The sequence below is a fragment of the Juglans regia genome, chromosome 7 (assembly GCF_001411555.2).
Source record: "Juglans regia cultivar Chandler chromosome 7, Walnut 2.0, whole genome shotgun sequence".
NCBI lineage: Eukaryota > Viridiplantae > Streptophyta > Magnoliopsida > Fagales > Juglandaceae > Juglans > Juglans regia.
The window spans coordinates 50,414,658-50,483,840 of NC_049907.1; the positions used below are offsets into that span (position 1 = coordinate 50,414,658).

General features: G+C 36.5%; 8 protein-coding genes and 1 non-coding gene across 15 annotated transcripts; 7 read left to right on the plus strand and 2 right to left on the minus strand.

Moving 5' to 3' along the window:
* Positions 1-2,915: 2,915 nt before the first annotated feature.
* Positions 2,916-7,776, plus strand: LOC108986375 (triosephosphate isomerase, cytosolic). The gene is made up of 9 exons (XM_018958992.2): positions 2,916-3,164; positions 3,488-3,563; positions 4,117-4,240; positions 5,162-5,246; positions 5,397-5,529; positions 5,986-6,080; positions 6,430-6,508; positions 7,336-7,418; positions 7,510-7,776. Exons 1-9 carry the CDS (start codon positions 3,126-3,128, stop codon positions 7,558-7,560), a joined length of 765 nt encoding a protein of 254 aa, XP_018814537.1. The 5' UTR covers positions 2,916-3,125; the 3' UTR covers positions 7,561-7,776.
* Positions 7,777-10,764: 2,988 nt separating this feature from the next.
* LOC108986372 (receptor-like cytoplasmic kinase 176) lies at positions 10,765-14,128 on the plus strand. Its single transcript, XM_035692272.1, has 6 exons — positions 10,765-11,096; positions 11,668-11,993; positions 12,271-12,406; positions 12,530-12,672; positions 12,766-12,889; positions 13,457-14,128. The coding sequence occupies exons 1-6, from the start codon at positions 11,045-11,047 to the stop codon at positions 13,921-13,923; spliced, it is 1,248 nt and encodes a 415-aa protein (XP_035548165.1). The 5' UTR covers positions 10,765-11,044; the 3' UTR covers positions 13,924-14,128.
* A 508-nt stretch (positions 14,129-14,636) lies between these two features.
* LOC108986373 (probable dual-specificity RNA methyltransferase RlmN) lies at positions 14,637-18,624 on the plus strand. 2 transcript variants are annotated; one of them, XM_018958990.2, is made up of 10 exons: positions 14,637-14,945; positions 15,183-15,258; positions 15,388-15,476; positions 15,787-15,888; positions 15,995-16,081; positions 16,347-16,463; positions 16,675-16,778; positions 17,587-17,726; positions 17,837-17,973; positions 18,099-18,624. In XM_018958990.2, the coding sequence occupies exons 1-10, from the start codon at positions 14,742-14,744 to the stop codon at positions 18,273-18,275; spliced, it is 1,233 nt and encodes a 410-aa protein (XP_018814535.1). In that variant the 5' UTR covers positions 14,637-14,741; the 3' UTR covers positions 18,276-18,624. The 2 variants fall into 2 exon arrangements, with proteins under 2 accessions (XP_018814535.1, XP_018814534.1); XM_018958989.2 differs by having other exon boundaries at positions 14,638-14,945; positions 15,379-15,476.
* Positions 18,625-19,523: 899 nt separating this feature from the next.
* Positions 19,524-24,649, plus strand: LOC108986346 (serine/arginine-rich SC35-like splicing factor SCL30). 2 transcript variants are annotated; one of them, XR_001995355.2, is made up of 9 exons: positions 19,553-19,683; positions 20,219-20,384; positions 20,553-20,630; positions 21,921-22,085; positions 22,191-22,231; positions 23,431-23,509; positions 23,602-23,784; positions 24,256-24,448; positions 24,480-24,649. XR_001995355.2 is itself a non-coding variant. In XM_018958924.2 (8 exons), exons 2-8 carry the CDS (start codon positions 20,227-20,229, stop codon positions 24,377-24,379), a joined length of 828 nt encoding a protein of 275 aa, XP_018814469.1. In that variant the 5' UTR covers positions 19,524-19,683; positions 20,219-20,226; the 3' UTR covers positions 24,380-24,649. The 2 variants fall into 2 exon arrangements, 1 of the variants encoding a protein (XP_018814469.1); XM_018958924.2 differs by having other exon boundaries at positions 19,524-19,683; positions 24,256-24,649.
* Positions 24,650-25,398: 749 nt separating this feature from the next.
* On the plus strand, positions 25,399-27,751 carry LOC108986347 (16 kDa phloem protein 1-like). Its single transcript, XM_018958926.2, has 5 exons — positions 25,399-25,689; positions 26,045-26,110; positions 26,688-26,826; positions 27,066-27,201; positions 27,507-27,751. The coding sequence occupies exons 1-5, from the start codon at positions 25,623-25,625 to the stop codon at positions 27,564-27,566; spliced, it is 468 nt and encodes a 155-aa protein (XP_018814471.1). The 5' UTR covers positions 25,399-25,622; the 3' UTR covers positions 27,567-27,751.
* A 551-nt stretch (positions 27,752-28,302) lies between these two features.
* On the plus strand, positions 28,303-28,375 carry TRNAK-UUU. Its single transcript has one exon. It is a non-coding gene; the product is annotated as a tRNA-Lys (tRNA).
* A 363-nt stretch (positions 28,376-28,738) lies between these two features.
* On the plus strand, positions 28,739-31,507 carry LOC108986345. Of its 4 annotated transcripts, none has more exons than XM_018958922.2 (9): positions 28,739-28,832; positions 28,917-29,033; positions 29,170-29,482; positions 29,790-30,210; positions 30,300-30,399; positions 30,499-30,558; positions 30,647-30,730; positions 30,950-31,057; positions 31,163-31,507. In XM_018958922.2, the coding sequence occupies exons 1-9, from the start codon at positions 28,764-28,766 to the stop codon at positions 31,484-31,486; spliced, it is 1,596 nt and encodes a 531-aa protein (XP_018814467.1). In that variant the 5' UTR covers positions 28,739-28,763; the 3' UTR covers positions 31,487-31,507. The 4 variants fall into 4 exon arrangements, with proteins under 4 accessions (XP_018814467.1, XP_018814468.1, XP_035548003.1 ...); XM_018958923.2 differs by having other exon boundaries at positions 31,178-31,507; XM_035692110.1 differs by having other exon boundaries at positions 29,793-30,210.
* LOC108986342 (AP3-complex subunit beta-A) lies at positions 31,462-47,161 on the minus strand. 2 transcript variants are annotated; one of them, XM_018958920.2, is made up of 12 exons: positions 46,822-47,161; positions 46,538-46,614; positions 45,858-46,107; positions 45,073-45,729; positions 44,720-44,893; positions 43,990-44,116; positions 43,795-43,904; positions 39,952-40,152; positions 33,819-34,828; positions 33,001-33,270; positions 31,952-32,367; positions 31,462-31,566 (listed from the first exon to the last, which is right to left on the minus strand). In XM_018958920.2, the coding sequence occupies exons 1-11, from the start codon at positions 47,035-47,037 to the stop codon at positions 31,998-32,000; spliced, it is 3,462 nt and encodes a 1,153-aa protein (XP_018814465.1). In that variant the 5' UTR covers positions 47,038-47,161; the 3' UTR covers positions 31,462-31,566; positions 31,952-31,997. The 2 variants fall into 2 exon arrangements, with proteins under 2 accessions (XP_018814465.1, XP_035548002.1); XM_035692109.1 differs by lacking the exon at positions 31,462-31,566 and having other exon boundaries at positions 31,895-32,367.
* Positions 47,162-58,770: 11,609 nt separating this feature from the next.
* On the minus strand, positions 58,771-60,006 carry LOC108986340. The gene is made up of 2 exons (XM_018958918.2): positions 59,926-60,006; positions 58,771-59,804 (listed from the first exon to the last, which is right to left on the minus strand). Exon 2 carries the CDS (start codon positions 59,688-59,690, stop codon positions 58,932-58,934), a length of 759 nt encoding a protein of 252 aa, XP_018814463.1. The 5' UTR covers positions 59,691-59,804; positions 59,926-60,006; the 3' UTR covers positions 58,771-58,931.
* Between the last annotated feature and the right edge of the window lie 9,177 nt (positions 60,007-69,183).

Genomic DNA, 69,183 nt, shown 5'->3' on the forward strand with positions numbered 1-69,183 from the left:
TACATTAGTATATAATGTATATTAATTATAATTTACATTTTATGGCCTAATACTAATAGTCTAATAATATATTATAATTAGTAATATACTTTGTCTATATATAAATTAGTATATATACTTTAAAACTGAAAAATTTGATCGAATTGGACCGGAACCAGTAAAACTGGATGTACCGGTTTAGGGGGTAACCTGTGCGTAATCGGTTTTTAAAAATGTAAAATCGGTATATACCAGTTCGATCCTAAATTTTGCCAAAAATTGTATCGGACCGGATCGGTTACACCCCTAATTGTGGGTTTGGGTTCAGATCCAGAGCTTATATGTAGATTTGGACTCTGTCCTCTCATTCTTTGACTTTAAAATTACTAAGATTTTTCTCTTCAGATCTTTTTTTGTTGAATGTACCAATTCATGATTATTGATTAATAATAAATAGGATGATAAAGTCATGAATCTTACTTATTGTAAATGCATCCTCTTTTTTAATAGGAATGGTGAGAGAAATAACATATATTAGTTATAGGAAAATGATGTGCGATTGAGAGTGATGATCAATAATGGTGTACAACTGACATGACCGCTATTTTTTATATTAAAAAAATGAGGATTTTTATAGATAAGCTATCGTTCACGGTTGGTTTGTAGCACACCTTACGTGTCAATTTTTTTTTTAATTTCCTTTTTTCTCTTCGCCCTAACCTTCCTCCCTAACCTTCCTTTCCCACTCGTTAAGGTACCACCTCTTCAACTTCAAGCTGCCATATGCAATTTGTGTGTGTGTGTGTTAGCATTAAAAGCAAAAGAAGCCATACCAGATATCAAATTTAAGAAAATATAATCGTCATCCTTTTCCTTGTGAACGAGAGTCTCACTAATGAGTTTCCACATTTGTCATTGAAACATGGTTCCTTCCAATTTGTTTAGTTTGTTAAACATGTCCGCCAAATGGCGTGCTCTTCAGCACTGCCATCGCTATACTTACAACGCCATCGTTTTCCCCACTTCATACACCGACTCCTTAACCCTCATACATACCACCTCTTCCAATTTCTTCGACCAATTGAAACAACTGGTTTCCCTCAATTCCATTTACGCCCAAGTTGACCATGCCAAGAAAGTCGCATCCTCTTTCATCGACTTTTTATCCACCACCGATGATGATGCTTTGGTCTTTGTTGCCTCCTGCTTTTACTTGGAGGTTCTGTTCTTCGAGAACTCTCTGCAACTGCACCGAACCTTAGTGTCTTCCTTGGCCAAGACTCCCACCACCAGGCTCTTATCGGCATGCACTCTATGAGAAGCATGGCGGTTGTAAAGGCAAGCACCGACACGTAAGTTGTGGTCCAGCTAGGCGATGCGAGGGTTGGGGGGGAAGGAACTAAAAAGAATTTGAAGTGGGTTGTGTCCAGAACTGAGAGAGGAGGGAAAACAATTTTCCTGTTGACACGTAAGGTGTACTCCGGCTGCTGCTAAATAGTTGCTGATGCTAAAAAATTTTCTAAAAAATTAAGGAAAAAAAAATAAGAAAAAGAAAAATGGTAGAAAACGAAATAGATGTACGAAAACCTGAGACCCCAACTCAACTTAACCGTAAACCCTCTCCCCCATCCCTCCCTCTCTTTCTCCCTCCCTTCATCACTCACAGAATCAATGTTAGCAAAATAAATCATTGAAGAAAATGATGCTGCATCATCAATCAAGCCGCAGCCCCGTGTGGGCTAATCCCATGCCCAGATCTTCCAAAGCATGCAACAGTTAGCTAGGGTCAATGCAAACTCATTACGACTATGGAGATTAATTTGTAGGTTTGGTGTTCTTTTTTTTCCCCCTTATGTGAGAATCTGGGTTGGCCACATTGAGATTTTAATGAAAAAAAGAGTGTGGCATCTCCATTTACAACATATGGAGGGAAGCAGGCGTGAGGGCTAATCTCTTTGTTTAGGGTTACGGGTTCTCAGACTATTTAATTTTTTTAATATAACAAATAGCGCCACGTCAGTTAGGCATCACTATCGATTCATTTTTTCAGTCTCAATAGTAGCTTTCTTAGTCATAAGGAGTGGTATGTATATATTGACCCAAGGGTAACACCACTTAGGCAATTACCCAAAGAGTGGTGCTACTCCCACCGCTGGGAGCTCCCGCTGGGGCTCCCGCTAGAGCTTTTGGAATGTGTTTTTTTTAATATTTTTTTATATATATATTTTAACATATTTAAATATATTTAAAAAAATAAAAATAAGAATATTATTAAAAAATATTTACTTAATCATTAAGTAAAAAATAATAATAAAAAAAAAATTAAAAACTTACAACGGTAAAAATTAGCGATAGAAACTAACAGTAAGAGTAGTATTTTCCTTACCCAAAACTCCAACCTGCAGCTACAAAAAATAAAAGGAAGAGGCTTTTATCTTAATTAAAAAAAAGAGAATACAACAATCATTTCATAAAACAAAAATTAATTAGTTTTTTATATTTCAAGAACTTATATAAGTAACGATCACATAAAAACTTGTGAATAATATTAACAATGGTGGCATCTTCCCATTAGTTAGTATGATATAGTGCTTAATATTTCGGTTTATCTTGCCAAGTTCCAAATTAACCGAAGCATGCTTAATTGAATGAGTACGTGTCTATATTATGCCAAATAATATTTCCATATTAACATTTTATTTAAATATTTCTTTATTGAAAAAGGGTGTTTTGTTGCAAATAATGTCTCAAGAGATAGGCACAAGTGGCCCATAAAGGAGGTAAGATTTACGTGGGTTCAGCGGCCCTTCATCCAATCCGATTATCACCACCCACTTTTTTGTGACCCAAAAACCTGTGGCTAGAGCCACATGGACCGTGAGGCGTGAGCAGATTGCAATATTGCATGCGCTCATCTCGACCACCACGTCATTTTACTTCTATTGACGATACTACCCATCCCATCCGCTGTCACCGACTCACTTTTCCCCGTTAACACCAATAGATGCCTGATGCTTACAGCATATTCCACACTCGAGGCTTTAATTGTAATTTCACTTCAACCCCGACCCAGATATCATCGCCCAGCAAACTATCCAGATATCATCGCCAGCACACACTCTGCGAATTCCGATCATTTGTGAAAGATGGCCAGGAAGTTCTTTATCGGCGGAAACTGGAAATGCGTGAGTCTTCTTTATTTGTTTGGTTGCCGATAGAAAAATGAGTATGATAGAAAAAGAATATGGAGAAAGTGAAATTGAGTGCTGTAAAGTTGCAACTATCTAAATAGTTGATATTTTTGATCGGCTGGTTCGATCTTACTTTTTTCTCCGCCATTAGCGAATAATTTATTTGTTCAATAACTTTTTTTAGTTGTTTTTATCGGTCGAGCAGATTTTGGTAATGTTTTGCTTGCTCATCTATTTATTTTGGTAAAAACAATGCACACATATACAGAGATAGTTTTGTGTTTCCTGTCTTGAATTGAACGTGATTGTGGATGCAGAACGGAACCACTGAGGAGGTGAAGAAGATAGTGGCCACACTAAATGAAGCCCAAGTGCCTCCACACGATGTCGTGGGTAGGCGAATGATTGGATTCTATTTGTTGTATCAGTATTGCTGTTTGGTGCTCATTTCTGCAGTATTACGGTTACTACGAGCGTCTGCATGATACATAATTTGCTATTATGGTTTTAGATTTTGCAGCATGAGGGAGAACATTATTTGAAATGAAACTTGAATATTGGAAGTAATAAAAGTTTCAGTATTGGCCGTAATTTTTTTTTTTTGTAATATATACTCTTTTTCACTACGGCTTGTTAATATTTTATTTATCATCGGGTGAAACTTTTTCGTGTTCCACGGAACAGCTAATCTTTTAAGATTTCAGAAGTTCTCACTTCCATATTATTTTAATCCAAATTTAGTGGCACGGTTAGATAATATAATCCGGCTGCTGTAATTATAATTTTCAAATATTTATTTTGACGAATAATGTTATTGTTGTTCTTATTTCTTATTGTCATTTGCATGTGACAAAATTTTCCACACTTATCCTCACTTTATTGGTAAAGTAACTACATTTATTTTGCTTCGTTGCTTTTTTAATGCATTGAAAACACGTTCTTGCAGAGGTTGTGGTAAGCCCTCCATTTGTTTTTCTTCCATTGGTAAAAAGTTTGTTGAGGCCTGATTTCCATGTTGCGGCACAAAATTGTTGGGTCAAAAAAGGAGGTGCTTATACAGGGGAGGTCAGGTATGCTATGATCCTGTAGTTCTTTTCATCTTCTCGTGGTCTATGGGTTGTATTGTGAAATGTCTGGACTTTGTGATGCATTTTCGAGGTTTTTTTAGTTAAACATATAAGTTTTCTTTTTTTGAGATAATTATTTAATGAAGAATGTTTCTTAAAGGAATCTTGACTTTTTTTATTAAGTTTGTTAATGCCTAAATTCGCATAACAGGACGGAAGGGAGGAATGAATTATTCCCGGGTTATGATGGTGATTCAGGCTTCGATACGGTGTTCTTCACGTTCATCTATAAAATAAATAGTAAATAAGTAAATAAAAACAGATAAAGAGAGACACATAGATTTACGTAGTTCGGCATAAAAGCCTTCGTCCATAGGTTTTTTGTTGGACAAAATCCACTATGATAGATGATTTTACAATCTCTTATGGCCTTACATATCGCTCAATACAATAGAAAAATCTAGGGTTTCAGGAGGTTGAAGACGAGGCCTCCTTTGAGAGAGATCTAGTGGAGGCACTATGTGTAGTGGAAGAAAAACCAGTGGAAGTAGGCTTTTATGCCGAACCACGTAAATCTCTGTGTCTCTCTTTATCTATTTTTATTTACTATTTATTTTATGGATGAACGTGAAGAGCACCATATCGAAATCCGAATCACCATTGTGGGCCGGAAATAATTCCTTCCGACCTGTTATGCGAATTTAGGCATTAACAAAGTGGTTACTTAAAATGATGTAAATAATGTTGCGTAGGTTTAGTAATGTAATGGTTGTTCTCTGAATTCTCCATTTTAGCCTTGTGGCTCATGTGTTGGCAAAATTTCTATCATGGTCCATCTTTCATTCTGATTTTTCATTACTCAGACAATGTGTGTGCATTTATTTATTCAAAAACATGCAAAGTTGATTTAGTATCCACGTGCAGTGCAGAGATGCTCGTCAATTTGGGCATTCCTTGGGTTATTCTTGGTCATTCTGAGAGACGTCTTATATTAAACGAGTCAAATGAGGTAAGTTGGTTTCTAAAAACACTTAACTTCTCAAGTTTTGGTCATGACATTTGATTTTATCATGGCTACAACTTTATAAGTGCTCATTATTTTTACATTCATTAAGGTACCTTTAAAGTAATAATTACTATTCTCAATGGTTTATTTCAGTTTGTTGGAGATAAGGTCGCATATGCACTTGCACAAGGTTTGAAGGTGATTGCCTGTGTTGGAGAGACTCTTGAGCAGCGAGAATCTGGATCTACTGTGAATGTTGTTGCTGCACAAACTAAAGCAATTGCTGGTAAATAGGTCGATCTAAAGTAATTGCACAAACTAGAATGTGGCCTTAATGAGGCACTGCTTATTCTGTTCAGTTCAAAGTTTTCTTTGTTTACCCTGTCCTACAGGAATTTATTTCTCCATAAAGCAAGTTGTCTCACAAGTACTTATGTTTAGTAATCGTGCTTTTATAATTTTTTTTTCTTTTTGTCTTTTTACTATAGTGCCTTAGTTTCTTTCTAAAGGTTCTTTGCCGTCGAAATAATATAGATAAAATAATGAGTGCAATACTATTTCGTGAGGGAGTTCCAAATCTATTAACAAATGATTTTTCCTTTGCCTGGCTCCATGTTTCGTGTATTCATTGAAAGCTATGTTGTATTAAAATTTATGTGCATTGTGCTCACCATGTTAATCATGCTCTGAGGATTACATTGATTCTTTGTCATCGTCATGTCTGGTGTTATTTGTCTTGCAGAACGAGTTTCAAACTGGGCCAATGTTGTTTTGGCTTATGAGCCTGTGTGGGCTATTGGTACTGGGAAGGTTGCAACTCCAGCCCAGGCTCAGGAAGTAAGGCTTTCATCTTATGAATTCATTAGTTTCATTTTTTTGTCAGTCTCACATTTAATTAAGAGGGGTTTCTATAATATACTGAAAGTAAATATGATGCTTTTGATAGGAGAAATATGTTAGAAAAAGGTGCTCCTTGGTTTCTAAATTTGGCTCTCTGTACATACTAAATGTAAAGGATAAACATTGAGGGCATTGTGCTACCATAGTTGACTAACAATCGTGAGATTCTTGGTCATATCTGTATGCAAATTTTTATTTCTTCTGTTTGGTGGGTCTTGTTGCTTCAAGTTGCCTTCTTTTCTTAACCATTCAGTTTTTTGAAACAAGGTTTTTAACTATATGACAGGTACATTCTGAATTGAGGAAATGGCTTCACGCAAATACCAGTTCTGAAGTGGCGGCAACAACCCGCATTATTTATGGAGGTCTCTTCCTTATCCTATCCCTCATTGCACTTGATTTTGTCCTTTGTGCGGTTGTCATTTTCTCAATTAGAAGACAAGTCAAATGCATTGACTTATGAATTATGTGGCTGACTTTAGCTTTTGCCCATTTAGGACATACCCAGCTTGTTCAAATTTGGGATATGTTATATGACTGGAATGCGTTTGCCTACCTATCAACTTGATTAACACCTGATTGAGCAACCTCCATATCTTTTTTCTTTCCCCCTGATAGAGCGAAAAATATATATTTTCGGTGGACATCTAGCTTCCTTAAAAACTTGACTCCATTTGTCTTGTGGGCGGACATTTTGGTTTTCTCTAGACATCATAAATCAGAGAACAGAAATTATGTATTTTGTTATCAAATTTTCATGGAAGCCATAGATGTCCTCTATTCTCTTCTCTCTCTATAGAATGATTGCAAACGATTTAGGTATAACAGTATTTTTGGGCAAGGTCTGTGATTGTTGGATAACGAAGGGCAATGAGTAGACACGGTTGCTTCCTAGCCTGTTGAAAAAGTCATTTGGGCGCCACTAAATTTGGTTGACACTGAGATCCAGAAGTAAAGGGCAGTGTGAATCTGTGCCTCTGCCAACACTGCAGTCTGCCATAAAGTTTTGGATTTTTTATTTTCTCATTCCTGGTCTTGTCAATGTTCTGCTTATTGTAGGCCAGATCATGCTGTGTGTTTTCATTTTGTTTCATCAATGGGTGGGGATTGCACACTCTTTTAAAGAAGTTCAGCATTTGTTCTTCCCATTTTGCTTTGTTGTTTCATTAATATAATTGCATACCTGTTGCAGGTTCCGTGAATGGGGCAAACTGCAAGGAATTGGCTGTTCAGCCCGATGTTGATGGCTTTTTGGTTGGGGGAGCTTCTCTTAAGGTAATAGTGTTGTTGCTTAGGTGTTTATTCTTTTACAACTCTTCTTTTTTCACACCCTTATTTATGTTTTCCATCTCTGCCTTCTCTACAGCCGGAGTTCATTGACATTATCAAGTCTGCCCAGGTTAAGAAAAGTGCCTAAGCTTTGTACTGGGTTTGAGTAGGTGAGACCCTCTAGCTTTCGAATGGGGAGACATAAATCCATGTGATGAAATTTTAAAATTACTTTTTTTGAGAAAGTTCTGTTTGTATCCAAATCAGCATCACCGGCTGGATAATATTTACGAATAAAAATGACTAATGCTGCGTATGACATCCAGAAACTTTGTTCTGTACATGCTTTTGCGTGTTTTGGCTACATGCTTGCGATTGTGTCCTGGAGGAAGCGATTGATTTGGTACAATGGTATCTAGACTACCATTTTATTTTCCCGTCCCTGAAGCTATGACAAAAGAACCGACTTTCATTAGAAACGTCATAATATATTTGTTTGTGTGTGTAACTGTGTATGCTTTTAAGGTGAAGGTGGCCAACTAGAAATGGCCCCACATACTACGAACGACTTAAGAACCGATTGCCTGTCAATTTCTAGTCCGTCTTTTCCCTAGCTTGTAATTAGTTGTTCTCTCTATGTGTATTTAGGCTATACCTTCTCGCTTTATTTTAAGAAATTTCTTTTGACCTGTCATAAAAAGAGAAAAAAGAAAAAAGAAAATTTCTAATCGGTCTTTACTTTGTACCCATGGGCCATGGTCCTTGCAAGTTTGCAACCAGTGTATGGTTGTTAAAATTGCATGGTTGGAACCTGCGTGAGAGTGAACTTCCTAAATATCGCATCCCACCCAAATATATGATGTCTTTGGTCTTGGTTTGAGATGTGTTGTAGATATCACCTGAACCGGTGGAGCATAACACGATCTCTGGTGGGCGTGACTTCGCTTTTGCAATTAGTTTTGAAGGAAAGCTTCCTTTTGGAGTCGGACCTGGTTTGGTTATCTGTTTGTGGGTCGTTATTGAGATTACTTTATGTCAATTGCACCGGGAAAGCATTTCCTCTGCCAGGTTGGACTTGCTTTTAAGCAGTTCAGTGACATATGATATAGCTTTAGGATTGGCTTGCGTAATGCCTTGCGCAATGACTTTTTTTTTTGTTATTAATCCAATGCTCCTTCTCTCGCAGGACAACTTGCCGCGAAAGCTGGCTGTCTATGTTTGATATTTTTTTTTTATTTCTTAAAAAACGGCTGTAGTTTGAAAGAAAAAATCTATTCAAACCTCTTACTATTTATACAACTTTACAAATTATATATTTTTTTAATTTTATTATTTTTTCCTTTTATAAAAAATTTAATATATGAATATTAAATAGAAGAATTGAATTAATTAAAAAAAATAAACTCAAAAAAAATATTAAAAATTTTAAAAAATATGATGTGTGGAGAATGTGAGGTTACATAGTATTGCTCACAAAACTCGAGAATTATCATCTTGGGAGCTTCTGCAAATAGTTTTGTTACATAATCTCCATCACATTTTATATTTTTTTAAATTTTTTAAATTTTTAATATTTTTTTAAATTTTTTTTGAGTTTATTTTTTTTAATTTTTTTAATTATTTATTTATTATTCATATAATAAATATTTGATAAAAGAAAAAAAATTAAAAAAAATATGGAATGTGAAATATAAAAAGAGAAATGCTTGGGAGCAGTCGGAAGCCGCAGCATATTGTAAAGAATTTTTTTTTTTTTCTTTTTCACCCCAGCACGTTGAGTGTGCTAGGGACTCTACAAACAGTAGAGTGTGATTTAGATTTTCTCATATAAAAAAGTTGTGAAAATTTATTCTTCTGCGAAAGTATGTTTGTCTACACGTTCAAGGTGAATGATTGATCAACATGTGGCGGTTCTTTCTATTTAATTTATAGGGGGATGCTGTCGTTCTAGATTCATCCCTATACTATATGTTGTAGGTGCACGAGAGTCAGGGAATACGTACCAAACAAAATACACGTACTCGTGAATGAATCTTCTATTCACAAGTACAGAAAAATATTTTCTTTCTTTCTATTTATTGGTCAACTCGTAGTTTGGTGAGGGAAAATGGCATTTGCGTTGATTTCTTATATGGTTTCCATTTTCCACAAATACATTTGACTATTCACATCTACGATGACATTGACTGTTTAAAGAATGTCATTGATTCAAACAGCGCCCATTTCTTTACTATCTTGCCCAGAAAAAAAAAAAAAAAAACAATGGGTGCCAATAAAATTTTCTTGGTACACTGTATAAGGCCGCAATATAATATTGGTGGCAGAAAAAAAAAAGGCTTTACGCAAAATACTTAAAAAATACTAATAGCCTTTACGCCTCTGAATGGACATTTAAGCTGTATTTTTTGCAGAATGTGACTTATCATCGGGTTGCCTGTACTTACAGACATCAAACAAAAAATAATCAGATTACCCAAATTGGCTTAATTTAAGAGAGTTTTTATGGTGATTAATCCAACGTGGCTGAGAATCCTTGCATTCATGCATTGTAGTCGTCTTTTGCATAAAAAAAAGGATCGTGCTACAGCCCCCGCTGGGGGCTCCCGCTGGGGCTGTAGTGTATTTTTGTATGTGTTTTTTTTTAAGTTGTTTTTTATATAATTTTTTTTAATATTTTTTAAAAAATAAAATAAATTTAGAACATTATTAAAAACACTTTCTTAATCAAGAAGTAAAAAAAAATTATTAAAAAATACTTCCTTAATCAAGAAGTAAAATAAAAAATCATATAAAAATATTTTATATTTTACTTCGTGATTAAGCAAGTCTTATTTAATAATATTATAAATTTTTTTATTTTTTAAAAATATTTAAAATCATTAAAAACATCTACATAAAAAAAAGAATTAAAAAATACACATAAAAAAAACACTAGAGCTCCAGCGGGAGCTCTAGCATTTTCCTAAAAAAAACAGCGAGCTAACAAGAAAATGGATAGAGCTCCAACAATCAATGCCAATTTCTCAACCCCCCTACACCACTTGCAGATAAGTCAACCATTTCACGCTTGTCCTTCTCGGTGGTCTGACAAAAAGAACTTTCCAATAAAATGAACACGCACGTAAGTCCAGGATCTTCACAACTTTTCTCAGTACATTGCTTTACCTCGGTTCTTCTTTTTATTTCTATTTGTTTATTTTTTTTCTTCAGTTGGCAGGTCATATATACAAGTGACAGCTAAATCTTACACAAAAGCATTTGCTTTCACACTCGAATACCTGTTTTGCTTTACGGGTTTGGTTGCTTTGACTTTTCCTGCTACATATTTACACTCGATTTCTTTTCTTTTCGTTTTTCTTTTAATTATTATGAAGCAGTTGCATGCAATATGTCTCGTGGAGAGGGAGGTGACTCAGGTGAGAGAGGATTGAAGCATTTTAACTGGCGATTCTCTATGCAAGTGATAGTAAAGCTTTTGCTCTCACACTTGAATACTCGCCTTCACTTCAGGGGTTTGGTCGGTTTGACTTTCCCTGCTTCAAGTTGTTCATATTTGGCTTGCTATCCAACGCTGAAGAAGTTGCAGAGAGTCTAGAGTAGAGAAGAGAGAGAGGAGTGAAGCTTTCGAATCTATGGGCTCGTGTTTTAGCGTTAGGATCAAAGCTGAGAGCCCTCTTCACAATGGTATCGTTGCAGTTTCAATATTTCGCTTGTCTAATTCTTTCACCCTTTCTAAAATTATGGCTTTTCTTTGAGTTTTTCATGATATACTCTTAACTTTTATTTATTGGTGAACCATGCAATTCAGCACCTCTACCTGCTCTCTTTCTGTTCTATTGGATGGAATCTTGACTTGTTTTACTCTTGCTGTGGCTGAACATTGATGCTATTTTGGGTTTTAAATCTGGGTCTATATAAACAATGACATACTGCTGAGCAATGAAAGGAATGCAAGAAAATAAATTCTGAATCTTAATTCAAAATCTCTATGTAATTCGTTTGCTGTCCAACTATATATCTGGGCTTGATTCAGGTCAGATTAGGATTTCTCGAAAACCAGCCGATGAATAGATCTAGCGATATGAACTTTCTGTGATCTTTTCCATGGTTCTATGAGCAACCAACAGAGTCTAAGCTTTGTATTGTGTCAATTTGAAGATTTTTTATTTTTTTTTTGGTTTGAAGTTTATGAGGAGTTCTCGTTTATATGTTAGAATTGCTATATTTACTCGTTTCATGGCATTGACCCGTGTAGATGTGAACTCCACATATGGAAACAAAGAAGGGAACGATTTGAGTAGTACAAGCAGCAAGGCTTCACCTGTCTCAGTGCCTACAACTCCTCGGACAGAGGGTGAGATCTTGCAGTCTTCCAATTTGAGAAGCTTCTCCTTTAATGAACTCAAAACAGCCACCAGGAACTTTCGTCCCGATAGTGTATTGGGTGAGGGCGGTTTTGGTTGTGTTTTTAAAGGATGGATCGATGAGCGTTTATTTACAGCTGCCAAGCCTGGGACTGGTATGGTTATTGCCGTGAAGAGGCTTAACCAAGAAGGTTTCCAGGGTCACCAGGAATGGTTGGTGAGTTTAATTTCTACCCTTTTTTGGCTTCTGAGCATTTCTTGATACCTCTTTGAGCTTGAAGCCTAGTGTCTCAGAAACTAATGTGCATTGGCTTGTAATGGTTTAAAATTTAAATACTTTTCAAGGGTTTGATTGAACTTGTAAAAAATTCTACTAAATTCATCAGAAAATCCTCAACCATTCTTGCTCTAGGTAGTTTTTGCAAACAGATGGTATTGCACACTTATCTTCAGGATCCACGTTGATTAATTTCGTGGAGGTTCTTTAAATATAGGCAGAAATAAATTACCTGGGGCAGCTGCATCATCCAAATCTAGTGAAATTGGTTGGTTACTGCTTGGAAGATGACCACCGGCTTCTGGTATATGAATTTATGGCCCGTGGTAGCTTGGAGAATCATCTTTTTAGGAGTGAGTAATTTATATATCCTTCTGCATTATTTACTTCTTGGATTTTAAATGTACTTACATTGTTTAGGATCTTAAACATACCTGTTAACATCATAATCAAGAATCTTAAGCATCTTGTAATAGGGTCTTCTTATGTTCAACCACTTTCTTGGAGCCACCGCATGAAGATCGCACTAGGTGCTGCTAAGGGCATAGCGTTTCTTCACAGTGACAAAGTGCAAGTGATCTATCGAGATGTCAAATCTTCTAACATCCTGCTAGACAGTGTACGTTAAACCTGTTCAAATTGTTAAACTTCTATGGCTTCTGGAGGATTTTAGTTGAACATGCTCTCACCATTTATTCATTATAAATGACAGAACTATAATGTGAAACTGTCCGATTTTGGGTTGGCCAAGGATGGTCCAACAGGCGACAAAAGCCATGTCTCTACAAGGGTTATGGGGACCTATGGGTATGCAGCGCCCGAGTATATGGCTACAGGTACCTTAAAATTTACAGCATATATCAGGTTCACCTATAGTTTAAAAGCCTGAACTATTGCCATAAGGTTTACCTGTTGTCCTCCAATATCATTGCCAGAAACAATGACTTCATCACTTGTTTCTTTTTTACTGGTCGTAAATACCATCTGCAAAAATTTGGTAACCCACCATTGAACCTGCAACTGTATTTGTTTATTTCTATACATGCTTCTAATGCCAAATCTTGAAACCAGAAAGTAAAAGAACTTTACATTTTCATCCAAACTTGTCTTTTCAAGGAACTTGCCCATTTTAATTGGTTAGAACCCGTCGCATTTTAAGAACCGGCAAGTATTCTCACTCTTACTCTGTTTATAGCCTTGTAAAGTCAAGTCCTCCATCAATCCAACTCCACAAACCTCTCTTTCTCGCTCTGCACCACATGTTTGTAATGTTTGGGTTTCCAAACATAGCCTTTAATATGGTACCTGCTGAATGGATTATAGATCCCTTGATGAATGCCGCATTTTACCAAACACTTTTCTGTATTGGGATCTGATACTATGTTCATCCTCTTCTTATGAAGGTCATTTAACTAGCAAAAGTGACGTATACAGTTTTGGGGTTGTTCTCCTAGAAATATTATCTGGCAAACGAGCAATGGACAAGAACAGGCCAGGTAGAGAACACAATCTAGTTAATTGGGCCAAGCCTTACCTTACCAGCAAACGAAAAGTTTTCGAAGTGTTTGATGCTCGTATCCAAGGCCAGTATTCATTCTCTGCAGCACTGAAAGCAGCCAACCTTGCAAATCAATGCTTATCAGTAGAACCCAAGTTCAGGCCAAACATGGTTGAGGTGGTCAGAATATTGGAGCAACTTCATGATTCGAATGACGTCGGATGCTCTCAAAATGAACACCACCGAATTTCTACTCGAAAATCAACTGGCAGCGGTCCCAATTCCAAACATCGCAGGATGAGTGCCGATGAAGCTTGCAATGAGAAAGCTACTTCTTATCCCAGACCATCTACTTCTCGCCTTCATATATGAAACAAGAAAAAAGCATTCGGCACATGCTTTTTTATTATATTTATTCACTCCCAAAGAGGAAAAAAAAAAAAAGAAGCAGCAAGAATAAACGGATGGTTGATTGGATGAACATCATATCTTGTGCTCGGCGTATGTATTACCGCTATTGACTTCTGTACAGTTCTTGTTTTGTTAATGATTTAAAAAAATCGTGTTAACTTTCATACTTCATAGCTCCACTGCCTTTTTCCTCCTCTTTTTTTCTTTTTGCTCCAGCAAATGATATGACCAAATTGGAGAATGAATAAATGCTTCGTACTGACAAAGGAAAAAAAATAATATGATTTTTATTTTTAATTATTCTGTTGAAAGAACATACTTAGAATGGTGATTTGGCCTTTGATTTGTTCACAGTAATTAATCATCCTTTCAAAGGAACATATTGGCATTTTCTTCTGCAATCGAGAACCTTTCCCAGGATATTCAGAAAGAGAGAGAGAGAGAGAGAGAGAGAGAGAACCTTTCCCAGATCTCGAACCCCAAATAACTCTGACTGAGGCCCAAATCATACTAACAGAAGGCCTCGGCCCAATACCCATCCAACCGTCACCAGTGCGCTTGGGAAGCGGTCCTGCTCCAAACTTCCAAGAGGCCATATGGCCCATATCATGGTAGTCGTCCTAAAGACCCAAACTAAACAAGACAACAAATAATATAGAGGCTGTTATCGACTTCAACCTGAAAAATTGTTGAGGTTTAAGTAGAAAAATCCCACTCTCGTAATATTGTCTGTACTCCTCCAGTCCTCCGCCTTCATTCCCCAAACGGAGCACAGAGAAATGATTGCCACTTCAATGGCTGTTATCCAGCACGTTTGTTCCGCTCCCCTCGCACGTGTCATGCTCCCTCGCTCCCTTGTCTTTTCACGCTCCCGCGGCCTCTCTATTCTCTCCGCTACACGGGCTTCCCATGCCGTCTCGCAGCAGGTGCTCCTCGGCATGTCTGAACATGAGCTCCAACAGCTCGCCCTCGAATTCGGTCAGGTAAATAAACGAAACAAAAAAAAAAAAGCCTTTCTCTCTGTTTGTTTGCCTAGAAACTGGAGGAAATTGAGTAACATGTGATGTCGTGAATTCGGTCAGGTAAAGAAAAAGAAAAAACCTGAGCTTTAAAAAGTTATTGATAATAACTTTTTAAAGTTCAGATTTTCCAAAATATATTTCGGAATTGCGGGTGTACTTTGTATTCGTAGTTTTTTATTTGGGAATGATATTTTGTAGCAAAGCTATAGAGGAAAGCAACTGCATCATCTTATTTACAAGAGAAAGGTCAAAGAAATTGAAGATTTCAGTCATTGTGAGACATACTGTCCTTCCCTTTCTTGCCACACTTTTTTTACTGTTACAATCTCCCACTAAATAATTGGGCGACTTATATATGATGTATTTTCTCTACAATTATTATAATATATTGTAGTACCTCAAGCATTCAGGAATGATCTTCAAGAAGCTGGATGGAAGGTTGGGCGGTCGCCCATTTATCACACCGTCACTGCAGCTGATGGGACTGTTAAGGTGAAAGGCGATAAATTGAAATCTTTTCTTATTCCAACTGTGTTATGATAATTCATTTTTTGGAGGGGATTATGTAAGTGTGGGGTTTCTGTTGGAATGAATTATTGGTTGGCGATTCCAATGATGCTAGAGTTCTATTGTTCATATTATTTTTAGAGGAGGTTTGTATGCTTCGATGGGATGCCACCGTTTCAATTATTATCATGAAATTTGGATAGGCAAGTGCATCTATGGATATGATAAGTGGAAATATTTATTCACATTTTGATTTAAAAACATTCCGTTATAGAGTTTTCTATGGACTGTGCAGCTATTGATTAAGTTGGAGGACAACAGACTGATTGAAACCGTTGGCATACCTGTTGAGGATGATAAAGGTTCAATGCGTCTTACAGCATGCGTATCATCACAGGTGATTTTCTGATCTGTGAATCTGCTTGTGCCAAAATTTCCCTCACCTTTTTAATGAGATTCTTATTCTAGCTTCGTTTTTTAGACCTTCTTGTTTGGATATTCAGGTAGGCTGCCCACTGCGCTGCTCTTTTTGTGCCACTGGGAAAGGGGGGTTTTCAAGGAACCTTAAGAGGCATGAAATCATCGAGCAGGTTTGTCTTGATGTCCTTTCCATGTTCACTGTGTGGCAAGCATCTTTAATATTTTATGATACGCACAATTCTGGAATCAAAGTTTCTAAGGTGGGATTTAGATACATCAATTGTTTTTCTTCGGTAGGATTAGGTACATCAATAACTTTGAAAACATAAAAAAAAACTGTAATTGTTATAATATGCTTAAAATGTAAATGTATTCAAGCGGGCTCTAGTTTCTATGGCATGGCCAAATGGGTTGTATATACGTTTGTGTGCATAGGTATTAGCTATTGAGGAGCTCTTCAAGAATAGGGTGACAAATGTGGTGTTCATGGGAATGGGCGAGCCAATGTTGAATCTGAACTCAGTACTTGAAGCACACCGGTGCTTAAATAAGGTATGTTTGCAACTGTTTCACATACCTTATTTTCAACTGTTTCCTTCAATACAATACTCACGTGTGACAACATTTTGGAAGTTTAACTTTTTTTTCTTTTAATTTAACTTTGGTTAGAGTTGACTCCTAGAAATTCCCATTTACATGAGATAAACTCTTTGCAATTTATTAGAACTCCATTTTGTTTTGGTGGGTCTTTCCTGTTTTGAAGGATGTGCAAATTGGGCAAAGAATGATCACAATATCCACTGTGGGGGTTCCAAACACAATTAGAAAGCTGGCTTCTCACAAACTTCAGTCAACATTGGCTGTCAGGTATGCCGTTTGTAATAAGAAATTTTTAGTGGATAGTTCTGCTTACCATTTGATGATGTTGTTTGCTTGTGAGTAATCGTCTGTTTTTGTTGAAGCACACATTGTTTATTGATAAATTGACTAAAGATTAGTATCTTACACCTGCTGTATGCCATAGTTGTTCACCCTTATTTACTATTTGAGAGTACATGTGTTCCACTCTCCACTTTACATATTTGGTTCAAGGCCTTGAGGGGCTTTATCTGAGTAGTCATTCTAATTGTGTGTGTGAGAGAGAGAGAGAGAGAGAGTGAGTGAGTGAAATAGAGAGAGACCCTTTATGGATAGGCCGATAGCAAATCTGTCTGAAATTTTACTAAGATCAGGAATTTGAGTGGCATTGGGTTTGGCTTGGGTCCAGTAACAGGAACTGGACCTGTTGGATGTGAGACAGGTATCCCATAATAGGACATGAGGGACATGTGTCCCTAATACAATGGGTCCCCTAAGCAACCCTGAATTTCAGCCGTTGAATAAATTTTACCCCAGCAGATGCTGATGCAAAATAGTGAATTTTGCCTACCAATTAAGCCCTAGAGTATTTGACGCTATAAATCAAAGTCTAGAGTATTGATTTCAAATCGGCTGGTGTAGTATTGTCCCTCCTCATTTTGCCCATTTCTGCAAAAATCTATGGGGTCTACTTTAGGCCTGTTCTATAACTTATATGAGCTTATGAAGAAGCCCATTGTTTGTGAATACTTTTATAATGTCAATATCTTTTCTGATTATATAATTGTTACTTCATTTTCGCGTTTTCTTGCCTCAGTTTACATGCCCCTAACCAGAAACTTAGGGAAGCAATTGTGCCAAGTGCGAAATCCTACCCTCTGGATGCAATCATGAAAGATTGCAGGGACTACTTCCTTGATACCAGTCGACGGGTTTCCTTTGAGTATGCACTCTTAGGTACTGATGTTTTCTTTAACTTTGGTTGTCCAGTCCCTCCCTGTTCATACTTGTAAAAATGTATATCAAGTCAATGACAGTGTTCTAAATATTATTATTACTAATGGCAGCTGGAGTCAATGATACAACAGAGCACGCAGTAGAACTTGCACAACTTCTTCATGAGTGGGGACGTGGTAATCATGTAAACCTGATACCTTTCAATCCAATAGAAGGCTCTGAGTATCAGCGGCCACACAGGAAAGCTGTATGTTGAACATATCATGCTATTATTATGCACACTTTTTCGGCATGCATATGCCTCGATACCTCATCGTTTGAATGATTTTGCACCATTATATATAGATACATGGTTCTTATTTCATTTGGCAGGTGGCGGCATTTGCAGCTGCTTTGGAATCACGTAAAATAACTGTCAGCGTAAGGCAAACAAGGGGCCTAGATGCTAGTGCTGCTTGTGGTCAGCTGAGAAACAAATTCCAGAAGAATCCTCTGCTCGCTGAATCTGAAAACTTGCAATCTCAAGCAGATGTTGCAGTTGCATGTTGATGTGGATATATGCTTCCATGTTCTCTTTCCTTGATCAGTTTGAAGCGCGACTAAAATAGGTGCATTGTGCTTGACAACAAGGCAGCTGGGATTATTCCCTTTTTTAAGTATGATCATTCCCTCTCCTAGTTGCGGGAGAAATAGAAATTTTGTTTTGAATCAAGTGCAGAAATGCTTTTTATACACATTGTACATTGATGAGATGTTAGAAAAGAAGTGTATATGAACGGTGTACTATATATGCTGAACTGCTGGATTGTGGATGGCCTGCAAAGTCACAAGCGAGTTGACTCCTTTCTTCGTACAATCTATATCCTGTATTTGATTATTATGCTAGCTAGTTCCTCTAGATGTAAATTGCATCCATAGAGACCGCAATGATGCTCCACTTCTTTCTGGACTGCCGACGGCCATTTCACATCTCAAGAACAACTGTTACCTGACTCTATGCAAATTGCCATTTGTTTTCTTTAAATTTCATGACATAGGTTCTGGCTTCTTTTCTATAATGCAGCCATTTTCTTGGTTGAATGAAAGTTTTCTTGTGAAAGATCTTTGTACCACCTGGGTATTTGAGAGAGCATTGGCGTGAGACGTCGAGTATATTGGTTGAAACTCGTAACACTAGGAGAGAGTTAGAAGGGCGTCCGGGAAGGTGGGCGTTTTACACGTAACGTATTTTCTTGCCCAATGAGTCCAAATAGAACTTATAATCCTATAGGGAAAAACAAAAAGTTCAAAACAAGAAGATATTTAAGTACAACAAAGAGATAAAAAGTTGTAAAGATTGGAGAGTAGCATCCGACTGCACTGAACTGAATGGTGAAGATCTAACTCATTTTAGAGGCTCAGATTTCGCCATATTTGATGATCTAATATTACTTTTTTTTTTTTTTAAATAATACCACTATTTATTTGAAATTTTGTTATTTTCGATCATATTGATATATTTTAAGTGAACTTTGCGTAACGTTTTTTTTTTCCTAATATGTTGGCTTGGTTTTTTGATGGTGAACTTATGGCAATATTTTTGTACGGCATATTTGTTACAATACTGGATCTATCCCTTGATTATGTCCCTTCCGTCTTTTATCTCGATGAAAATTTAAGCAAGCCGAAAAATAGAAAAGAGAAAAGAAAAGCCCAACTCGTCTGGGCCTTATTTTATTTTACCCAAACAGGGTCCGTCAACCCGTCCAACCGACATTTTTTTTGTTAAGACTCGAACCGAATCGACCCGCCCAATTTGTTCTACGTATACCTAGGGTTAAAAACATGACGATCTTGGAAAATTCCTATGCCAGGCTTTTATAAAAGCACAATAGGCGACACAGTTCGACACACTTACTTCGGATCTAAGTCAAAGATTTTGGTTTTTCTTTGCTCTTCGAGTCTCTTGTTCTTCGAGGTATATCTATTTATCTTTTCCGTTTTTCTGCGTCTTTTTCTCGTCCCGCGATTTTCTTCAAAGTCAAACGAATTGCCTTCCGCTGTTTAAATTCTTGGGAAAGGAAACGAAAGTTTCGATCTTTCGTTCTGTTTTTAGGCTTGATTTTTGATCTATGAAAAAAATCCGATTCGAGACGACAAGGTCCAAGTCGAGTTGGTAAAATAGTTTTGTTATGCTTGGCTGAGTTAAAGGTTTTGCTTTCTATGTCCACAAAAAATTGAAAATTCAACGCGTCAAATTCTTTCTTGGCAACCAGGTAGGGAATCTAGGGTTTCTTTTGCCTTGGCATGTGATCTGGAATCAGGTTCTGCGGCTTCAAAATTTCACATTGCCTATTATTGCCCTATAACATAAATGCTACCATATAATTAAATATCATGCCGTTTTTATTTGAAGTTATCTTACTCGTTATGGGATTGGAGATTTCTTGTAGCAAGTAAAATTTGGGAACTAGTATATATTAGGCTCACATGGGCCATGCTTGTGATGTTAGGAACCATCATGAGGAGGTACAGTCCGCCATACTATAGTCCTCCTAGGAGGGGATATGGCGGTCGAGGGAGAAGCCCTCCTAGAAGGGGATACGGTGGTGGGTACGGTAGGCACAAGGAACAGAATCATGGAAGCCTTTTAGTCCGCAACATTCCACTGGATTGCAGGTAATTTTTTCTGTTGCTTTTGGGTTTGTGTTCTAATAAACGGTGAACCTGGGTGTGTTTTTGTTTATAACTTTATAGTTGATTTGGTGGCAGAAGATCTCTCATTTGGTGTTGTTGATTTGTCAAGGATCAAGACAAGTCGGTTATGTACTTTATTCCTGTTTGCAGGCCAGAAGAACTTCGAGTTCCATTTGAGAGATTTGGACTTGTTAGGGATGTCTATATTCCAAAGGACTATTATTCGGGGTAATTTTTTAATAGCAGAGCATTGTAGAAGTTTTCTTTTGTAACATTTTTGTCAATTCATTCAATTTTCAGTTATTCTGTATGACAATGTAGTGGTGGAAATTCCTGAGCAAAGTTTTGGGTGTTGAGCTCGGTTTGCTTGGACTTGGAAGTTGGAACAAGCTTGAGCTTACCAAGTCTCCTTGCTTTATCTAGCTAGTTGATTTCGAAAGAGTTTGATGTTATATTCTGCATGACAATTCGACACCCTCTACATTACAATGCTGGTCATTTATAGTTTTAACATGCTGATGAAGCTTTTCTTTGCTTCATTGTCCTATGCTAAATGAGTGATTTGGTAGTTGAATTTTTTAAGTTCTTAATGGGTTATCTAAACTGTCAAACAGCTACATTATCTGTTTATTTACCTGTTGAAAGAAATCATTGATTTGATAAAAACGACTTGTGATGTGGATGGGAATTAGCTGTTTATGTTTCATGTTGATATTCTTTGCGATCATATTCATAAGATTGGTGAGGATGGATTTATATTGCTAGTTGTTTGAGACTCTCCTCTTTACTTGTTTTCCTTGTTAGGCATCTCTAGTTAAGGTTCGTTCACGAGTTATTTTTTCATAAGTGGTTCACAAGTTGCGGATGCAAAAAGTTGTCTAGTGAGTTACATTGTAAACTATTTATGAAGGTTTATTTTTCATCTCCATAGTGAATTAAAATTTGAACTGGTTTGTCAGGGGGTATGTTTTGAAGTTAAAACAAGCCCAAGCCCCACTTTTGATGAAGACCTACTGTTTATCATTGCCTAACTTGTTGGTCCCCCCGAGAATGTTAAGAGTAATCTTCAAATGAAGAATGTTCCTTTATGAAGAGAAATTATATAATTACACACCCAATAGAAGTTTGATGGGGAGGAAGATTTATTCTTGACCAATTGAAGAGTACCTGAAGGGATTTTTGTTTGTGGGAACGTTGATTTCAAGTGCATCCTATAATTACAAGAATGTGGAGAATTTTCAAGTCACTTGCCACTTTTGAAGTTGACTTTCATACTTGTGTATAAAGAAAAGGGAAGCCACTAAGCTTGGATTTTAGCTGCTTATAGTAAGTTCAGCATGCACTTATCTGGAAGTGCTTCGGAGCTGGTATTTAGATGTATAAAGAAAGGTATACCAGATAAGACATTGTGGCGGTATCTTACTATGCTACTTGTGACAAGTCAGTGCCCTCATACAAATCAATGTTTGCGCAGATTTAACGTTACATCAATGAAGCTTTTCTGTGTCTTCTTTCTAGGGAACCTCGAGGGTTTGCATTTGTGCAGTTTGTGGATTCTTATGAAGCCTCAGAGGCTCAATATCATATGAATGGGCAAATTTTTGCTGGGAGAGAGATATCTGTGGTTCTTGCTGCTGAAACAAGGAAGAGGCCAGAGGAGATGCGTCGAAGGACTAGGGTTAGGTAGGTTCTACCGCTTTCTATCTCTATCTCTGCCTACAGGTGTTAGTTTTCACACTATATATATTAATTTAGTGATTCCTCTCATTTATGTTGTCCTCTATGCAGAGGACCTTCGGGCCATGGAGGACGGCGATCATCTTATTATGGTACTCTGTTTATTACAATTGACGTTCTTACTTTACAGTACTTCTATAATCTGTATTAACTTGTACTGCTATATGACAAATTTCTCAAATATCAATTAAAGTACTGCCATGTTATATTTGTGCACCTTCTACAGTTGAGATTTCTCTACTGTTCTAATTTTTTGTTGGATTCATTTTTAAGATTCCCGTTTGTTGGGATAGTTGCATTTAATGCATGTAATCTGTTAACTTTTCTAAGAAAATTGGGGTAGTTTAGATTGCAAGTTAAGATGATTGGCCCCAAATAATCAATTTCATCTTACTTTAAAAAATAGTGTTTCCTTCTCTCTTTTTCATGGTGAGTACCTGCTGTAAACTAGGAACTTTTGTGTTCAGGCGCTTTTTGAACTGTGTAATTGCATTTTAGCACGGTATGTGTGTTTGAGTAGGTCCATTTGTAACCAGTCCTGAACTTCAGGGAGATCGACAGATTTAGGTATCCCCCTCTGAAGCTCAAGTTCATGTTTGGAAGTACGAGGCTTTTAAAACCCATGCCTGAAAAATTCCTGGAAAAGACTTGATGTCTAGGGTTTCAACTAAGCACCTCTTTCCATACTAAGTTACTGTTTTGAAGTTTTAATGGATCAGTAATGAATTGCATCCAATTGGCATGGCCTCTCTTTAAAATCTTGTTCTCATTGAAGGCCAATAAAGCTGAATACTTCATTTGTTTTCAACTTTGAAACTAGTTTGTAGCAATTAAAATGTTTTAAAACTTTTTTATTAATCGAAACCTTTGAAGATGATAGCTGTTTTCTTGTCAATAGCTATGCTCTTATTGATAAGATTAATTTCCTTTCTAGAGATTTGGATGTTATTTATTCAAAGATGCCTGCTAGCTCAGCTGCTATTGTTTGCTGAGAGTAGCATTTTCATGGACCCACAGTTAGGCACCTGGCTTGCAATCCGCTTGTATCTAACTCAGTTGTTACCTATAAATATGGTTGCCAAATGAATTGTTTGGTGAGATTCTAATGATTAGAGGTTGAAGTTACGAAGCTGAAAGTTTTATGATTTTTGTCGATTTATTGTCATATTTTGGTCTGCAGAAAGCTTTGTATTTTTTTTCATTTTCGTATTATGCAACTCCGATTATACTTGTAAAAACAATTATGCAACTCCTATTTAAAATATTCTTCTTTGAACCTGATATCTCTCAGGGCGTGCTCAGTCTCGTTCACTATCCCGTTCACGCTCCCCTCGCCAGCCTTCCGGTTCTAGAAATCGATACCGCTCAAGGTACGCTTGCAAGTTCCCAAACTACCATAATCTTTATACCTGTGGTCAGTTGGGCAGGTTAGCATGTTTGTAAATGATTGTTGAATTAACAGGTCCTACTCACCTGCACCAAGACGAAGGGGTGACTACTCGGCTTCCCCAAGTAGAAGGCAAGCAGACCACCCACGGTCACCAAGAGGTCCTCGAAGAGAGCGAGATGTTGATCAAGGCAGGTCTTATTCTCCAGGTTACGGTAATGCTGTTGATCAAAATGAAAATGGCAATGGGCATCGCGAGTAAGTTTCAGAATCTGTCTAAACTGTTTGAATTATTTACCTGTACCTTGCTCAATGCATAGGTGTACTGTTACCTGTGTTGCTTCATGGTGATGAAGTGATTGCAAACGGACACCATAGCTATCATAATTTCCAAACTGGATTCTAAGTGCCTTTCACTTGTTATGTTGTGGAACTTATATTGCAAAAGAGGAAAAAATGACTTGCGCTATTGAGTGTTTTAAATAGTTATTATATGGATACAGACAGAAATTGTTTCTGGTCACTTGCAAGTCATTTTAGTTGACCTCTCATAGAATGTTGCCTGTGTGGGGGTTGGTTAAATGGGTTTGATGGCTAGCCCATGTTTGTGTGGCTTTTACTGCATCCCTGGCAGTATTTATGTAAAATTTCTGGTAACTAGCACTCGTCAAATAATTGTGTATTTTTTTTTTCCCTGTGTATATGCTTATGTCAAATATGTTGTTATAGGAAATCAGCATATGCGGCCGAGGAATCACGTGGTCACTGGAGGTCCTCGCCTGGTAGAGCCTCAAGATCACCCTCTGGATCCAGGTCTAGGTCTGCGGACTTGTCACCCAGGCGCAGCAGATAAGGGAAAGGGAAAGGCGAGATGAATTTTCATACTGTAACATTGGTTCCAATGGTATGCATATTGGGAACGGTCGTGGATTTAGGTCTGTGTGGAACTGTAGGTCGTGGATTTAGGTCTGTGTGGAACTGTAGGAAGTAAGCAAAAGAATCTGTGTTGCATGTCTCGGACACGACCCATAGAGGTTTGATGGTTTGATTTCATCTATATTGTGCTTCAACTTTGGTAATTCAGTGTTGAGAGATTATATAATTTCCGGTCGTTTGTTTGGCATGCGTGGCTTACAGTTTAATGCAACCCCCCGCCCAACCAAAACACACCAAATTAAAAAATAAAAATAAAAAATGATCTGAATTACTTGTATGTTGAGCACGCACATATATTTCACAAGTGCTTAAACCTGTTTTGGTGACTGCTGTATTGAAGACCGGAGTTGAGATTTTGTTGTGAAATTATCACGTCTGTTGAAGTCGATGAATTTAATCAACTACCATTTTGTAATTACATTGGAATTTGCATAACAAAATTGTGAAGTAATATATTAGGAAAAAATTTACACAACCTCTTACTATTTATACAACTTTCAAACACCACACTTTTTTTAATTTTTATTATTTTTTTCTTTTATCAAAAATTTAATATATGAATAATGAAAATATTAAAAAATTAAAAAATTAAAAAATTTTAAAAAATGTGGTGTGATCCTTCAATGCACGCGTGTAGGTGAATGAAAGATCAATGTGAAATTGTGAACCCAACTTTGGCCTGGTCATTGGCTTTTTAATGCGACAGTTTCACTTGGCACCGTTTTATATTATATTTAACTGAATTTTATAAATCATTTTTTTAAAAAAATTTTAATCCGTAGCTTTTTAGTAGTTGGGTCAAATGTATTCGTTATTAAATGGAGTGCTTCCAAGAAGATCCTTTTTAAAATGACTCTTCATTCCTTGGTTGCCCCCATTTTATTCCATTCGTTTTTCTCTATTTATTTTTCCAAGTCAAACGTGCCGGGCAGTTGATATTTCATAGCATTGATCAATAGGAGGAAAATTCCATAAGTTGGCCAATCTTGCCTTTGTTCATTCTTAAATCCTGACCTCCCCGTTGGTCAGTTTTTCAACTACTCATTGCAAGTCTTCGATAGTATATGTAAGCCATGCAAGAGTCATGCTGAGAGACGCTTCTTGGAATTTTGATGAAATTGAACTTCATCGAGAGAGAATAGAAGAGAAGAGAGACAGAGATGGCAATTGGGACAATGGAGGTGCTGCTGGTGAATGCAAAAGGCTTTGGAGACTCTGATCTCTTCGGTATAATTTTACATATAAACAAGTGCATCTTTTTCCCCTTTTTCTTTTCTCCTTTGCTGCGCCTTGCGGTTTGTCCTCCATATTTATGGTGTTCAAAAGCTTCATATTAAATACCATACTGATTCCCGTTTTAACCAATATAAAGTATCATTCAATTCCATGTGAATCATCATCACGAACATCTACGAAATTTATCGAAGTTTACACTAGTTTGTACGTATTAATCTTAATGAAAGTCTTGGGTAAAATTGAAGGATTGATTCCAATGGATCCTCACTGATCTTGATATGACCTCCGACCCACTATAGTCACGTCAAATCCTGGCAAATTTATCATTGTATGAGATGTATTGCAGGTCGTATGGATCCTTATGTTCTGATTCAATACAAAAGTCAAGAACGCAAGAGCAGCGTGGCCCGAGGTTAGTTCTGTCTCGATTCCAACTTCACACTTATTTCTCGGAAGCACCACACAGTGTGCATTGCTAACGTAATTGATATTGAGCTAATCTTATTCATTATGACTGATCAAGGGAATGCTCAGGTATGTCATTACGGAAATTCTGCACTAACCAATGTTAATAAGCTAATATTGTTTCTTAAACCTTAAATATAGGATATAGTGGAGACAACTCCCTCTGATAAAAAGAAGGCCAATTCAACATTTTAGCTAACAGAACATGAAGATTGGAGGCGCTAAATTTCTTGTTTTTAAGGTTAATTGTTTGGGTCGCAAAATTGATTGCTACTGTCCACTGACATTTTTTTTTTCTATTCCAAGCTTTGACATGCTCCTTTAGATTTGCACAGTATTTTAAGTTAAAAGTTCGAAACTTCAAACTGTTTGATGAATTCACCAAAGGGAAATACCAATATAAATAATACTCGTACAAACCAAGAATCCCCAAGAACCAAGGCAAATGCTTATATGCATAGCAGTATATGTATGCTTCTTCTACAGTTTCAGCCAATTCTAAGAAAAATATACCGGCGGTGCAGGTCAAGGTGCGTCTCCAGTGTGGAATGAGAAATTGACATTCAGGGTAGAGTATCCAGGGGTAGGGGACCAGTACAAACTCATTCTCAAAATCATGGATAATGACACATTCTCTACTGACGACTTCATTGGGCAAGCCACGTAAGATATTATTACAGCATATGTTTATTGTTTACAGTAGTTTAGATTTTCAAGACTTACAGAAATATTTCTTAATTTCTTCAAAAAAATTTAGTTAATTTGTTGTGCTGATTATGTAGTAATAGGTCAAACTGATATGCTAATCTCATCATACACAACCAAAACAACATTTGATGGGCACATACATCTTTGTTCTTTAAGTCTCCTCTCTCATGCTTGATCAATTTTTTCAAGTGCAGCATCTACGTGGAGGATTTATTAGCAGTAGGAGTGGAGAATGGGACTGCTGAATTACATCCTCGCAAGTATAGCGTGGTTCGAGTCGACCAAACTTATTGTGGAGAGATTGAAGTTGGCGTCACTTTCACCAAAAAGGTATCTGTAAATCTCATGGACTCTGAAAGCTGGTTGTAAAGCTTTCAAAATTATATTGAAAAGGAAGGAAATTGATGCTACAGTACTTGACATCTCCAAGTATGGGATTGACAATGTGATGGTGGATTTAGGATGTATTGGGTTTTTGTAAATACTACTAAATAACACTGATGTTAAATGTTTTCCGCGAGCAGGAGGAAACGATTGGCAGAGTGATACATGATCTAACGAAAATGTGACATCTTTAACAGTGCTAGCGTCTTGTTTGATTGACGTGGGTTTCATTTATTTGTTCGATTTTGAAGGTAGAAGAGAAATATAATGAAGAGGAGTTTGGGGGATGGAAGCAGAGCAACCACTACTAGTTCCCTTGCTGCCTTGGTCCACATGGAATTTTCAAGATATCATACAACTGAAGTAGCAATGAAAGTCTTTCTGATCTATTAATATGTATTAACTTCATGCCCCATTCGATCAGTGAGTGGATTTTTTTTGTAAAAAAATAAAATAAAAATGAGGGCTACACCTTCATCTCGTTGTATTGACAAGGTATTACCATTACCAATCAATCATTGAATTTCTTCATTTTAAATAATAAAAACTAATCTAAGCTTGATGGATAAGGTTCTTTCAGCATAACAAGACGAGGATATAGCATATAGTATAATTCGAGAAAAGGTTATCGTCGTTGTTTTTATTTTTTAACAGTTGTTTCTCCACAAAGTTCAAATAAATCAAAAGCGTCCACTACGACCATTCTCACTGCCTCCCACACCTCAGACTAATGGTGACATCTTTTTAGTCCTGTAATTTGAAGAGCTTCTCCTTTATTGTAACAAAAACAGCCACGTACAAGTCAATGTTAATCTGTGATTGTACATCTTGTTTTCAATCTTAAACAACATCAACATGGCTTTGTAGCTTAAATTGCATTTGCAATGGTGGTGTGTTGATATAACATTTATAGATAACATCGATATTAGAATGTTGGCGGTTTAACTACGGTCCTGACTGCACCCTCAGATAGTCAAATTCACGAAAATCACCAAATTTCATCGTTCAAAACATCAAGATAAATTTAAAACGATAAATATCGTCAAAGCCGTCTTAGCTCAGTCGGTAGAGCGCGTGGCTTTTAACCACGTGGTCGTGGGTTCGAATCCCACAGACGGCGGTTTTTGGCATAATTGATTTTTCATTTTTCTACGTTTTTCCAGAGTGTTTTAACTGTTCTAGTTCATGGGCTTCACGTCTCCCAACCCACCGTTGACATAAATGAAAATATACTTTATTTATGACTTAAGAGGGTATTCATGGGATGGCCATGCACTACACAAATATACCGCAAAATACCAACTGTCTAATCACAGCAGCCAAATGGATCCTTCCACCGCACACCCTCATGCTTTTCTCCTTCTCTTTCTTCTTGGGGTGTACCCTTTTCAGCCCTACATATATACTTTAGTGGCACTCACGAACCCACCATACTAATCCCCTACCATTTCATTTATTTGGTCTCAGACTGTTATATTATAAGAGTTCCTTCCTCTTTTGAGTGTGCAATGAAATTTGAAGACCTACTAATGCAACGAGGAGAGGAGCAGCAGAAACGACTCGACCTCGAGGAAGAGGTGACAACTTGTGCTCTTTTCCTTCCTTTCTTCGTATTAGAATCCAAAGAAAATATAACTTTCTCAAAGCATATTTATGTGCAGGTCATGAAACTACAAGGAGAGCTAAATGGGGAACAGGCACTTAACAGGGTTTTGCGCTTTGCACTTGAGGGGCCAGTTTCCTCCCACCCAAGTCTTTTCTCATTGCTTCCACCTCAGGTATGAGCAAAATAGGATAACAATCATAGCTCAGTAACTTTAGGCCCTACCTGGGCTCAGGGAGTAAAATAAATGTACAATGCAGGTAAGTTAGGCCCTGCATGTGCTTAGAGAGTAATGTTAATGTACAATGCAGGTTCAGGTGCTTCTGGAAGAACTAGTAGTGGTTCAGGAAGAGATAATATGGTTGGAGAGAAAAATTGAGGAACTAAAACTACGGTTGTACCAGGAGAGGGAACAGAACAGAGGAACAGAAATCGAGCATTTAAGAGATCTACCAAAAGACAGTCACTTACTATGTGGACCAGAGAACCGGGCTGTGCTTAATGATCAGCGATCCAGATCACAAAACTATGATGAATTCAGGAAAGAAAGAATCACAAAGGAAAGAAGACCATCATTGGGTTCTGTATCAGAAATCCTAAGCATGTCTTCTACAAGATCCCAAGGTAAGCTAAAGATTTTTTCCTAGAAGACTGTTCATAAACCTCGCTCTTACACTAGGGGTTGAAATTAACATCAGCAAGATCCTCCTTTGAGATTACATTTGACCTCCGAAAATAGTGGGCCCATAGATTGGATGGTCCTGTTACATGCCAACAACATGCTGAAACATCTTTATGTAAACCCTCCCAAAAAAATAATGTTTATGTAAAGTAACACGTTATTATTTATGTAAAAATGCATATTTATATTCTTCATCTTCTTTCCTTTCACTATTTGTTTTCCTCTATTGGTTTTGGGCGTGATGAACAGAAGAATATCATATGTCAAGGAGGCATACCAGGAGATTGAGCCGAAACCAATGCCATATCAATAAAGAAACTGGTTTGGAGAAACCAAATGAACTGTCAGAGAAACTGATAAAATGCCTAATCAGCATATTTCTCGAGCTCAACCATACATCCGTGGACAGAGAAGGATCCGTTATAGCTCCAAAGCTCTCTCTAGCCTGCATGAAATCAAAAGGCTTCGTGGCAAAGACCACTTTCAATTGCAGAACACCCACACTCCTATTTGCCGGCAATGCCTCAAATCTTGATCCTTACAGCGTATTGTCAGATTTCGATGGCACTGTCAGGGATGTTGGGCAATACAAGAACCTCATCCAAATCACAAGAAGCTCGTTAGACATCAGCCGATTATCAGAGTGCTTACCAGCAATGAGGAGACTCAGGTTGGTTCTGGATAATTAAACACATTGATAATTACTTATAAAGCAAAAGCCAACCAATTAATCTCATGCTTTCTTCACTCTTTTGGCAGGGTTTTGATGCACAAGCTATCTTATGTAGACTTGACTTTTTTGACCTACAAACAGAAGTTAGCATTTTGGATAAATGTCTACAATGCCTGCATAATGCATGTACCTTAAGAAAATCCTAAGCCTACAACGAGATCACATTGGGCAGATAAGTTAGATGTGGCACTATTAGTTCACTTATGATTTCTCATCAATTTGCAGGCATTTCTAGATCATGGGCTACCTTCGACACAGGCTAAATTGCTGGCGATTATGAATAAGGTATGTCACTCTCTGGGTATCCTAATCTTGGGCAAACTCAGAATTCCAAATCATTGTGCTGATATAAGATGGTTTCATTTTCACACAGGCCGTTGTGAATGTGGGTGGAATAGTACTGAATGTTTTGGCTATCGAGCATTTTATTCTCCGACATCCATGGGAACCAAAGCAAGTATGCCAGATTAACATCTGCTGGCTGAATGTTATCTCATCAGTACACGTTATATTTCTACAAACGTTTTAAAGATAAAAAATACTTGTTGGGATTTAAAATACAAATGTTTTTTTTATACTTCATAACCTCACACCAAAGTCAAATTTGTGTTAGTTGCCCAAATTCCTTCGGTATTTTCTATATTTGCCTAACGAACTCAACTGATCTACTTGCAAGGGCCATCCGGACGAGAAAGAAACACTACTACGCCATGCGTATGGTCTGGGCTATCCAGAACCCAATGTGACATTTGCTCTATGCCGAGGCAGTTGGTCCTCACCAGCAGTGAGTTTTAACTCACTCTCAATTCATTTAACTGAAACAAAATTTCCCATTAATTTGTTTTTGGAGTAACATGTAGAAACTCAGTAAGGTCGATGAAAAGAAAAGTTCCCCAATGTGCAGATAAGAGTATACACCCCAAATGAAGTGGTGAATGAACTGGGGAGGGCAAAAGTAGAGTATTTGGAAGCTTCAGTGGGAGTGACGAGCAAGAGAAAGATTGTAGTGCCCAAGCTTTTGCAATGGCATATGAGAGATTTCGCAGATGACATGGAATCACTACTAGAATGGATTTACAGCCAATTGCCTCGTTCTGGGTCCTTGAAGAGATTGATGATGGAGTGCCTAAATGGGGAAACAAGATCTCCTATTTCCAGAATGGTTGAAATCCAACCTTATGAATCTGAGTTCCGCTACCTATTCCCTTCGTGAGTGGAAAAGAAGAAGAGCAAGGAATTCCATGTAGCTGCCGATTTCCAAGGAACTGCAAATCAAAGCAGCATAGCAATGTCCTGTACAGCATGCAAATATTATGAAAATAATTTTATTGTAATTGCTCAAGTGCCAACTCTACCGAGATCAAAATTACAGAACTATCTACGCTCTATAATTGCTTCATAAACACAAAATAATCACATTCCAGGCTTCCACCCAAACTGTTTCATGCAAAATGTTTCAATGGAGGAATGTAGATAGGGAGAAATTATAAAAAACAAGGTTTACATCCAAACTATCGCATGCTTCTACTATTAAATGTGAACCTTTGTGGCTTCTGGAATGTGATTATTTTACATTATAATACTGGTATAAAGAAAGTCAAGAATGTTTAAAAAGCTGGAATGAAATAACAAATTCAACCATATATTTTAAACAATGAGTCAATTTCTTTGAGTTTACCAGCTATCTTCTTCCCAAAAATTCACATTTGTCCCAATACGGCCAATTATAAGTGGGCTTGAGAGGACTCGGCTAAGAAATTCACAACTCTGTTCAACATATTTAAACCAAATACAGTTTCCTCACAGTTGACTTTAATGGACACTTTCAATGGGTCGTAGCACTTTCCTTCAACAGTAATGGTAATCAAGCAGGGAATTGAATTGCTCAAGATCTCACTGCTGAATCGTAAGCGTAAACCAGATGCATCATCCAGGTTAGCAGCGATCGGCATATCCACTGATACAAGGAAAAGATTTGCATTCCCAAGCATCTTTAATGCTAGGCACTCACAGATTACAAGAAAGGTGTCTTTTATTACTAGGTTCTCGTCCTTGCCCTTGTTTAGCTCCCCTATGTGATCGGTGAACGTGCAACTGTTGTGGATAATGCAAGAGAATACAATTTAGAAAATGAAAGAAGATTGAAATTTATAAGGAAATAGTAGTATAAGACGACTGAAATCCCATTATCAAGCAATTAATAGAACAGCAGTAGAAACAGAACTGTCTCCATAAATCAATATATAACCATATATCAATGAATCTTGATGTGTGACAGATTTGCAAATCATTTATATCATTTTCTTTCTTATGCACTGCAGAAGAAGGGAGGAAGGTGGCGGTACCATCTCCTACCCATGGCCAAGGCAAACCTAAGAAGGGTAGACTTCATTGGATGCATGGAACGAGGAACCCACTATAATGAGTAACAGGATTGAAACCCAAGCATTGAAAAAGGAGAACGAATGCATTCACCATTTATCCACCTGGTAGTCATATATTGCAGTTCACATCTCTCTCTCTCTCTCTCACTCACACAGAAATAGTTGCCTAATTTCTGTCTCTAGTTTGACATTAACCTGAACATCACTATTTGTGAACCTAAAACCACCTCTGAGACAGTACAAGGAACTGAAGAAGATAAAAAAGGAAGAAAAAGAAGAAAAGAAAGCACTATAAGAGGATTCAATGTGGTGACTTATAAGAGGATTCAATATGGTGACTGACCTCCTTGCATATTCAAACATTCCTGGGAGACGAGATTCTTTATCAGTAAAGGCTTCAATATCCATTGGAAGTGGTTTTACAAAATATCCAATGTCTGGCCGCAACTTAACTGGAAGCTTCTTGCCATTGCAAAATAAGGCGAGTTTCAGAGGCAATAAATGATGATGGAAGCGAACCTGGATAATCCCCCTTGCTGTCTGACCAGGTTCCAGAGAAGTGATCTCTTCCATAGAAACTATAATTGGTATGTCATTATGGGATTCCAAAGAGCTGCAGCACCAAGATAGAAAGATTCAACAAAGTGCTTTAAATCCCAGCATAAGGAGGGATTGGGAGGAGAGGAGGAAAAATCTGTGGTCACAGAGATACTGTTGAGTGTATACAATCATAAATGATTTTTGTGAAACTGCGGTTGTGATGGCTGAAACTAAGGTGGATCTGGTCACCTTAATATCTCCATGATAAAAAATTTGGTGAAGTTAAAATTTGATTTTAAAAACAACTAAATTTCAGTAAAAAAGTAATTTTGGTTTCAGTAAAAAAGTAATTTTTGTAAAACAGTAAGTTATGGAACAAAGGGAGTGGCACAAAATTTTCCCGCCCCAAAACCAGATCACATTTTGCATTAAAAATCATAATTGTACCTTTATGATCAACAATTTATCTAGACTTCAGTCATGGACCAAACATAGGGTCTCATATGTTGACGTCAAATGTATGCAACCAATGACATGAGTAAAATCTCTAGGAACAGCACACTATAAAACCCACAAAAAAGAACTGGCCAACATCCATTGACAGTTATGGATAACAATCACCTGTCAGTGGCAACTATTGTTTGATCTGCAGAATAAGAGCGTTTGATAGATTCGTCATCTTGTAAAAAAATGTCAGACATGGCCTCTGAAGAACAATTTTTTATGAAAACTTCTACACATACAAGATGATGGGATATGGTCGAAACTTCAGATGAAAATGTATAATCCACCTTCAACCCATTTCCGTTTGCAGGATCTAAGAGTGTGTAGCTCTTCATTTTAACCTGGCGTCCAATATCCCCAATAGAGATTCTTGCTGTAGATATAGAGACTTGACTTGGTTCTGATGTACTCGCACTGGATAAAGCAGGCTGATCATTTAACCAGGATTCAAGACCTCTCTTTGATATCAATTCCCCCAAATCGGCAGACCCAGAGTGAGAAACTCCATTCTGATTTTCACAAGCATTGCCAACATCTGAAATCTGAATCAGTGGATCCAAGTTGTCATCATCGTCATTTGCAGAGCTGGTCCCATCACCACCAGAGCTGATGCTTGATTTGGTAATGGAATCCTGGCGACTATAATCAGAAGTGCTTTCCTCATCCAAAGACCCAGATAATGAGCCATGATCATCTGTGTCATAGAAGTCACTATTTTTGGCACTCTCCAAGGCATTTGTCCCTTCACATACATTAGAGAGGTTGATGTCATCACATAGCAGACTACAAGGTTTTGGAAGGGGTTCATACCCTGGAGCTGCATGGAGAACTATCTGTGAAAGAGAACCAGGAAGATAAAACCGGCAGTTCATGGGTTCAGGGGAAACTGGCTTTGTCTGTCCCCCAAATATGTGTTCTGCAAGTACATGTGATAGCTCCTTATGTTGGGGAATAATATTTGCTTCTTCCTCGAGTCCTTGAGGATCTAAATTAGATGACAAAATCTTCTTTAAAAAACGTGCACGGTCACGAACATCGTAGTTCAAGTCGCACTCAGCCAGTTCAAGCACATAATTTAAGACTCTTTTGAAGCTCCAAAGATCTTCTCCTTCTGCAAATAATAATACCTGTAGAAATGGCCAATTAAAAGACCAAGCACGAATTTTCTCATTAAGTGCTACAATCAAGCAAGTTAAAAATCAAATTATTTTGAAGAACTCCACAAGAAGCAGTGGGAAAGCATCCACAATTCACACAATTTTGAGAGGGGGTGTGGAAGAGAAATAGAAGAAAGCGCTCCTTAAGTGTTAATTAAAAAAATACGACACCTATTTACAAATATAAAATCTGAGAATTCAATTTAAATCATTTATTGATATGTAATGCATACTAGAAACTTGCAAATCTCAATGCATGTCATAGTAATCAAAGAAACTCACCAGCCAATAATCTTTACTAGAATGAGCATGTGAATTTTTAAGTGAATTGAATTTTTCATAAGTAAAAAAAAAAAAAAAAAAAAATCAATAGCATGAGTGTCTGCATATAGAGTGACTTTTTTTGATAAGTAATAAGATATTTTATTTATCAAAGAGTAGGCATATCCCCGGTACATTGGAAGTATACATGTGAATACACCTAATTAGGAACTAAAAACAGTTACAAGGAAATCATGGAAGCTGAGACCATGCAAATCTAAAGCAATGGCCCACATAAAAAGAGTCTTCCACATAAAAATCCTAAATTCTTCTGAGGAACGTTCATGATCCTCAAAAAGTCTATCATTTCTTTCACACCAAATGCACCAAAGAATACATAAAGGAGCCATCTTCCACATTGCTGCTATCTGTGGTGTCCCAGTAATCCCTCTCCAACTTGCTAGTAGTTCCACCACTCTTCCCGGCATTACCCATGCAATACCCATTCTACAAAAGAAATAATTCCAAACTTCTCTTGCAAACTCACAATGTAAGAGTAGATGGTCCACTGATTCACCACTATTTCGACACATACAACACCAATCTGTGATAATTAAACCCCGTCTTCTAAGATTGTCAATAGTCAGAATCTTCCCTAAAGCTGCTGTCCAGACAAAGAAAGCCACCTTTGTAGGTGCCTTACTCCTCCAAATGTTCTTCCAAGGAAAAATCTGCCTCTGTTGTATGGTAGAAGATTCATAGTAGGAGCGTACAGAAAAAATCCCTTTCCTAGAAGGTCTCCATACCATCTCATCTTCATTTGTGATAGCCATATCAGCAGTATACAGCAAGTTAAGAAACTCCACCAGCTCCGCCACTTCCCAATCATGTGTATCACGAGTAAGGCTAATGTTCCATTCTTGTATGCCATTAGTAATAACCCTCAAGTCAGCCACCATAGCTTCTTTGTCCCGTGTAATTCTGAAAATAGGGGGATAAGCCTCCTTCAACGCCGTGTCTCCCATCCACACATCATGCCAAAAGCTAATCCGATTGCCATTCCCCAAACATAGCCGAGTATGACGAACGAAGGAGCACCAACCTTTCCGTATGAACTTCCATAACCCCACACCATATGCCCCCCTCCCCTCTCTAGAACACCCCCCCCTCCCCCCCGAGTACTTCCATACTTCATGTCTATCACCCCTTTCCACAAAGCTTCCCTCTCCTTATTATAACGCCACAACCATTTGCCCATTAGAGCCTTATTAAAAGCCCTCATATTCCGAACGCCCAATCCTCCATCTCTCAAAGGGGTACAAACCTTATCCCATCCTACTAAATGAAATTTAAACTCGTCTCCTATTCCACCCCATAAGAAGTCCCGATGAAGTTTCTCTATTCTATTTGCAATGCTGATGGGGAGGGGAAAAAGAGACAAAAAGTATGTGGGGAGATTAGATAGAGTACTCTTGATAAGAGTGATACGCCCACCTTTGGTTAAATACAATCTTTTCCACCCAGCCAACCTACGCTCTATTTTCTCCACCACCTCCTCCCAAATTGTTTTAGCCTTAAAAGGAGCCCCCAACGGAAGACCGAGATACCTCAATGGCAACGAAGAAACCACACATCCCAAAATGTTCGCCAACCCCCTAATGTTACCAACCTCCCCCACCGCAACCATCTCCGTCTTAGCAAGGTTAATCTTCAACCCTGATACCGCTTCAAAACAAAGTAAGATAGCCTTCAAAGCTTGAACATGTCCTACATTTGCCTCACAAAACAGCAATGTGTCATCCGCAAACAAAAGGTGTGAAATAATGATGGACCCATGATTGTTATCACCCACTGAAAATCCTGAAAAAAATCCCCCATCTACCGCAGCCGACACCATTTTATTTAGAGCCTCCATGATGAGAACAAATAAAATGAGTGATAATGGATCCCCTTGTCTTAGGCCCCTCGAGCTATTGGAGAAGCCCACAGGTTCACCATTTACCAATACCGAGAAACGGGCCGTTGACACGCAATGCTTCATCCACTTCCTCCATCTTTCCCCAAACCCACATCTATTCAACATATAGAGCAAGAAGTTCCAGTTAACATGATCATAGGCCTTCTCCATATCTAGTTTGCATAAGATACCTGGTTCACCCGTCTTGATTCTGCTATCCAAACACTCATTTGCTATAAGGACCGAGTCCAAGATTTGTCTCCCTCTAACGAAGGCATTCTGAGTCGTGGAGATAATCTTATCCATAACTGTGCTCATCCTATTAGCAAGGACTTTGGAAAGTATTTTATAAATGCTTCCCACTAAACTGATAGGCCTAAAATCTTGTACCTCTAATGCACCCGCCTTTTTAGGGATTAGTGCAATAAAAGTAGCATTCAAGCTCTTTTCAAATTTGCCCAAACTGTAAAATTCCTGAAAAACCTGCATGACATCCTCCCTTACCACCTCCCAACAAGTCTGAAAAAAGGCCATAGTAAATCCATCCGGTCCCGGAGCTTTATCCTTGTTCATTTTTCTGATTACCAGCTGAACCTCTTCCTCTTCAAATGGTCTCTCTAGCCAATCCATACTACTTTGGTCAATGGTCTCAAAAGTTAGTCCATCTAAAGTAGGCCTCCACATAAGGTTCCGACAATAATTTACAAAATATCCAGCCACATGATCCTTTATCTCAGCTTGAACATTAGAAGTGACTCCATCAATATTCATGGACTCTATAGTGTTAAACCTCCTATGTGAGTTCGCAACTCGGTGGAAAAATTTTGTACACTTGTCCCCCTCCCTAAGCCACAATGCCCTTGACTTTTGTCTCCAAGAAATTTCCTCCATAAGTAGCAGCCTTTCTAATTCAGAAACCACTTGCCCTTTTCGGTTTAGCTCATCTCCTACTCCCTCCAAGCTTTGTAACTCTTGAAATAAATTCTTCTTTTGCAAATTTACATCCCCAAATACTTGCTCATTCCATGTCTTCAATTCCTTCTTCAAAGCCTTTAATTTTCCAGCCAACACATTGCTAGGAGTACCTTGTAGTTGAAAAGAATTCCACCATTGCCTAATCAAATCCACAAACCCCTCTGTTTTTAGCCACATATTCTCAAACTTAAAAGGCCTTCTACCCCCTTGAATGCTGCCACAATCCAACATAACCGGAAAGTGATCTGAGCTTATCCTTGGAAGCCTTTTTTGACACAAATCTGGAAAATGAATCTCCCAAGAAGGAGATATGAGAAATCTGTCCAATCTTGACCAGCTTTGATTATTAGCCCAAGTATAATCACCTCCCATCAAAGGTAAATCCATAAGACCCAATTCAAAGATTAGATCCGAAAATTCTACCATAGCAAGATTGTGCCCCTCCCTGATCTTTCACTAGGGAACCTAGTCACGTTAAAATCTCCCCCAATACACCAAGGTACATAAAGAACGAAAAATTAAACTTTTTTTTTATAAGAAAAGTTTATTGATCATCATAATTAGGCAAAACCCAAATACACAGGTAGTATACAAGAGAGATATACCTAATTACAGCCTACTAGGAAAGAAAGAAGCATACAAATCATTAAAATTAACCCCCCTCTAATACAATAACCTTAGCCCAAAGTAACAAAGATATGTAAAACAATTCTCTAATACCCCCCCAAGAGCGTTCTCTATTTTCAAAGCAACGACCATTCCTCTCGTTCCATATACACCACATAAGACATAAAGGCACCATCCTCCAAACCTCCACTACTTGATGATTTCCCCTTACTCCATTCCAACAAGCCAATAGATCCAATGCCCTCTTAGGCATCACCCACGCAATACCCAAGATGGAACTTGGGTATTGCGTGGAACTCGTGGATATGGTTTTGGAAGAGCACTTATATCCAAACATCACACTCCTTACACATTTCTAGCAACAAAGATTTAGGATGAAAACTTCAATTTTTCTTAGAATTCCAAACTGATGTGAATTTCAATTCAATCAATTTAAAATCCATTATTTGGATTATAATTAAAATTTAAGAAAACAAAGTGTTATGGTAGTTATAAATATGATGGTTATGATGGAGTCAATGACTTCTGATAAGAGTGATGTAATGTGATGATGTTAAAAATGGTAATGGAGGTGACAGCTACAGCACACAAAAATGCTGGCAACAAAGGCAGTGTTGCTATAACATGATTGTTATGATGGTGATGAAGGCAGTGCTTATTGTGCAGCAATGGTGGTCACAGAGGTGACAATAGAAAGGTTGATAATAAGGAGGAAGGTGGTGGTGGCAACAATGTGAGTGCAACAATGGCAGCAACATAAAGGCACTGCTAATATGGGGATGGTGAAAACAATGATAACAATGATGGGGGTAGCAACATGAAAGCAATTGTGGCAATGATAGTGATTGAAGTGCCAACGGTGGCGGCGGTGATGATAAACGTCGTGGGGACAACAGGCCGTGAAAGCATGGTGGTGGCAACTGCAACAACAATAGTGGGGCAGGGTGAAGAGTAGTAATGGTATACAAATGGCGATATTAATGGAATTCGTGTGATGACACATTCCCGTAAAATTTAAACTTTGAGATTAAATGCTTGAAAATCCCAACTTCAAAATTCTAAAAAATTTTTTAGACAATTCTCTTGTTAATCCAAATTGCAACTTGGAGTAAAATCTACATCAAAATCCCTCATCCGAATGTGGCATTAGTAGAATAAATCAATGAGGAGGGATGAAAGCAAGTGACACTAAATGCAAAAAGATGTTCTCAGCTATCATATGCATATACACTAGTCAATGACATTAAAGTAATAGAAGAGTTTTCTTACATACCTTCACAATAGAATTAAGTATCTGGAGCTTTGTTTCCAATGCTTCTGTGGTGAAGTGCCAAGCAAGATAACTGAGTACTGTGGTCAACATCCTGGGTATTGTATCCCCCAAAGAGCAATACTCCCCTGCAATCCAAATAATCATCGCACGGGCTGCAGGTACCTTGATTGAATCCAAACTACGAATCAACTGAATTATAACCTGTGAAAGATAAAGGGAAGGTTGCTTTAAAATCGAAGAATACTTGGCAATTCCACATACACATCACTAACATATGTGCTGCAGAGACTAAGGGGATGTTTGGAAACAATTTCCATCTTATCTCATCTCATTTCCTTTCCAAACATCATTCAAACACAAACATTTTCAAACTAATCATTACAACTTTCCAAAACTTTCAAACAAAAAATAAATAACAATTCAACTTTTTCAAATCCCACAACAAAAATAATATTAAAAAATTATATTCTAACAATATTTTAACTTTATAATATTTTTTATTAAACTTTTTTTCTCTCATTTCCCAAAATCCAATAAATACTTAACTCAAACTATCTCACTACTATTCACAAACCATCTTACTACTATTCACAAAATTCTCTGCATCCCCTAAATCAAACTGAAATGTGAAGAACCATTTGAATTAGTTTATTTTATAGGTAATCAAGAGTTTTTATCCATAAGGAAAGGAGGCATGGCCCAAGTACACAGGATAAGAACCATTTGGATTAGTGATTTGAGGATATAACTCAACTGAACCTTAATCGCAAGTAAGAGAAACAAATCTAACAATCTTTTTTTTTTTTGATAAGTAAAATAAGAATATATTCATCCAGCCAAATGTCAATTACAAACAAATGTTCTAATGCCCTCAGCCTAATTAGGTGGGAGCATTAGAAACTAAAAACTCATGAAAATCTGTGCCATTAAAGACCACAGCATTAGCCCAAGTACATAGGGTCCTAAAAAATAACAATTTTAGCTCCGCTAATGATCTCTCTTTGTCTTCAAAAATCCTCTCATTGCGCTCCTGCCATAAGCACCACAAAATACAGTTTGGAATCATCTTCCAAGCCTCTTTAATCTGTCTCGCACCTCCAATTGTGGTCCAACAGGCCAAAGCATCCACCACAGTTTCTGGCATAGCCCACGCTAAATCTACTTTGTTAAACACCGCATCCCAAATAGTCCTGGCTACTTCACAGTGTAAAAGTAAATGATCCACCGATTCACCCGCTTTTTTACACATACAACACCAGTCAGCTATAATTATGTTTCTTTTCCTTAGATTATCCGTAGTAAGTACCTTCCCCAGAGCCGCTGTCCAAACAAAGAAAGAAGCTTTGAGAGGAGCCTTATTGCGCCAAAACTTTCTCCATGGAAATTGTCTGTCAGGAACTTGTGTAAGTACCTTGTAAAAGGAGCTAACAGTGAAGATCCCTTTCCTTGTTGGACTCCACCACAAATCATCTGTATGCTGGGTATTTGGGCGACAAGAGTATAATAGACTATAAAAGTCTACAAAACTACCCATCTCCCAGTCATGTGCTGCTCGCAAGAAATTGATATTCCATTGGATGTTTCTACCTTCAACTTCCATTACCTCCGCCACCATGGCATTTTTAGCATTTGCAATCATAAAAAGTGTAGGAAACCTGTCTTGTAGAGCATTATCGGAACACCAAACATCCTTCCAAAATCTGATCTTTGTACCTGTACCCAATTGCAATCTTGTGTGCCGATGGAAAACCACCCATCCTCTCCTAATGTGTTTCCATAGCCCTTTACCAGCAGCCCCTCGAACATCTCTAGTACACCAACCCCCCTCAAGACTACCATATTTGTTCTCAATCACTATCTTCCATAAGGCATCCGGTTCCTTAATATACCGCCACAACCATTTGCCAAGTAGTGCCCGATTGAACATCCTCAAATTTCTAATACCCAAACCACCATTGGAGATCGGACGGCACACCATTTCCCACTTGACTAAATGGAATTTGAATTCTTCACCTAGACCCCCCCACAAAAAGTCTCTTTGTATCTTCTCAAGACGTCCCGCTACACTAGCCGGTATAGGAAATAAGGATAAGAAGTAAGTGGGTAAATTAGAGAGCGTACTTTTAATAAGCGTAATCCGGCCCCCTTTTGACAGATACATTTTCTTCCAACCTGCCAATCTTCTCTCTACTTTTTCAATCACTGTATCCCAAATAGAAATCGCCCTCGAGGCTGAACCCAAAGGTAATCCCAAATAGTTTATAGGGAGAGACCCTATCTTGCAACCCAGTATGCCAGCCAATACTCTCAAATTTTGAATCTCTCCAATAGGCACCAACTCAGATTTATCATAATTCACTTTTAAACCAGACACTGCTTCAAAACAAAGCAACAATGCCCTCACAGCCCTCAGTTGATCTAATTCAGCTTCACACATAATAAGCGTATCATCTGCAAATAATAAATGTGAGATGGTAGTGGTACCCCTACTTGCCGTTCCAATCTGAAAGCCACACATATAACCATTAGTCACTAAGGCTGAAATCATCCTGCTTAGTGCCTCCATAACAATAACAAAAAGTAATGGAGACAATGGATCCCCTTGTCTCAAGCCACGAGAGCTCGGGAAGAAACCTTCTGGACTGCCGTTGATTAACACAGAGAATCTTGCTGTGGAGATACACCATCTGATCCATGACCTCCATTTTTCTCCAAATCCACACCTACCCAGTAGATATAGAAGAAAATCCCAATTAACATGATCATATGCCTTCTCCATGTCTAGCTTGCACATCAACCCTGGGCTACCCGCTTTCACACGGCTGTCCAGACATTCATTAGCAATTAGAACCGCATCCAGTATTTGTCTACCCTTCCCAAAAGCATTTTGGGGCTTAGTAACGATCTGTCCCAATACCCCACTTAGACGGTTAGCAAGTACTTTAGCAATGATCTTGTACGTGCCACTCACTAGACTAATAGGCCGAAAGTCAGAAATCTCAGAGGCCCCTACCTTTTTAGGGATTAGAGCAAGAAACGTGGTGTTGAGGCTTTTCTCAAATTTGCCTACCGAGAAGAGCTCTTGAAACACCTTCATGAGATCCCCCTTTATCACCTCCCAACATTCTTGGTAAAAACCCATGGAGAAACCGTCCGGACCGGGGGCCTTATCTTTTGCCATTTTCTTTACTACATCATAGACCTCTTCCTCTTCAAAAGCCCTTTCCATCCTTGCGACTTCCTCCAATTCTATAGTACCAAAAACCAGCCCATTCAAAGTCGGCCTCCATCCCACTTGTTCAGTAAGAAGCTCACCAAAAAAATTTACCACATGGTCTTTTATAGCCTCTTTTTCTCTACACTCGATAACATATAAGATAAAAGTACTGGTCACATAGATATGCAGTGCCATCTGACAGTCCAACAGAAAAGGTGATATAAGACTAAGGCTGCACTAATAACACATACACTGAAATGATAAGATAACTGGTAGCATGCGAATGAGGGGAAATACTAATAGCTAGACTAAGTAGAGTAATGAAAAAAAAGGCACGAAGCACATCCAAGTAACATCAGATTCAACAAAACAACAATAGGGCAAACATAAATGCAACAGTACAGAAAAATAAATTACATTGAACTTTCCCGAAATGACCCAGGAGATGCAGAAAATGATCTCCAATATTAAATGTGTTACCATGCTGTCTTATTCCCACTCGATGCGGTCCTTACCTTCTCATGACTAGGTGGATCTTGCTCTAAAACATCTTATTATTCAGATAGAATGAATAGGGAACGGTAGAAACATATGACACCATCTTGACAACAGAAAAGTAAAGATACCTTCTCATGACTGGGTGGATCTTGCTTTATGATTGACCTAATGGACATTATTGCTTGAATCAAAACACCCGCTTCTCCCTCCACAGATTCGATGTCACTTGACAAAAATTCTGAATTGTGAAATGTTGCTTTTAACAAAACAAGCAGGGAGAAAAATAAAATTTTTCACAATAAAACAAGTAGCAGGCAACAGACCCAGTCTAGTCAGAGCCAACAGCCCTTGCAAGCATGTGTTTGCCGTTTTTGGAAGTCGTTGTGCACATAAACCAATTGCAGCAACAGTATCAGCAGCAAATCTCCTGTCTGGATCTCTAACATAATCCTAGCAACACACTAAAAGATAAGCATCAATTCGTGCACTAAAATCCCAGGAAGGTGAAAGGGATGTACCAAACAAAGATACACACTACAAAATAATTTTGGGGACATATGCAGGTTAGATCTAATCCACAAACCACAGACCCCTTGATTGTACACAAGTATATTTTTATCTTAAACCTCTATCGGTCAATTAAACAATCTGATTAAAGCAAAAACAAACAGAACAAACAGGGGGTGTAACACATCACTGACTTCAGTTATTTGTGGATTACCCAACAAAAACTGAACTCCATCAAATGATGACTATGTTTTCTATTTTAATGATGATAATGTTAATACGCCTGCTTTCTGCCAAAACTAAGAAGTGTAAAAAATTATTTAACGCAACATTTGTTGTGAATAAACAATCTAAACAGTAAAGCTCACAGAAAATTAACAAATTTTCATTGCTCAATCTGTTTTATTATTTTTTTTGATAAGTATCATTGCTCAATCTGTTTTATAGAGACAAATGCCCAACATTAACAAATCTTCCTCCAAAAGGAGGCCACCTGTCTATTAAATGTTACTGAAAAGCCACAATTGAAAAAAGAGGGGAATTAACCTGAAATTCTTTAAAAATAAATGAAATGGACGAATCTGTAGCAATGGAAGAGAGTATCTCAAGCTTCAAAGCTTTTATTTGATAAGAATCTGAAGAACATATGAAGAAGTCTTCAAAGTTTGAAGCAAATAGAGAAGGCATAGCTTTGGCAAAGACTTGAATGTTGCAGAGAACCTGAAAAAAGTGAAGTAACATAACCACCCTACCATCTTCCAGACTATACTGAAAATAAAAAAAAAATATAAGACAATAGCAATATCTATTGCCATGATGCATAAGAATCGAAAGTGATGCAAATAAAAGGAACCTATGAAATATACATGTACCAAAAAATTCAAGGAAATACAAAGTACCACATATTTCGAGGCACTGGATGATCTTAGAACAAATAAGAGTGGTTTGACAATTCTTTTGACATCCTCCCTCGGCGCCATTATCCAATGTACACCACCAGCTGCAAGTACCACAGCACTATTATTACTCCATAACAATGGGGATGTACACTGCAGCAGGATCTTCATGTCATTGTTACTTTTTCCAGAAGTAAATTGGGCAACATTCAGTTCAGGACCCCTATTTGTGTAACTTAACCGTGATAAGTATTCATTGGGCCCTTCAATATAACACCTGGATATCATGCTTGCTAACAAGTCATTATCCCCGCTCACGTCAACGTCTAATCCAAAGTTATTACCCCTGCACAAAAATCCTGGGTCTTCTTTTATTGAAATTTCGGTAGGGGAACCATCCTTTCCAGAATTGGAACTCTCTGTACAACACAAAGAAAACATAATGGATTCTCTAACAAGCCCATGTTTCGCTATTACAAAGCGCAAAAGGATCCCAATTAAGATTATCTGCCCCCACTCTTCCACATCGAGAAGAATCTCACATAACCTCTGGTAATTTTGTCCAATCAGAGAAAAATTATTTGGGCAAATTGAAGCAAATGCTGCAGCTGCAGCTCCAAGTACTCCAGGGGAATGGTCATTTAACAATATGCCAACAATCTGCAAAGGGCACAAAACCAGGGACAAACCCCTTTCAATTTATGTTCGTCCCCAGGAATATATTATCTACTTCTAAAATATAAGAAACTGGGAAAAGATATCATTACTTAAAATACAAGTTACCAGACCTCTTCAATTGCAGAGTTATGTTCCTCTAGGCGCAAATCATACAGCTTGGGAAGAGCATTGGCAGCACATTTCCTAACATAAACAGAAGGATCTCTAGCACACTTTCCCACAGCCACCAGAACAAGAGGTGCAATTACATGTAGCCGGATTCCGGCCATGGTTCGAAGTGCCCATCCCCGCACCAAAGCATTTGGATCCCCCAAGTCCTTTTGGAAGCAGTTAATAGATAGCAACGCTTCATTTGGACGCCTAAACGATCAAATGAGTACAAGTAAGTAATACCAAACAGTTAAGGCTAAACGCCTTATTCACATGCTTGGATAGAAATAAATAGAGCATAAGTTCTTTTCCCACTCACCACCACGCAATGTAAGCCTGAGATAATTAAAACCTATATATAATAATACATTTTTTAAATCTTCAAACCCCCACTAAAAGTGCCGCAGTGCGTGTGTGATACAGTAATATGAATTCAGCTATTTTTTCTTGTATACACCCCGTGTACTTGGTTATGCCTATTGATATTAATAAATTTTTACTTATAAAAAAAAAAGTAAAATGTATTCAGTGAATGTCGCAGCAAACCTTACAGAACTACCACTAAAATACTCAAATTTACAATCTGTCAAATTTGAAAGAAATTAAAGCGTGAAAAATGAAAATCAACGAGTCGACGTACTTTTCCGCGTAATGGAGCAGGTACAAGTAAACCAGCTTCTTTACATCCAATGACTGAGACGCCACGTTTTTAACAACCTGCAATTCGATTAATCCGGATTTATTAAAAATAAGTAACAAAAACTAACACACTCATAAATCATGGGGAGATATTCATAAAATAACGATCAACTCTAATTTTCTGACTTGTAATTTCTCTTCTTTTCTTTTCTTTTCTTATTCATTCTCGGGAATCAAGCAGAAAACATAAAAACCGAGTGAGCGTTCGGGTGTGAAGAGCGGGACCTGGGGGAAGAAATTGGAGACGTCGAATCCCTGGGCAATGAGAGCGAGTAATCGCTTGAGAGCCTCGCACTTCTCGGAGTCGAACTTGCTCTCAAGGAGCGGAGCAATGTTGACATCCTCCGGATCATCGTACAGGTGTGCGTCCGTTCCGATCCGGAACACCAACGTCGACGCCTTGCTCAGAGTCTCCGCAGTGGCTCCAAATTGGGGGAACATTTTCTTTCCGATGCGGAGATTTGAGATTTTCCTTTTTTCTCTTAACTTTCCTGCGCTTCTGTAGCAACTACTAGCGAGGAGAGCAGACGCCAGACGGCGTGCACTTTGGGTCTGTTTGGTTGTTCTTGCTACCCTCGTCCCTACGTTTTTTGTGCAAGTTCTAATGCGGGATTAGTGCATATACCGTACCGAGGCCGGCCTGACATGTGATTGGATCATGAAGAGTTGGCCCAGAACGGGTATTGGCCCAAAACATCGGGCCCAAGCTCTAAAATTAAGCAATTTTGGGAAGATCTTGTATTCGTGTAATGTTATTGTAACACATATACCTATACCTATACCGTTCACATATTATAATTTGATTTAAAAAATAAATTTTAAATTTTAAAAATAATTTATTTTTAAATTCTGTGATTGTGTATACATCCTAGATTCATTGCATTCATAAAAGAATCAAAGTATCAGTATTTTTTGTGTAAAATAATATTCCAACTAACACCTTATTATTATATTAAGTGTGTCAACAAAAGACTTGTAAATATATTTATTATATAAAAAGATAATACTATTATTCATAGTTCAACCACTTAGATAAAACTACTTAAGATTTGACATATGAGATGGTATGATTGGAGATAATAAAAATTATAATGAATAACGAGTATTCTTTTAAAAAATTATTGTTAATCCTCCTTTTAATTATCTTCCTTCAAAGTGGCAATCATTTAATATCACTCAGCGAATGATAAAAATATAATGACAATTAGAATAATAATGAATGTATAATATTTCTCATATTATAACCTAATGTCGTACAATATTTTGGCGGGGAGGGCATTAATGTTTATCACCATTTTAATTATCATTTGTTCATCAGTTTTTGATGTGCCATCAAGTTATTAGAAAACTATTTATATTTTTTACTTATATACCAATTATTTGATATTATACTTATAAGAAATAACGAAAGAATTATGGTATAAAAAAATGGTAAATAACATTTTTTTTTTCTTTAAAGAAAGGTCTTCTAAGAAGCTGTGCGTGTATTAACAGCATGCAGAAATGATTATTTTTTATTAAAATAAATCTGTTTTCGTCATAAATAATCATTCTGATCGAAAATAATTCGTCACAAATATTTATTTTTCTTATAACATGCTAATGCAAAAATCATTCTATGCTTAAAATATTGAATCTGAACAAATGAAAAGATCTAGCACGAGAAATTAATTAAAATTGAGCTCACCACCATCCACTCTTTGAAATAAATTTCATTGCTATTTATTCAGAACATGCACAAGACTTTCGAAAAGCCAATAAGACCGGCCTATACGTACGAAGATGACTGGATGCAAAGAAAAGGTAATTCATATACAATTGGGGATGCCCGGTAATTCTCTATTTCCGGGTCTGGTTATAAATTGATCAAGAATAAAAACTAGAAAATAAGATCAATGATCCCACCTATTGCTTCTCCTAAGATTGCAGTAATAACGAGATTAAGAGCCACTTTTATCACCGCCCAGAATATCTTGCGAACCTTCCTTCGAGGTAAGTTATTGTGCTCAATTGCCAATTGTAAGGTTAGCCTTCCCAGATCGCCATTTGAAGCTTGGTGTTGATCTGTCCTCCATTTATCCAGAATCAAGTCCTGAACGCACGTCACATGGTAACAGAAATCGCCACTGGTGGAGACATAAACCCAGCCATGGATATTTTTTGAGATTTTCCTGTTTTGGCATCTTAGACACTTAGAGGTGGCCCAGTATTTAGCCTTCTTAAGTAGCCTCAAACTCACCACCTGACCATCTTGATCATGACCTGACAAAGTGAGCGGGAGCTCTAAACAACAAGGATGTATTAACTATTACATGTGCTTTACTACACATAGATTGGTACCTGAACTCTTGGACGCCCTTCCCACACGTAACACAGAAACTAATACTTCTTTGTGAACGAATTTTATTATGAAATATGAACAGTGTGTCGTCGAAAAACAGGTGGGTGGTGGAGCTGTGTTGATTAGCCGCACCGCAGTGCTCATGGAGATGAAAGTCGCACCCATTTTCGTTACACTGGTAACATGGATGAAACCCTTGTTCTTTACAACCATCACATTTATAAGGTGTTTCGACACGACTGGTCCATTTTAGCACGTGTTCTGGGTGGCTAGAGTGCTCTAACTCGGTAAATCTCACCATACTTTACGATCAATATCAGAAGCTAGCTAGCAGCATGTCTTTGTTGGGGAAATCAACACCGCGGAAGGAATAAAAGCGGTAATAAAAGAGTACACTCACGCACTCAATGACACTAAAAATTTAACGTGGTTCGGCAACTGCCTACATCTACAGAAAAGAGTTTCACTAATAAATAGTAGAACACAAGAAAATATTATAGAGGAGGAGGATCACACTCTACTCAACTAAACTCTCTTATTTTCTTTCAGAGTTTTCTCAGCTCTCTCTCTTTTCTTTTCTCTTTAGATGTATCTGAAACTCTCGCAAGGAGCTTCAATTTATAGGCGATGATCAATATCGTCTACATGTATGAATGCATTTATTGTTGCATTCAATAGGTAGTTGAGAGTTAAGCAGCCATTGTGGACTACTTACTTGGGCAGGAATTTCAACAGTCTTAAGTAATCAATTATCAGTATTGCTGGCCTTTTTGTTGTTTGTTAGTCGTCTCTCGAATATGAAAAAACAAGAAGGTTGAAGTCATATATAAACCATGAATTGCTCTGTTGATCACTCTCTCTTATTAATTTCTTCTCAAGTTCGTAGTGCTTTCCTAGATCTAACTCTGATCTCCACGAGGCCGGAGATCTAACTCTTTTAATTTGGGACCACATCAAATTCGTACAACTTGCAAGACTAGTTCAAACATTTTGTCCTTAATTACTTGTAAATCAATTTATATTATAAACTTTTCACATGCATGCACCCAACTTCGTGGTGTTTTCTGTACGTGGTCAACGTCGATCGACTTATCGATTAATGTAGAAAACTTCAAATGATAATTAATTACCTGTCCTAATGAAGGGAAAAACAATAAAAGAAGACAAAATAAATCGAGTATCAATACACTTACATTTATTTTACAACTAATTAATGCAATTATATCGGTTCATTAAAAATAAATTTAATATTATATAATCACCTTTCATTTGACATAAAGTTATAAAGTAATTGTAAAATTACTATGAAATTATTATTTTTAATATTAATATGCCTACGATTAATAAAGGAATAAATGGAGATGTCGGACAAAATCTCTTTTTATTCTTGTAAATGTATGTTTCACGTCTGGTGTAGAGTTTGGGGCACCAACTAAGCCACCAAAAGCGCCCTAAAGCCAGGCCCATTAGCTAACATTGGCAGCCCATATGGTATCATTTTGTCTTGATATAACGACCCAGTCCATAGTTTTGGGGTTGAAAAATCTTGAACTCCAAACCAAAGCGGCACGCACCTATCTGCTCGAGTGCATACAAGGACTTGTAGTTGTTGAGTCGATGCAACCTGTCACAACAATTGACCAGAACGACCAATATTTGCTGAAGGATCGATTGACATCCTTCGAATTGATTATTTTGAAGCATGTCTGGACTCTTGCATGAGAAAATATATAAATATACAAAAGTGCCAATACTTAAGACTTCCTTGTACGTGGGGTATCTTTTTATTTATAGAGACTAGTTAATTCAAGAATAGAGGTTGCAAAGCAATAGATACTGCATCACTGAGAATTGAAGAAATAATGAGCTCAAGAACCAATTTTATCATTGATTAGCCCTTCTTACCAACTTGTCTTCTAGTTAAGCCCGTTTGCTGGTATTTTGTTGGTGGAAATAACCATTCTTCTGGTTTTTAGGACAAAACTCCTTGACACGCAAGCCACATTGGTAGCAGTTTTTGCCACAGGTGGAGACATAAGCCCAACCCTCAATCTCTTTTGAAACTTTCTTGTTATGGCATATTAGGCACCTCGATGGGGTCTTTTCAGCAAGGTTTAGATTCATTCCACGATCAATTATATTTGTTGAGAGCTTCAAGCAACAAGGGTGCAGGACATGTGCTTTCTTACGCATAGACTGGTACCTGAACCCTTGGACTTGCTTCCCACACGACACAAAATTTGGAGACGCCAGACGGCGTGCACTTTGCGTCTATTTGGTTGTTGGAGTAGCAGGTTCTTGCTACCCTGATCCCTATATTTTTTGTGCAAGTTCTAATGCTGGATTAGTGCATATATCGTATCGTGGCTGGCTTGACATGTGATTGGATCATGAAGAGTTGGCCCAAAATGGACATTGGCCCAAAACATCAGGCCGAGCTCTAAAATTAAGCAACTTTTGGAGGATCTTATATTCTAAAGAATAATGTTATTCTAAGGCATCTACATCACACATTATCTACATTATATAATTTAATTTAGAAATTAAATTTTAAAAATAGTTAATTTTAGGTTCGAGACTGTGTATACATATGAGATTCATTGCATTCATAAAATAATCAAAGTATCAGTATTTTTTGTGCAAATAATATTCCAACTTACACATTATTATTATATTAAGTGTGTCAACAAAAGACTTGTAAATATATTTATTATATAAAAGGATAATACTATTATTCATAGTTCATAGGGGTGTAACCGGTCCAGTCCGGTCTGATTTTAGACAAAATTTAGGACCGAACCGGCATGTGCCGGTTTTACATTTTTCAAAACCGATTACGCATCGGTTACCCTCCTAAACCAGTTTTACTGGTTTCCAGTCCGATTTTTCCATTTTTTAAAATGTAAATTTGTCATTAAACAAAAAAATCTGTTAATTAAAAAAAAAATTGCTTCATAAAATCTATTCAAAAAATATGTTCCTTTTACAAAATCTGCACTACTAAAATCTATAATAATACTAAAATATGCAATACAAAATCTGCACTACTAAAATATGTAATACATTTAATAGACTATAGTAATTTAGTTATAATGATTAGTATTAGTTATATATTCGTATACCTATAACTATAGTGTAGATTAGACTATTAGTATTAGTTATAAACTTATATATTAATATAGTTATATAATATATTAGACTATATATAATATAATTTAATATATATATTTTATGTTTAAAGCATATAATTAATTAAACTTTCATCTTTAAGATTAAACTTTCTTTTATAAATTATAATATGAAATTATTTCATATATGATATATAATTATATATATTATATATAAGATTTTCACATATAATTAATATTATATATAAACTTATATATATAATATTTTGTATAATATTAATTTTGTATAAAACTTATATATAAAATATTAATTTTTATATTTTTTTTCCCAACCGGTCCGGTCCAGTCCTGGAAATCGTAAAACTGAAACCAGACCAATTCTAGCCGGTTTGCATAATTCAAGAACGTCCGGTCTCGGACCGGACCGATTCAAAACCGGTCCAACCGGTCCCGTCCGGATCGATTTTTCAGTTTAAATTTACACCACTAAATTAGTTCAACCACTTAAATAAAACTACAATTAAGATTTGACATATTAGCTGGTAAAATTGGAGACGATAAAAACTAGAATGAAGAACGAAATTTCCTTTAAAAGATTTTTGTTAATCGTCCTTTTAATTATCTTCCTTTAAAGTGGCAATCATTTAATATCACATTAACAAATAATAAAAATATGAAAATTAGAAGAATATTAATGAATGTATAATATTTCTCATAATATAAGCTAATGCAGCGCGTGCAATATTTTGGTGGGGAGAAGTGTTGCTAATTATCACCATTTTAATCATCATTTGTTCATCAGTTTTTGATGTGGCATCAAGTTATTAGAAAACTATTTATACTTTTTACTTATAAGAAATAATGAAAGAATTATGATAAAAAATAATGGTAAATAACGCTTTTTTTTCTTTAAAGAAAGGTCTTCTAAGAAGCTACCCACGTATTACAAAAAAATTGATTATTGGTAATCATATAAATTTTATTAAAAATAAACATATTTTATTAAAATAAATATATTTTTTAATAAATACTCATTTTTCTTGTAGCATGCTAATAGAAAAATCATTGTATGTTAAAATATTGAAATTATAATAATCTCAACAAATAAAAATAGCTAACACGAGAAAGTAAAATTGAGCTGATCACCACCAATATCCACTCTGAAATAAATTTCATTGCTGCTTATGCATAACATGATAGACTTTTGAAAAGCCGATAAGACGTCATGTACACACGTATGTAGATGACTGGATACAAAGAAAAGGTAATTCATAGACGTAGATGACTAGAACGTACATGCATGCATATTGGGACTGCCCGCTGAGAGTACTTAATTCTCTATTTACGGGTCTGGTTATAAATTGATCGTGAATAAAAGCTATAAAATAAAATTAATGATCCCACCTATTGATTCTCCTAAGATTGCAGCAATAAGGAGCTGAAGAGCCACTCTTATGACCGCCCAGTGTATCCTGCGAGCCTTCCTTTGAGGTAACTTATTGTGCTCACTTGCCAATTGTAAGGTTTGCCTTCCCGGATCTCCATTTGGATATTCGAGTTGATCATTCTTCCATTTATCCAGAATCAAGTCCTGTATGCACCCCACATGGTAACAGAAATCGTCACTGGTGGAGACATAAACCCAGCCATGGATATTTTTTGAGATTTTCCTGTTTTGGCATTTTAGACACTTTGAGGTGGGCCAGTATTTAGCCTTCTTAAGTAGCCTCAGGTTCACCACTTGATCATCTTGATGAGTTGACAAAACGAGCGGAAGCTTCAAACAACAAGGATGTATTACGTGTGCTTTAGCACAGAATGATTGGTACTTGAACCCTTGGACGCTCTTCCCGCACGCAACACAGAAACTCAAACTAATACAACTCTGTAGACGAAAATTATTATGAAATATGAACCGTATGTTGTCGAAAAATGGGTGGATGATGGGTCTACCATGATCAGCTACAGCGCAGTGCTCGTGAAGATGAAAGTTGCACCCATTTTCGTGGCACTGGTAACATGGATGAAACCCTTGTTCTTTACAGCCATCACATGTATAAGGTGTTTCGACGCGATTCGTCCACTGTAGCACGTGGTCTGAGTGGCTAGAGTGCGTTAACTCAGTAAATCTCACCATACTTTATGATCAATATCAGAAGCTAGCTAGCAGCTTGACTTGAGTAATCGATCGACTATCAATACTGCTGGCCTTTTTGTTGTTTGTCAGTCTCTAATCTCGAAATATTCCTAACCTGGCATACACATATGCAATTTGCTCGAAAACGTAAATGAATTTGGATTAATTTGATATGAATTGTATTTAATATATAGTACTCCATTCTAAAAAAACATTCGATACCAGATACGTACTTGCTTACCAGGAAAAAAGATGATTTCGCATTTGAAGAAACAAATTGATCCAGATATGCAGCGGTCGCTAGCTAGCTAGCTCGATAGCAAACTGATCTCGAATATGAAAAAGCAAGGAGTTTGAAGTCATATATATATATATATATATATATATATATATATAAACCATGAATTGTTCTGTTAATCACTTTCTCTTATTAATTTCTTCTCAAATTCGTGGTACATTCCTAGCTAGCTAACAAATTAATTTTTCTCCCCACGTGGCCGGAGATCTAACTCTTTTAATTTGGGAAAACATCAAAATCGTACAACTTGCAAGACTAGTTCAAATATTTTGTCCTTAATTACTTGTAAATCAATTTATATTATAAACTTTTCAAATGATGCATGCACCCAACTTCTTGGTGTTTTCTGTACGTGGTCAACGTCGACTTATTGATTATTAATTATTGGTAATTTTTGGATTTCTTAATGATCTTCACGTGATTAATTCATTCAGCTTGTCTGAACATGATTGATGCTGTTAATGATTTAATTAAAGACCTCAATCTAGGTGATCACAATGTGCATGCAGCTCGATCGTTAAAATGATCTCATGACAATTTACTATTTCACAACCTTAATTTATGGTTGTATATATATATATTAATGAAGAAGGCACATATATCACTGCTTAAATCTCGAATTAGAGGGCCGGGTACTCTATTCATGTTGAAAACAAATATTCATTAAGGACGTCACAATTAATGCAATGATCGATAATTGCAAGAATTAAGTGTAGTCAATTTCCAGATACCTATATATAATTAATTGGACACATTAATACATTATTATATGGGTTCTTCTACATGGACCGATGGTTTGCAAATTATGGAAAATGATATAATTACAATTTTTTTTATAATTAATATATAACTATATATATGTATTAAATGAGAGATATTTATAAAAATAATACCACTCTTGCATAAATATCTTCAATTTAATACATAATTATATAAAAATGATAAGAAAGAATTGTAAGTACCATATAATCGTTACTCTTGCGGTCCCCTTGGAATATTTTTTAATATATAATATGTTTTTGACGGAGAAAAAACAAAAACAGAAAATAAAAGGTTTGATGTAGGCTGCTTAACGTAGGTACTACGTATTAACGTAGACCATTATACGCAGCATTAATAGCCTCGACAGTAACTTCGAATAGACCTCTTCAATGTTTTATTGCATTTTTTCTCCACACATCGCACTAATTAATAATAATTTACAAGTTGCAGAATATTAAACAAACGACATTAATTAAGTACTCGAAGTCATGAGCCCGAGCGATGATCTCAATCATACGGCCTACAACTTCTAATTAATTTAGTTGACCTTATTATTTAAGACAAATATGTACTTTTATACCAATTAGCTAGTCCAAATTAAGGGGCCGAGGTCATCGAGCTAGTCATGCTTCTCGTCACTGCCAGTACGCCTTCAACACCGCCCCAGTTCCACACGTTATGTAGACTAGTCCGTCAACCGCTTCATACGTAATTATGGAAAGTTTTAACAGTGAGTTGAGACAAATCGAATAAAATATTATTTTTATTTTAAATTTAAAAAATTAAATTGTTTATTATATTTTATGTAAAAATTTAAAAAAATTATAATAATAATTAAGATAAGATAAATTGAGAATTTCTTTCCGTCCAAACAATCTCTTAATTGGCATCGTCCAAATTATTCTTGTTAAATGCAGGTGCCCCCACATGGAGCTGACCTCCTCATCCCGTGTAACCGCATGGCTCGTTACTTGTTTATAATGCATGGTTTATGCGTTACTGCCATTCAAGAATAGAGGTTGCAAATCAATAGATGAAAATTGAAGAAATGATGAGCTCAAGAACCAATTTTATCATTGATGAGCCCTTCTTACCAACCTGTCTTCTAGTTAAGCCCGCTTGCTGGTACTTTGTTGGTGGAAATAACCATTCTTCCGGTTTTTAGGACACAAGTCCTTGACGCAAGCCACATTGGTAGCAGTTTTTGTCACAGGTGGAGACATAAGCCCAACCCTCAATCTCTTTTGAAACTTTCTTGTTATGGCATATTAGGTACCTCGATGGGGTCTTTTCAGCAAGGTTTAGATTCAGTCCACGATTAGTTATATTTGCTGAGAGCTTCAAGCAACAAGGGTGCAGGACATGTGCTTTCTTACGCATAGACTGGTACCTGAACCCTTGGACTTGCTTCCCACACGCGACACAAAATTTGGAGACGCCAGACGGCGTGCACTTTGCGTCTGTTTGGTTGCTGGAGTAGCAGGTTCTTGCTACCCTGGTCCCTATCTTTTTTGTGCAAGTTCTAATGCTGGATTAGTGCATATATCGTATCGTGGCCAGCTTGACATGTGATTGGATCATGAAGAGTTGGCCCAAAACATCAGGCCCAAGCTCTAAAATTAAGCAACTTTTGGAGGATCTTATATTCTAAAGAATAATGCTATTCTAAGGCATCTACATCACACATTATCTACATTGTATAATTTAATTTAGAAATTAAATTTTAAAAATAGTTAATTTTAGGTTCGAGACTGTGTATACATATGAGATTCATTGCATTCATAAAATAATCAAAGTATCAGTATTTTTTGTGCAAATAATATTCCAACTTACACATTATTATTATATATATTAAGTGTGTCAACAAAAGACTTGTAAATATATTTATTATATAAAAGGATAATACTATTATTCATAGTTCATAGGGGTGTAACTGTTCCAGTCCGGTCTGGTTTTAGATAAAATTTAAAACCGAACCGGTATGTACCAGTTTTGCATTTTCTAAAATCGATTACGCACCGGTTACCTTCCTAAACCAATTTTACAGGTTTCCGGTCCAATTTTCCCATTTTTTAAAATGTAAGTTTGTCATTAAAAAAAAATATGTTAATTAAAAAAAAATACTTCAAAAAATCTATTCTAAAAATATGTTCATATTACAAAATCTGCACTACTAAAATCTGTAATAATACTAAAATCTATAGTACAAAATCTGCACTACTAAAATATGTAATACATTTAATAGACTATAGTGATTTAGTTATAGTGATTAGTATTAGTTATATATTAGTATACCTATAACTATAGTGTAGATTAGACTATTAGTATTAGTTATAAACTTATATATTAGTATAGCTATATAATATATTAGACTATATATAATATAATTTAATATATATATTTTATGTTTAAAGCATATTATCAATTAAACTTTTATCTTTAAGATTAAACTTTCATTTTATAAATTATAATATGAAATTATTTCATATATCATATATAATTATATATATTATATATAAAATTTTCACATATAATTAATATTATATATAAACTTATATATATAATATTTTGTATAATATTAATTTTGTATAAAACTTATATATAAAATATTAATTTTTATATTTTTTCCCCCCACTAGTCCGGTCCGGTCCCGGAATTCATAAAACCGAAATCGGACCAATTCTGGCCAGTTTGCATAATTCAAGAACCGGTTCCAGGCCGGACCGGACCGGTTCAAAACCGGTCCAACCGGTCCGGATTGATTTTTCGGTTTAAATTTACACCCCTAAATTAGTTCAACCACTTAGATAAAACTACTTAAGATTTGACATATTAGCTGGTAAAATTGGAGACTATAAAAACTAGAATGAAGAACAAAATTTCCTTTAAAAGATTTTTGTTAACCGTCCTTTTAATTATCTTCCTTTAAAGTGGCAATCATTTAATATCACATTAGCAAATGATAAAAATATGAAAATTAGAAGACTAATGAATGTATAATATATCTCATATTATAAGCTAACGCCGTGCAATATTTTGGTGGGGATAAGTGTTGCTAATTATCACCATTTTAATCATCATTTGTTCATCAGTTTTTGATGTGGCATCAAGTTATTAGAAAACTATTTATACTTTTTACTTATATACCAATTATTTAATATCATATTAAGAAATAATGAAAGAATTATGATAAAAATAATGGTAAATAACGTTTTTTTTTCCTTTAAAAAAAGGTTTTCTGAGAAGCTACCCACATATTACAAAAAAATTGATTATTGATAATCATATATTTTTTATTAACATAAACATATTTTCTAACAAATTATACTCATTTTTCTTGTAGCATTCTGAAAAATCATTCTATGGTTAAAATATTGAAATTATAATCATCTGAGCAAATGAATAGAGCTAACACGAGAAAGTAAAATTGAGCTCACCACCAATATCCACTCGGAAATAAATTTCATTGTAACTTATGCATAACATAGAATTTTGAAAAGCCGATAAGACGTCATGTACACGCGTATGTAGATGACTAGATACAAAGAAAAGTTGGTAATTCATATACGTAGATGACTAGAACGTACATGCATGCATAATGGGATTGCCCGCTGAGAGTACTTAATTCTCTATTTCCGGGTCTAGTTATAAATTGATCGAGAATAAAAGCTAGAAAATAAGATCAATGATCCCACCTATTGCTTCTCCAAAGATTGCACCAATAAGGAGATGAAGAGCCACTTTTATCACCACCCATTGTATCTTGCGAACCTTCCTTTGAGGTAAGTTATTGTGCTCAATTGCCAATTGTAAGGTTTGCCTTCCCGGATCGCCATTTGGATATTGGAGTTGATCGGTCTTCCATCTATCCAGAATCAAGTCCTGAACGCACGCCACGTGGTAACAGAAATCGCCACTGGTGGAGACATAAACCCAGCCATGGATATCTTTTGAGATCTTCCTGTTTTGGCATCTTAGACACTTTGAGGTGGGCCAGTATTTGGACTTCTTAAGTAGCCTCAATTTCACCTCCTGATCACCTTGAGGAGCTGACAAAGCGAGCGGAAGATTCAAACAGCAAGGATGTATTACGTGTGCTTTACCACAGAATGATTGGTACTTGAACCCTTGGACGCTCTTCCCGCACGCAACACAGAAACTCAAACTAATACGACTTTGTGGACGAAAATTATTATGAAATATGAACCGTATGTTGTCGAAAAATGCGTGGGTGATGGGTGCGCTGTGATCAGCCTTAGCGCAGTGCTCATGAAGATGAAAGTCACACCCATTTTCGTGACACTGGTAACAAGGATGAAACCCTTGTTCTTTACAACCATCACATTTATAAGGTGTTTCGATGCGATTTGTCAACTTTAGCACGTGGTCTGGGTGGCTAGAGTGCGTTAACTCAGTAATGATCACCATACTTTACGATCAATATCAGAAGCTAACTAGTAGCTTGACTTGAGTAATCGACTATCAATACTGCTGGAGTTTTTGTTGTTTGTCAATCTCTGATCTCAAAATATTCCCAATTACCTGGCATGCACATATGCAATTTGCTCGAAAACGTAAATGAATTGGGATTAATTTGATATGAATTGTCTTAATATATAGTCAATTCTAAAAAACATTCGATACCAGATACGTACGTGCTTACCAGGAAAAAAGATGATTTCGCAATTGAAGAAACAAATTGGCCGGTGATCGATATATGCAGCGGTCGCTAGCTAGCTAGCAAACTCATGATCTCGAATATGAAAAAGCAAGGAGGTTGAAGTCATATATATATATATATAAACCATGAATTGTTCTGTTATTAATTTCTTCTCAAATTCGTGGTACTTTCCTTGCTAGCTAGATATAATTCTTTTAATTTGGGAAAGCATCAAAATCGTACAACTTGCAAGACTAGCTAGTTCAAATATTCTGTCCTTAATTACTTGTAAATCAATTTATATTATAAACTTTTCACATGATGCATGCACCCAACTTCGTGGTGTTGTCTGTACGTGGTCAACGTCGACTTATTGATTATTAATTATTGGTAATTTTTGGATTTCTTAATGATCTTCACGTGATTAATTCATTCTTGTCTGAACATGATTGATGCCGTTAATGATTTAATTAAAGACCTCAATCTAGGTGATCACAATGTGCATGCAGTTCGATCGTTAAAATGATCTCATGACAATTTACTATTTCACAACCTTAATTTACGGTTGAATATATATTAATGAAGAAGGCACATATCTCACTGCTTAAATCTCGATTGCTGAAAACAATTCATTAAGAACGTCACAAATATTAATGCAATGATCGATAATTGCAAGAATTAAGTGTACCTCTAATTAATTGGACACATTATACAAGAAACCTATTAAAATGTTCTAATAACTAAATATTAATTAACTCCCATTGTTTTATCGATCATAATTAGCAACCTGATCAACATGACTTTTAACCATGCATCAGGTCAAGAGCCCGCCCGCTTCTAATTATTTGGTTCTTGGACCGAGCCAGCTGGCTTGCACATTTTTTATCCTTTTTTTTATTTATCATTATTCTTAATATGAAATTTGCACTTTTTTTTTGAGCAAAAAAAAAAAAAAAATGTTTTGCTGGAATAAATTATATTAGACCTTTTATCCACCATAATATATATATATATAAATATATATATATATTGACAGCTTAAAGCTGCTAGCTTGTCATTGATTCAAAGATCAGCCAACCTGCCTTAATATATAGGCGTCCTTCCACATAGACCGATGGTTTGCAAATTATGAAAAATGATATAATTACTATTTTTTTGTAATTATTATATAATTATGTATTAAATAAGAGATATTTTTTAAAAAACAACTTATAAAAATATCACCATTCTTTTTTTCTCCAGTGCGACTCATCGCACCAATTAATAATAATTTACAAGTTGCCGAATATTAAACAAACAACATTAATTAAGTACTCGAAATCATGAGCCCGACGATTTCAATCATACGGCCTACAACTCCTAGCTAGTCTCAAATATGTACGTGATTTATACCCAAATTAAGGGGCTGAGGTCATTGAGTTAGTCATGACTCTCGTCACTAACAGTATCCCCTTCAACCCCGCCCCATGGCCACTTCCAGACGGTAGACTAGTCAACTTCGGTTTGGATAATGAATTGATATAATATAAAAATTAAAAAATAAAATAAAATATTATTAAAATATTATTTTTATTTTAAATTTAAAAAAATTAAATTATTTATTATATTTTATTTAAAAATTTAAAAAATTTATAATAATAACATTAAATAAATTGAGAGGCTCTTTCAATCTAAATAATTTCTTAATTGGCATCATTCAAATTATTTTAAAAAAAATCTTTCAACAACGCGTTAGGTCCTTTAAGTCAATAAAAAATATCTTAATTTTTCATTAAAAAAATTAAAAATCAATTGAATTCCTCCTCTCCATGTATAAAAAAAAAAAAACAACGCGTCGATACTCTTTTCCACGTTACCCTTTTGTTTTTTTTCATTTTCTTTGTCTATGCACGACTAATTAGAGCACGTTACACAAATCATACGATAGTAGTTGAATACCTCGATCGAAGTTGAAAATGGATATATCTCATGTCTTTTTCTCGATACCCCACCCACTTGGAGATAATTAAACTAGGTAGGTTGAACACCAACCAATTTTTTAATAAGGAGGTGTCAGGGTATAAACGTAGAAAACTTCAAATGGTCTTAATTAATTACTGTTTATATTTTTTAATAAATATTATTTGTAACGTTTGTTTATTGTCTAGTACTAATGGTTTTTTTTTATTTTTAATTCTTTTAAAGTTGATCAGTTTTGTTTTTAAAAAACATTATGGTTGATAACGTTAATTGGCTGGTCAATGTGTAACCATGCTCTAATTTCTTACTTTGCTTTCAGCAGACTCTTTCAAACTCCAGACGATTTTAGCTTTAATTGTTTTTTGTAATATGTATTAACGTTGGCTTCTCAATTATTTTGTTGCCGTTTTCTTTTTATTCTTGTGAATGAACGTTTCACGTCTGGTGTTAATTCCTCATAGCTGGAATATTAGATCTTCGATCGGAAACTCTTTACGTACAAGGTGAGTGTCTATTTTTCAAACAAATAGTAAAAACCCATTTTATAGCCTCTTGTACGTTTCTGTCACTAATTACTCATAATTCCTTGCAGCTTTATTGAGTTTTTAATTACTTGGCAATTAATTCTTGTATTTGAAAAAGATCACCTAGAGGGGATAACACGTAAGACTGTTTTTAAGAGCCTGACAGACTTGTTATTTTGCGTACAATATAGAAGAGTTTGATTGAGGAGAAACAAAAGAAGTGTGCATATATTTTTGAAAGATTCTTCAAACAATAGAGAGGTGTTATTTGAATAGAGTTTTGAACTCAATTATTTGTATAGAGTAGGTTTAAGCTTGACAAAATAAGAATTGAGAAAGCTGTACATTTGTTATTAGGTTTCTGTGTCAAAAGGCTACAATATATACACATATACAAGATCAAATCATGATCTGAACAACAAAGAAATAAAATAAAATCTCAACGAATTCCCTTGAATGAAGGGATTACAAATTCCTAAATATGTGCAGTAAAGATTATCTCCAAAATTAATGTTAATCAAATCTCAACAAATCTTAAAACTCTCCCTCAAGTTGGAGCATGTATATCCAGCATGTTCAACTTGCTTCTTAAGTCCTTAAAAACGTTTCCTCCAAGAGCTTTTGTAAAAATGTCTGCCAACTATAAATGAGATGGAACAAATTCTGTAACAATCTGACATTCTTGTATCTTTTCTCTTACAACATGGCAATCGAGTTCTATGTGCTTGATGAGCTCTTGATATACTAGATTTGCTGCTATGTGAAGTGCAGCTTGATTATCACATAATAACTTTACTGGTCCTGTGGAAATTTGCATGTCATTAAGCAAAAATCTGAGCCAAGTTAATTCACAAGTTGTTGCTGCCATGGATTTGTACTCAGCTTCCGAGGATGATCTTGAGACTGTTTTCTGCTTCTTGGCCTTCCATGAAATCAATGAATTTCCCAAGTACACACAATAATCTGTAGTTGATCTTCGAGTCGTAGGGCAGTTTGCCTAATTTGCAACACAATAAGCCTTCAAGTTGAAAGAATTGCTAGATGAAAATAACAAGTCGAGACCTGGACTTCCTTTAACGTACTTAATAATGCAAAGAGTAGCATCCCAATGAGGCTTTTGTGGTGCATGCATAAATTAGCTTAGGATATTGACTATGTGATGTCTGGTCTTGTGATTGTGAGATAGATTAATTGTCCAACTAATCTCCTATAACGCTTTGGATCACGTAACAAATCACCTTGATCATCCGTGAGCTTTAGATTTACTTCCACTGGAAATTTCGAACGTTGAGCACCCAAGTAACCAACATCATCTATAATCTCTAAGGTATATTTTCTTTGAGAGATTACAATACTTGCTTTGGACCTTGCAACTTCCAAGCTAAGAAAATTTTTTAGAGAATCGAGATCTTTGATATGGAATTGTTGATGCAAAAAATCTTTGAGACTTTGTATAGCAATTGCATCATTGCCTGTTATCACTATGTCATCTACATAGATGAGCACCATAGTTGTAGATGGACCTTTAGTCTTCACAAATAAAGAATAATCTGAATGTGATTGAACAAGACCAGCCTTTTTGATAGCATGATAGAATTTCACAAACCAATTTTGAGGGGTTTGTTTAAGTCCATAAAGGGACTTATGCAGTCAACATACAAGCTTCTCCCCCTATCGACAAAAATCCAGTGGTGGAGTCATATATACCTCTTCCTCTAAATCACCATGGAGGAAGGCATTGGTCACATCCATTTGATGTAATGGCCATTGTTTGGTGGTAGCAATATCAAGAATACATTGAACAGTTGTTTACTTGGCAACAGGTGCAAATGTTTCAGTGTAATCCAAGTCTTCTTGTTGAGAAAATCATTTGGCAACTAACCGTGCTTTGTAACGTCTAATCGTGCCATTAGAATTGTATTTGATACGATATACCCATTTGCTGCCAATGGGGCAATGAACAGTAAGCAAAGGAACCAAAGACCATGTCTTTTGAGTAGTAAGAGCATCAAGTTCACATTGCATGGCCTCTTGCCATTTCGGGTCTAATTAACCTGTGCATATGAGGTTGGTTCGAGAACACTTGAAATAGGATTGTCAAAGTGTTTATGATTAGAAGATAAAGAATCATATGAAATGTAGTTACTTAAAGGGTACCGAGTACATGACTTTTTGAAGATTCCTGGTTGGAGATGGCATTTGATGACATTGTACCCACTTGTCCACAATGAAAATCTTGAAGAAGAATGGATGGTTTTTTGGTGCGTTCACTTCTACGAAGAGTAGGTGCTTGTGATGAGACGATAGAGGAGGAATTTTCTGTGGAAGTGGTCTCAAGTAATGGAAAAGTAAGGGGATTTATAAGAGAAGGTGACTCAGTGGGGTATTCAATTATCTAAGGTTGGGAAATGTTTGTAGCTGGTGAAGGTTCTGCGATATGAAAAAGGAAAAATTCTCTCATGAAAGATGACATCACGACTTGAGAAAACAGGAATTGGTGAGTTTTGAGATCATATAAGCGGTAAGCTTTTTGATCAATGGGATAGCCAACAAAGATACATTTTCTGACGCTAGAGTCAAATTTGTGAGTAAGGTGCATATTTGTTGCATAACAAAAACATCCAAAAACTCGCAAGTTAGAGTAAATGGGTGGCTTGTTATACAACATTTAATAGGGAGATTTGTGTTGCAGCACAGGGGTAGGAAGATGATTGATAAGGTAGGAGGCGGTAAGCAAACTCTCCCCCCAAAATTGCAATAGAAGTTTAGCATCAATTCTTAAGGCCCTGCCAACGTTTAAGAGATGTCGATGCTTTCGTTCAACTACACTGTTTTGTTGAGGTGTAGATGGACAATAACTTTGAAATGATATGCCAAGATTGGAAAAATATGATTTCATGGATATGAATTCTGAGCCATTATCAATTTGAATACATTTAATTTGGCAATTAAACTGAGTATTGACCAAAGAGATGAAGGTTTTCAGTAACCCTTGTGTTTCGGACTTGAATTTCATTAGGAATATCTAGGTGAATCTAGTATAATTGTCGACAATGGTTAAAAAATAATGTGCCCCTGTATGAGTTGCAGTTTGAATGGGTCTCCAAATATTATAGTGAATAAAATCAAAAGAATTTAAGGTTTGAATAGTACTAAAAGAAAAAGATAGCCTTGTTTGCTTAGCCAAATAGCCAGTTTCACACGAATGTTGAGAATTAAATACAAATGAAGGAATAACATGACTAAAAAACTGTGAAGGTGCCTTGGAGGGATGTCCTAACCGTTGGTGCTAGGGAATTTTTGGAGTGGAATCCACATGATAAGTGATCGGTTTGGTAGGTGATGCAGATTTTATTGATGGCACAAAGTAGTACAAGCCATTAAGTTGCTTCCCTAAACCAATCATCTTCTTCGAAGTTAGGTCCTGAAATACACAAAAAGTAGGAAATAAGTGAATAGAACAATTTAAGGTGGCTGTGAGTTGACTAATTGACAATAAATTGACATGGAAAGATGGAGCACAAAGTATGTTTTTAACATGCATATGGTTTGAAAGTTAGGTGGAACCTATGCTAGTTATGGTAGAGCAAACACCACTGGGCAAGGTTACTTGAGAAGAGAGAGGAAAGGTGATTGAAACGAATGTGGCTATGCAATTAGTGGCGCCACTGTCAATGATCCAGTGACTCAAGGCTGTCTTTTGTGCAGTAAAGGAAGAACAGAAAGGGACAGAAAGACCTGTATAGTTTGCTTGGAAAAAGACTTTGATTTGAGCAAGTTCCTCATAAGTGAATTGAGGAGTAGGTTCGATGGAGGGCTTGTGTGAGTCTGAAATTATTTCTGTACTGGCTTGGTGAGCATCAGCTTTTCTACTTCGATTAGGTGGCTGAACTTCTTTGCCATGAAGTTTGTGACCAACTGGGAACCCATTGAGAAAGTAACATCGATCCACAGTGTGAGTAATGCCTTCACAATAAGATCAATGAAGAGGTTTTCAATTGCCTTGAGACTTGGAATGAGAGGATGACCACTGTTTTTGTTGTCTTGAAGCCACAGGTTGTGACTCCTTGGAGTTGTCATAAGTATTGATACTCATGGCATGAATAAGATCACTGCTATTTGTTTCAGTGAGAGCTCGCTGCTTTTCTTCTTCACATAAGTGAATATGCCTTTTTGACAGTTGGTAAAGGATGCATGAGCATAATCTGTCCTCTTACAGTAAAGTATCTCATTGAGTCTCATAAGAAATTGACCAAGCCGAATTATTTCTTCATTTTCTTGTAGATCTTTTTGTCCTCCACATGTGCATGTGATTGAGGGGCTGCAAGTGGTTAACTCATCCCACAACATTTTCATCTTTGTATAGTAAGAAAAAATGGATTCTTGATTTTGTTTCAGTTTAACAATGGATCATTGAGTTTGATAATGATGAGAAAAATCACTTTGAGAGAATCGTTCTTAAAGATCTGTCCAAATTTCTGAGGAAGTTTCAGCATAGAGAATACTATTTATAAGGTCTTGATTTAGAGAATTGAATATCCAAGAGAGTACCATATCATTGTAACGCTGTCATAAAGAGTTTTTGGGATCCTTTTCATCTAGAGTGGTAACGATTCCTTTGATGAATCCCAATTTATTTTTGGCATTAAGGCTGATCAACATTGATTGTTTCCACATGGCATAATTTGTTCCATCTAAGACTTTTGGAACAAGGATCATGCCGGGATGATCAGAAGGGTGAAGAAATAGGGGATTTGCTGAATCAATCGCAGGTGTAGACATGTTTAGTTAGAGTATGCAGAAATTTACAAAAGTAATAGGATCATTGCTCTGATACCATGACAAAATAAAAATTAAGAAAGCTGTGCATTTGTTATTACATTTATATGTCAAAAGGCTACAATATATACACATATACAAGATCAAATCATGATCTGAACAACAAGGAAATAAAATAAATGTCAACTAATTCCCTTGAATGAAGGGATTACAAATTCCTAAATATGTGTAGTAAAGATTATCTCAAAAATTAGCGTTAATCAAATCTCAACAAATCTGAAAAAGCTATACGACGATCAATTGGGCTGTTGTATCCTAGAAGAGACAAGTCAAGAAGAGTTATGTTGCACCGGTTCATATGAAAAAAAATTTGTATACCGCAAATGGCTTGAATCTCTTTAAAGAGAGCGAGATTTTCGTGCCTCAGTCTAAACTGATTTTATCTTAATTTTAATTTCATTGTAATATTTATTTTATTATTGTGTATTTCACCAACAATTACTTGTCCTAATGAAGGAAAAATAAATAAAGGAAGACAAAATAAATTGAGTATCAATACACTTATAATTATTTTACAACTTATTATATAACTAATTAATGCAATTATATCCGTTCATTAAAAATAAATTTAATATTATATAATCACCTTTCATTTGACATAAAGTTATAAAGTAATTGTAAAATTGTTATAACTTTATTATTTTTTATATTCCTACGATTAATAAAGGAATTAGTGTGGAGGGAGATGTCGGACAAATTGTCTTTTTATTCTTGTAAATGAACGTTTCACGTTAGCTGGTGTAGAGTTTGGGGCACCAACTAAGTCACCAGAAGCGCCCTAAAGCCAAGCCCATTAGCTAACATTGGCAGCCCATATGGTATCATTTTGTCTTGATATAGCAACCCAGTCCATAGTTTTGGGGTTGAAAAATCTTGAACTCTAAACTAAAGCGGCACCTATTTGCTCGAGTCCATACAAGGACTTGTAGTTGTTGAGTCGATGCAACCTGTCACGACAATTGACCAGAACGACCAATATTTGTTGAAGGATCGATTACGATCAAATCACGGCAACGCCTTGTCTTGACAGACTTTGAAATATAATATAGAGATTGAAATGAAAAATAGAAGAAGGGAAATGATGGAAACAACTTTTATTATTCAACTGAATACAAAACATATGGAAATTACATGGTGCTAAGATAAGCTAAATATCTTTAAAAGTTGAAGTACATCTTGATAATGCATTGATTATTTTGAAGGATGTCTGGACTCTTGCGTGAGGAAATATAAATATACAAAAGTGCCAATAGTTAAGACTTCCTTGTACGTGGGGCATCTTTTAATTTATGGGGACTAGTTAATTCAAGAATAGAGGCTGCAAAGCAATAGATACTGCATTACCGAGAATTGCAGAAATGATGAGCTCAAGAACCAATTTTATCATTGACGAGCCCTTCTTACCAACCTTGCTTCTAGTTAAGCTTGTTTGCTGCACCACTAAACTCGAGGTATTTTGTTGGTGGAAATAACCTTTCTTCCAGTTTTCCAGATAGAAGTCCTTGACGCAAGCCACATGGTAGTAGTATTTGCCACAGGTGGAGACATAAGCCCAACCCTCAATCTCTTTTGAAACTTTCTTGTTATGGCATATTAGGCACTTTGAGGGGGTCTTTTTAGCAAGATTTAGATTCACTCCACGATCATTTATATTTGCTGGGAGCTTCAAGCAACAAGGATGCAGGACATGTGCTTTCTTACGCGTAGACCGGTACCTGAACCCTTGGACTTGCTTCCCACACGCGACACAAAATTTGGCATGCTTAGGGCTTGGAGATTTATCACGAAATATGAAGTTGCCTTCCTTGAAGAATGGGTGTTTTGTGGAGCAACTAGAAGCTAAAGCGCACTCTTCGTGAAGATGAAAGTTACATATGGATAGCTTTTTGTTACATTGGTAACATGTCTCAAACCCTAGTTCTTTACAGCCATCGCACGT

What these genes read in the sequence shown, in the direction of transcription:
- LOC108986375 (XM_018958992.2), top strand. Translation starts at nt 3,126, where the DNA reads ATGGCCAGGAAGTTCTTTATCGGCGGAAACTGGAAATGC. An exon ending in TCGGCGGAAACTGGAAATGC is followed by an intron (nt 3,165 to 3,487) that starts GTGAGTCTTCTT and finishes TTGTGGATGCAG; the next exon opens with AACGGAACCACTGAGGAGGT. An exon ending in TTGGGGGAGCTTCTCTTAAG is followed by an intron (nt 7,419 to 7,509) that starts GTAATAGTGTTG and finishes CCTTCTCTACAG; the next exon opens with CCGGAGTTCATTGACATTAT.
- LOC108986372 (XM_035692272.1), top strand. Translation starts at nt 11,045, where the DNA reads ATGGGCTCGTGTTTTAGCGTTAGGATCAAAGCTGAGAGCCCTCTTCAC. An exon ending in TGAGAGCCCTCTTCACAATG is followed by an intron (nt 11,097 to 11,667) that starts GTATCGTTGCAG and finishes TGACCCGTGTAG; the next exon opens with ATGTGAACTCCACATATGGA. An exon ending in CTAACATCCTGCTAGACAGT is followed by an intron (nt 12,673 to 12,765) that starts GTACGTTAAACC and finishes TATAAATGACAG; the next exon opens with AACTATAATGTGAAACTGTC.
- LOC108986373 (XM_018958989.2), top strand. Translation starts at nt 14,742, where the DNA reads ATGATTGCCACTTCAATGGCTGTTATCCAGCACGTTTGTTCCGCTCCC. An exon ending in CAGCTGATGGGACTGTTAAG is followed by an intron (nt 15,477 to 15,786) that starts GTGAAAGGCGAT and finishes TGGACTGTGCAG; the next exon opens with CTATTGATTAAGTTGGAGGA. An exon ending in CAGTCAACATTGGCTGTCAG is followed by an intron (nt 16,779 to 17,586) that starts GTATGCCGTTTG and finishes TTCTTGCCTCAG; the next exon opens with TTTACATGCCCCTAACCAGA.
- LOC108986346 (XM_018958924.2), top strand. Translation starts at nt 20,227, where the DNA reads ATGAGGAGGTACAGTCCGCCATACTATAGTCCTCCTAGGAGGGGATAT. An exon ending in AACATTCCACTGGATTGCAG is followed by an intron (nt 20,385 to 20,552) that starts GTAATTTTTTCT and finishes TCCTGTTTGCAG; the next exon opens with GCCAGAAGAACTTCGAGTTC. An exon ending in CCAAAGGACTATTATTCGGG is followed by an intron (nt 20,631 to 21,920) that starts GTAATTTTTTAA and finishes TCTTCTTTCTAG; the next exon opens with GGAACCTCGAGGGTTTGCAT.
- LOC108986347 (XM_018958926.2), top strand. Translation starts at nt 25,623, where the DNA reads ATGGCAATTGGGACAATGGAGGTGCTGCTGGTGAATGCAAAAGGCTTT. An exon ending in TGGAGACTCTGATCTCTTCG is followed by an intron (nt 25,690 to 26,044) that starts GTATAATTTTAC and finishes GATGTATTGCAG; the next exon opens with GTCGTATGGATCCTTATGTT. An exon ending in GACTTCATTGGGCAAGCCAC is followed by an intron (nt 26,827 to 27,065) that starts GTAAGATATTAT and finishes TTTCAAGTGCAG; the next exon opens with CATCTACGTGGAGGATTTAT.
- LOC108986345 (XM_018958922.2), top strand. Translation starts at nt 28,764, where the DNA reads ATGAAATTTGAAGACCTACTAATGCAACGAGGAGAGGAGCAGCAGAAA. An exon ending in TCTCATTGCTTCCACCTCAG is followed by an intron (nt 29,034 to 29,169) that starts GTATGAGCAAAA and finishes TGTACAATGCAG; the next exon opens with GTTCAGGTGCTTCTGGAAGA. An exon ending in ACAATGCCTGCATAATGCAT is followed by an intron (nt 30,400 to 30,498) that starts GTACCTTAAGAA and finishes ATCAATTTGCAG; the next exon opens with GCATTTCTAGATCATGGGCT.
- LOC108986342 (XM_018958920.2), bottom strand. Translation starts at nt 47,037, where the DNA reads ATGTTCCCCCAATTTGGAGCCACTGCGGAGACTCTGAGCAAGGCGTCG. An exon ending in TACTTAATTCTATTGTGAAG is followed by an intron (nt 34,829 to 39,951) that starts GTATGTAAGAAA and finishes CCATTTCTACAG; the next exon opens with GTATTATTATTTGCAGAAGG. An exon ending in ATGTTTGAATATGCAAGGAG is followed by an intron (nt 32,368 to 33,000) that starts GTCAGTCACCAT and finishes TATCCACAACAG; the next exon opens with TTGCACGTTCACCGATCACA.
- LOC108986340 (XM_018958918.2), bottom strand. Translation starts at nt 59,690, where the DNA reads ATGGTGATCATTACTGAGTTAACGCACTCTAGCCACCCAGACCACGTG.